Source organism: Camarhynchus parvulus, chromosome 9 (genome assembly GCF_901933205.1).
Source record: "Camarhynchus parvulus chromosome 9, STF_HiC, whole genome shotgun sequence".
Lineage (NCBI taxonomy): Eukaryota > Metazoa > Chordata > Aves > Passeriformes > Thraupidae > Camarhynchus > Camarhynchus parvulus.
The window spans coordinates 802,249-856,992 of record NC_044579.1 but is presented as its reverse complement, the minus strand read 5'-3'; the positions used below and the strand labels follow the sequence as shown (position 1 = coordinate 856,992).

At 48.8% G+C, this 54,744-nt stretch overlaps 2 protein-coding genes across 3 annotated transcripts; one reads left to right on the top strand and one right to left on the bottom strand.

Annotated features, from left to right (window-relative positions):
- Positions 1-12,867: 12,867 nt before the first annotated feature.
- Positions 12,868-14,559, top strand: STRIT1 (small transmembrane regulator of ion transport 1). The gene is made up of 2 exons (XM_030954395.1): positions 12,868-12,880; positions 14,465-14,559. Exons 1-2 carry the CDS (start codon positions 12,868-12,870, stop codon positions 14,557-14,559), a joined length of 108 nt encoding a protein of 35 aa, XP_030810255.1.
- Positions 14,560-19,335: 4,776 nt separating this feature from the next.
- Positions 19,336-52,453, bottom strand: MME (membrane metalloendopeptidase). 2 transcript variants are annotated; one of them, XM_030954392.1, is made up of 23 exons: positions 52,354-52,453; positions 48,783-48,952; positions 47,563-47,598; positions 43,742-43,903; positions 41,474-41,554; positions 40,686-40,781; positions 40,467-40,585; positions 39,700-39,765; positions 36,986-37,120; positions 35,563-35,664; positions 33,885-34,021; positions 33,705-33,798; positions 32,918-33,046; positions 31,410-31,508; positions 30,818-30,898; positions 29,496-29,599; positions 29,264-29,322; positions 27,162-27,281; positions 26,812-26,945; positions 25,830-25,895; positions 23,658-23,753; positions 23,179-23,255; positions 19,336-20,691 (listed from the first exon to the last, which is right to left on the bottom strand). In XM_030954392.1, exons 2-23 carry the CDS (start codon positions 48,940-48,942, stop codon positions 20,592-20,594), a joined length of 2,253 nt encoding a protein of 750 aa, XP_030810252.1. In that variant the 5' UTR covers positions 48,943-48,952; positions 52,354-52,453; the 3' UTR covers positions 19,336-20,591. The 2 variants fall into 2 exon arrangements, with proteins under 2 accessions (XP_030810252.1, XP_030810253.1); XM_030954393.1 differs by lacking the exon at positions 52,354-52,453 and adding an exon at positions 49,181-49,243.
- Positions 52,454-54,744: the final 2,291 nt, after the last annotated feature.

Below are 54,744 nucleotides of genomic sequence, written 5' to 3'. Positions count from 1 at the left end.
TAAGTTAATAAATGACAACTGTTTAGACAGGCTTGAGCCACCCTTACTCTTCCAGGCAGTTTAATGGCAGAGGGGGCTGTGAATGCTTTTCTCTGAAGCCAAGGAGCCGTGGCAGAACCTGGAATTCCCTTGGGATGCTGCCCAGGCTGTCGCTGGGTGGGCAGCCTCAGGTGTGGGTTGTGCAATCAGACAGAGGTGCTGCACCTTCCTCTTCTCCCTGGGGAGCTCTGCCTCACTTCAGGCTAAAAACCCCTCCCTGGCCCTAAAGCCAGCAGTGAGTGGTGGGTGTATTGTCCTTGGAGCAAAGCATCCCTCTGCTAGCCCCAGCAGAGCCAGTGAGTGGCACAGTTGGTGCTCACCTCCATCCTGCCCTCCTCCTGCAGACTCTGCTCCGTGTCCCTGCCTCTGTCCCCTCCCAGCCCTGCCCAACCGCCCTGTGCCCACCCTGGGCTGCCATCCATCACACACGGCACTGCCCCTGAGCTGGCTGACAGCCTTCCAGCCTTTGCATGCTTTCATTTAGCTTTAGGATTAGATTATCAGCTTTGCAATGTATTGAGGAAAAATAAAAAAAAAGTCCTGTTTTTCTCCTTAAAAAAATCAATGTGTAGGTGTGGCAGGGAAGCAGTCTGAGGCCCAGGGTATCAACATGTGTAGAGGGATCATTCAGCAGCAGGCTGTTTAAAAGCCAGAAGACAAGTTGGGAAGGAGATTTAATAAGGAAGGAAATGATGTGTGTTTTGTTTTCCTGGAGCAGCTGCTGTTTATGAAATTGAGGCACACAGTGTGACATCACCGAGGTAAAAGGGTGGAGTAAGCAGAGTTCAGAGGCAGTAGGAACTTGTATTGAGATGTGCTTGGATTGGGATGTCATGTTTGGTGGAAGACAGTCCCATAATTGAAGATCTGTAATTATATTGTTAGGAAGATATTTTTCCCAAAAGAGCCAATATGCAGCTTAATTTCAGTATTTACATGACTTACTAGAGACTCCTTAATATTTGTTAAAATTGGCAGTGGAGCGTAAAGAGGCTGTTTGTAGTTCTGGTATCTCCTTCAGTGAACTTGGAATCATCTGTTAGCAGCAAATTAGTGAACAGCTGTAATTATGCTCAAAATATAATGCTGAGAGGATTAAGGCAGGCCAGGACGAGGCTGGGCAGTGGGGTGGCGCAAGGCAAAGTGAATGTGCCCAAAGCAGCACCCCAGCTCTCAGGCAGCATTGACCCCGTGTGCCAGGCAAGGACAGGGCTGCAGCTCCTTGGATTTCCTGGGTATCTGATGAGGGCTGCCCTGGGGCTGCAGGGCAGTGAGCAGTCTGGCATTGCACATGCTCGGGCTCACAGGCCATGGCACTGGGCAGTGATGTCCCTCGGGCAGGGAGAGCTCTGCTCCAGAGATGAGCTTGTTGTTAATGAGCCTGGGGAGGCACACGTGCCTGGGTCACAGCCCAGTGTCCCTGCCATGGCCTGGGTCACAGCCCAGTGCTCATGGCTGGGTACAGCCCTCACTGCCTGTCACAGGCCCAGTGCCCTGTCCATGGCCTGGGTCACAGCCCAGGGTCCCTGCCATGGCTGGGTCACAGCCCAGGGTCCCTGCATGGCCTGGGTCACAGCCCAGGGTCCCTGCCATGGCTGGGTCACAGCCCAGTGTCCCTCATGGCCTGGGTCACAGCCCAGTGTCCCTGCCATGGCCTGGGTCACAGCCCAGTGTCCCTCATGGCTGGGTCACAGCCCAGGGGGTGGCTCACGCCAGTGTCTGCCATGGCCTGGGTCACAGCCCAGGGTCCCTGCCATGGCCTGGGTCACACAGGGCCTCAGTGGGTCCCCAGTGCCTACTGGCTGGGTCACAGCCCAGTGTCCCTGCCATGGCCGGGTCACAGCCCAGTGTCCCTCATGGCTGGGTCACAGCCCAGGGTCCCTGCCATGCCTGGGTCACAGCCCAGGGTCCCTGCCATGGCCTGGGTCACAGCCCAGGGTCCCTGCCATGGCCTGGGTCACAGCCCAGTGCCCCTCACTGCCTGGGTCACAGCCCAGTGTCCTCTGGGACAGCCCAGTGTCCCCATGGCCGGGTCACAGCTTGCCCAGTGTCCAGCCCAGTGTCCCTGCTATGGCTGGGTCACAGCCCAGTGTCCCTCATGGCTGGGTCACAGCCCAGTGTCCCTGCCATGGCCTGGGTCACAGCCCAGTGCCCCTCATGGCCTGGGTCACAGCCCAGTGTCCCTGCATGGCCTGGGTCACAGCCCAGTGTCCCTGCCATGGCCTGGGTCACAGCCCAGTGTCCCCCTCATGGCCGGGTCACAGCCCAGTGCCCCTCATGGCCTGGGTCACAGCCCAGTGTCCCTCATGGCCGGGTCACAGCCCAGTGTCCCTGCCATGGCTGGGTCACAGCCCAGTGTCCCTCATGGCCTGGGTCACAGCCCAGTGTCCCTCATGGCCGGGTCACAGCCCAGGGTCCCTGCTATGGCCTGGGTCACAGCCCAGTGTCCCTGCCATGGCTGGGTCACAGCCCAGTGTCCCTGCCTCATGGCTGGGTCACAGCCCAGTGTCCCTCATGGCCTGGGTCACAGCCCAGTGTCCCTGCCATGGCCTGGGTCACAGCCCAGTGTCCCTGCTATGGCTGGGTCACAGCCCTGCGAGCCTGGGTCACAGCCCAGTGTCCCTCATGGCTGGGTCACAGCCCAGTGTCCCTCATGGCCTGGGTCACAGCCCAGTGTCCCTCATGGCTGGGTCACAGCCCAGTGTCCCCCCCCCCCAGTGTCCTTGCCATGGCTGGGTCACAGCCCAGTGTCCCTCATGGCTGGGTCACAGCCCAGTGCCCCTCATGGCTGGGTCACAGCCCAGTGTCCCTCATGGCCAGGTGCAGGTGTCCCCCATCCTGCATCCCTGCACTCCCAGCCTCCCTTTGTCCCAGGATCTGTCCCAGCAAACTGCACCTACAGGTGTGGAAAAGCAGCAAAGAACCAATAGAAAGTGTCCCCAGTATAGATTTATGAGCAAGGTAATGGAACAGGATCATTGTGACACAAGGGTTGTTTATATTTGCCTTTTTAATTTGAAGCATTCAGAACAGTTTGAGAGTTTTGATGTGTAATATAACCCTGACCTGTTTTCTGCCAAATTGCAATTGTACAGCCTTGGCTTAGCAATATATTGCCAGCTGGAACTGGGGCAAAGTAAATCCACATACATTATATAACTTGAATTGGTTTATACAAGGAGAAAGGGATATATCTTAAGCCTTTTAAATAAGGGATAAATGCAATACTGGGAATTTGTTAATATTATCTCATGCTAAATTTTAAAATGCATTTCCAGGTGGAGCATTTAAAGATGAGCATGTTTAAGTGGTGGGATCATTGCCTTCCCTGTGTCTGGGAGCTGTCAGTGCAGGGATGGGATTGAGTGCTGTGCTGTGGGTGGATATTGCTGTGTGAGACAAGGTGGGGAGGAGCTTGGTGGATATACCTGTATGGGCAGGGAGAGCTTTCCTCGCAGCCAGAAAAGCGAGGAAATCAGTAATTTGTCAGAGGGAATAGAAATAGTTGTGGTTTAAGGCCCAGGCTCTCCTGTAATGTTTGTCAAAGTCAGTGAAGAGCTCCAAAAGCAGCTCCTTCTGTCAGTATTATTGACCAACCTGGAGACAACTGTCCAAAACTTTTAATTTTAGTAGGAGAAAATAATTTATTGGCATTTTAAAACATATTGACTACTTTGGGGAGGCTAGAGGATAATACTTTAAATATCTCCATTCTGTATGTTTTTTTATGTCATCATTCCAATGTCAGAGCTTAGGGCAGAGCACAAAGAGGCCAAAGCTGTGATCTTAGTGACTCCTATGCACACCAATATATAACATATAATATATATGCCTAAGTTCAGGCTTCTGGAGTGGCTGGGGGGCAAGGTGCAGTGGGACAGGGGTGAGCACTGTAGCAGCAGTAAGTGTAGTGCAGACAGCAAATTAAAAATAAATCAACTAAAAATAGCCTGTCCATCAACAAAGCTGGAACTCGACACACTGTCAGTCAGCTGTCCCAGAGGAGCCCCAGGTGCCCTGACAGGGAGGGAGGGAGCAGCAGTGCTCGGCTCTGCTGCCCGAAATGCCAGTCTGGAATTGTTTCCACGTGAGGGCACGGGCTGCTTTGGGAGAAGCTGGTGTCACCAAGCCCCTCTCTCTCTAGCTGGCAGGGGACACTTGTCAGGCACGGGACAAAGGCCAAAGAATGGCCTTTTAAGTCTGTTTTCCTCTACTTTCAGTGGGTTTTTTAATGCTGTCATTGCTGTGAGGGTTAGCATGCTGGAGGTTGTGACAGGATTTGAGTAAATCTGGATGTTGAGGTTTGTGCTGCCCTGGTTCTTTCCCACAGAGAGAAGGGATCAATTCCTTCCCAATATCCCATCCAGCCCTGCCCCTGGCAGTGGGAAGCCCTTCCCCTTGTCCTGTCCCTCCAGCTCCTTTGGTGTTTCCAGGTTCCTGTGCCCTTTCCCAGGTCCTGCTGCTGTGCAGCTGTTGGAAGGACAAGGGTGGCATCCTGTGACAGCTCCAAACTCCCGAAGGAGTCACTGAGGGATGGCCTAAAGGCTCCTTTAAGCTGTGTGAAGGACACTGTTTGGAATGAAGTTCTCTGGGATCAGTTTTAACTCACCTGAGCTTCTTTTAGCAGTTCAGAGCCCTGGCACCAAGTCCTGCACTGACCTGCAAAGCTGTCCCAGGTCACCCGTGGGGTGAGGGCACCTGGCGCTGGCAGTGCCACAGTCAGTGCCTCAAGGAGCTGCACAGACAGAGCTCAAGGACGTGGTCAGTGCATCGCAGATCCTTCACTTCATAACTGTGCACCATAAACCATTGTATGCTAATGTGTCGGCACAGAAAGACATGACACTGAATATTAACTGCCTCCATTTGAATGTCGCTCAATGCATCCAGGATTTAAGGTCAATGTAGTTACCTTTGCTACTAATTTAATTAGCATTCATTTAGAAGAAAACATCCTTTGGCATTTGACAGCATTTAAACTTTATGTTGCTTGTTCAGAAGTAACTCCCCAGGGAAAAAAGTCACTTAGGGAATGTCTGAAAAATCCCAAACTATTTGGAAACTAAACTGTTGCTTTACTTTCCTTCCCATGTGTCTGCTCATGTAAAAATAAGCCTTGGGGTTTTGGAATCCTCAATTTGCATGAGGAAATGTATATAATAATAACAACAATAACAACAATCATAACAATAATAACAACAATAACAACAACAACAACAGCAATAATAATAATCACTGAATATATTTGTATCAGTTACCAGCAGCATTAGTTTCTCTCGAGGGGGAAGTAAGTGATTTTTGTGCTTCTTTTGGTATTTTTGTATATTCAAAGTATTGCTGCTGGTTGATGATGATGGTAACTGCTCATGTAACACATGGAATATTTTGACTTCAGTATTTTGGGGATTTTTGTAGCCTAGAAAACTCGATGGCAGTTCACAGCACCTGCTGAAGTGGCAAAGGCTGGTGCTCAGGTACAAATCCATGAAAAGCTCTGACACTCATTTAGAAAACAAGATCTTGCTATCTGCTGATAAGATGATCCAGCAGAGATTATCACACCCCCAGGAGGGTGATTTGCCTCCGTTTTTGCTTTAAATCCAAACTGCAAGATAACTTATCAAAAGACAACTTTTAGAGATGATATGCCTATAAAAATCTTCAAAGCTATCTTTGTCCCCCCAGCCTTCAGGCTTTTCTGCCTGTGCTTTTACTGGCAGCATGATCGTAAAGCTCTTAAGCCCTTACAAAAGATAACATGCTCTTGATGAGGTTTAAAGATAGCTTATTTCAGATTAATTTAAATGAACCCAGAATAAACTGACTCTGAGGAAAGCCTTTTACTCAAATAAGAGTTTCAGTATTTTTGCAGCAATTAACTTAAAAGTGGAGTAATTAAAGTGGTAAATTTCTGTGTGCAGGGAAGGGCCTGGAAAAGGGATCATTGGCCTTTTATCTTTTGAAGGAGGATTTTATAAACCCATTATTCTTCAAAATATAGCACCAGTTTGGGGAAATGTCACTTGTGGCCTCTTTTGTCATTTGAGGAGCATTGCAGAACACGCCGATTTTTGAGGAGACACAGGTGAGTTCAGGCATTGTTCTTTGCTGCCTAAAAACAAGGGAAGGGGTGGAGAGATGGGGTAACAGAAATGTGGGCCATGGAAACGTTTTCCAGGGCAAGGCTGTTGCAGGAGGAGCTCCCTTCCTTTCCCAGTGCTGATCCTCTCTCCGTGGTGCTTATTTTAAATAATTTCCTGACGTGGTTGAGGGAAGGGGAGAGCCGCCTCGCTGTTTGCTATCTGCAGGTTCTGTATCCCAGGAGGAGGGGTTTGCATCCAGAAATCAAAGCCAATACAATATTTATCCTGTACTGTAATTAATTCTAGAAACGCTTCATTATTTTTCATTTTTTAACCGTTCAGGAGATTTTCCCCAGGCTGGCAGCGCGGCTCCGCGGGCAGGGATTGCCCTCTGCTGGCGGCCGGGCCTGCCTGGGGCCGCGGAGCTGCCGGGGCCATTCCCGGCGCTCAGCTCCCGTGGGAGCCGCAGGGCCCTCCGAGCCGGGCACTGCCGGGGCCCGGAGGGCTCAGCCCCGGCCCTTCTGCGAGCTTCCTTCGGCGTGAAACACCGCCGAGGACCGGGAGGCACGAGAAGGGCAGGGAGAACTCGTGCCGGGCAAGCAGCCAGGCTCTGTTTCTGCCTGTAAATACTGCTGCTGCTTACTCGGGGGTCTGAACAGCAGGCAGAGTGCCCTTGCTGTCGCCTTGGAGCATCCTGGCCAGCGCCAGAGGGACCTCGGGCTGAGCAGGGGCTTCAGGTGCTTCATTTCCTCCAGCCGTTGTGGGATTCGCGTGAACAGGGGCAAAGGCGCCCCAGGGTGGGGAATCTCCTTTTCCAAAGCCCCAGAAGAGTGAGTGCATCTTCCCCGAGGGATGTTTCAAAACCAGCAGGTTTAGTTGGTTTGGAATCCCCAGCCCACACCTCTGTGTGTGGCTCTGCTGACTGAGCCTCCTGCTTCCCTGCAAATAGGAATTCGCTCTGGCTGTCACAAGAGGGAACTGCAGCACCAGCCTGGAGCTGCTGCTCTTCACACACCTTTTCTCCAAGGGCTCGGTGCTTGCAGTCATCTTCCTCCTAAAACTGCTCCCTTTTTACAAATAAGATTGTCTTTTAATTTGTGCATGACATTGCCCATTTTTATTGCTTTTGAGAACTTTATTTCTGGTCAGGTAAAACTTGGTAATATCTTCACAGCTTTTCAAGGCTTGCAAAGCTTTTTTGAATTAACTGATTTGCCATGGTAAATTTAAAAGTACGTTTTTCCCAGCACAGAGGGCTCATTTTAAAAGGAATATATAAGCTATAGGAAAAGCAAGGACAAGGATCCCTCTCATGTTCTCCTTCAGGTAGATGGACTGCTAAAGGAAGGAACATCTACAATGCCTGGACTTGGTGATTTTAAAAGTCTTTTCCAACATTAACCATTCCCTGATTCTATGAAAATGTAGAATAAAAGATTCTGAAGAAATTCTTCACTTTACTCTAAAGAGGACATTGAAATTAGCTTGCTCCATTTTATCCAGCGTTTATGGTCAACTGGAATGGTCAAATCAAGAAATAAATCTTAGAAAAACATGACATTTTAGAAAGTCTTTCATAATAATGAACACACCCTTTTTTCTTCAGCCAGTTTGTGTTTTGCCATTGTGTTCCTTGCTGGCACAAGCCAGTGTTCTTGCGGAGGACACAGTAAGACCAAGTCAAGATGTTTTCAGCCCGTGGCTGACTTTGCCCAGCACATGAGCTGAGTTACACAGGTCAGTGGTTGTTTGTGAGTGCAGCATCTTCACTCTGGTCAGCTGTTTCCACCAGGAAGTGTGGGGCTGAACCAAGAGCTGGGACACACATCCCAGCTGAGCGCATCCCTTGTTTTCCAGGAGTTAGAGCAAAGCAGCAGCCAGAGCTGTGCCCCGGGCTCTGGCTGTTCCCAGCCCTGCCTTTGGGATCAGGCAGAGCGCCCTGGTCAAACCCTGTTGCAGTGTCCCAGGGGGCTCCTGCCTGCTGCTCCCTGCCTCCCCTCCTCAGCCGCCTCTGGGGGAGCTTTCCTGCCCCCCGAGCCTGCCCTGGCAGCTGAGGGGTGCTGCTCAGTTGGCTGCAGCTGCTGCTGGGCACTTTGGGGGCTGGGGGTGTCCTGGGGGTGCCAAACCCACCTCCTGTGCCTGCACCAGGGAGCCTTCCTCAAGCTCCTTGCTGCACATAGAGTGCACTGCGGGTCATTTCTTCTCATCCAAAGAAACAGAACGGAGTAGTTATCTTCATTGTTCTGTCACAGCAGAAAAATCAGATGGAAAATGCAGCATGGTAAGCCTGGAGGTCTGACTTGGCCCAGGGGTTAGGACTCGGTGCAAATCCAAGTGACACATTAAATGCCTTTCAGCTCTGAAGAAAATGCCAAGTCAACAGTAACAACCACAGCAACAGGTTGCAGTAAAGTATAAACCATAACTCACATCCTGCAGAAAGCTGCTATTTCTCAAATGATAAACCCTGGGTATTTACAGCGTGTGATGGGCTGGGTTCCCTTCCAGAAAAATCATCACAGGACAGGGAGCAATGGCTGGAGTCTTTCCATGAAGAGCCTGAAACCTGGCCTGTGGCTGTCCCTGGGGGCTCAGCTTTGGTGGCTGGGCTGTCCCTGAGGACTCAGTGCCTGTTCAGCTCAGGGGAAGGACGTGGCTGCAGAGCTGCTCAGGTCTCCTGATCCTGTGGGACACTGGGCTCTGTGTTCAGCTGCTGCCATCCCTGGGCTCTGCCCTGGCTCTGCCCTGGCTCTGCCCTGGGCTGTGCTCTGGGCTGTTCCCTGGGCTCTGCCCTGGCTCTGCCCTGGCTCTGCCCTGGCTCTGCCCTGGGCTGTGCTCTGGGCTGTTCCTGGGCTCTGCCCTGGCTCTGCCCTGGGCTGTGCTCTGGGCTGTTCCCTGGGCTGTGCTCTGGGCTGTGCTCTGGGCTGTTCCCTGGGCTGTGCTCTGGGCTGTGCTCTGGGCTGTTCCCTGGGCTCTGCCCTGGCTCTGCCCTGGCTCTGCCCTGGCTCTGCCCTGGGCTGTGCTCTGGGCTGTTCCCTGGGCTCTGCCCTGGCTCTGCCCTGGGCTGTGCTCTGGGCTGTTCCCTGAGCTGTGCTCTGGGCTGTTCCCTGGGCTGTGCTCTGGGCTGTTCCCTGAGCTGTGCTCTGGGCTGTTCCCTGGGCTGTGCTCTGGGCTGTGCTCTGGGCTGTTCCCTGGGCTCTGCCCTGGCTCTGCCCTGGGCTGTGCTCTGGGCTGTTCCCTGGGCTCTGCCCTGGCTCTGCCCTGGGCTGTGCTCTGGGCTGTTCCCTGAGCTGTGCTCTGGGCTGTTCCCTGGGCTGTGCTCTGGGCTGTGCTCTGGGCTCCTGCTGCTGCTCCTCACCTGCAGCTCTGCAGGGCTCCCAGGAGCTGCCCTGGTGAGTGGGGTCCCAGGGAGATGGGGCCATGCCTGTGGCAGCTCTGCAGGAATTGCCATCCCTCAGCTGCCAGGCCCTGGAGCTGCACAGAGGCAAACCCCAGCTCGTTATCAGTGCTATTCTGGGACCCCAGAGGGGACAGGCCCAGCAGTGGAGATCTCCACACTGCTCTTTCCCATCATATCTGCTGCTGGGTTTTGCGGGTATCTCAGCACTCAGCTGGGTGATGCTGCTCTCTGCCAGCAGAAATGATGTGTAGACCCAGAGCCTTAGGAAGCAGCATGTGGAATTAATTATTTAGTAGCTTAATACATGGATTTTTTCAGGTCTTTGGCTGCATAGTTATCAAATAAATCAGCCTTTATTTTCATGATGTGAATGTGAGTAGAAGTAATGTCTAGCAATTTTTAAGGGAGCTTTCAAATGCTAAGATTGGTGTGACTAATAAAATGCATTTCATTAGACAGATTTTCCACACATAAACCTATTTTGTGAATGCAATAATCTGATATTCTCATATGTTAGTCTGCAGGTCACAAGAGAGTATGGGAAAGTCATAAAATAATTCAAGGCATATAAACTTGGCTTTTGATTCGCTAATAAATCAGGGTTTTCTCTTAAAGGAAAAAAAGATCAATTAAAAGAAATATGATTTAAAAATTAATACCAGTATTACAAAGCTATAAAGATTTTATTACTTGGAGCATTCCCTTTGTGAAGATGAGTTGGTCTGTCCTTATAATCTCCTCTAAAGCTGTGTAGGCTGCAGTTATTTATAGGGATCATATAGAATTTATAGAATTTGTAAAACAAAACATTTCTTTGCCAGCCTCCTGCATGTGGGTTCAGATTCCCAGAGCTTACAAGTTCAGCAACAAAGACAGAAATGTGACATTCCAGTATTTGATCTCTGGCTACTGATGCAGTGGTGAAGATCGGGATGTGCTCTGAACATATTGGGTATTTTAACACTAAAATGGCCAATTTGCTTTGCAAAGTGGGGAGAGGTCAGTGAGGTTCTGACAGTTCCTGCCCAAACACCAGGCACTAAAAGGATTTTTCCCCTTAAAATTGCTTCTCTCACAGAAAGCCTTGCAGCCCTGCTGCCTTACCCTGTTCCTCCTCCTGATTTTGGCCCTAACTGCCTTGAAGCACTGCAGACATTTAAAGCATTTGAAGCGATTCCCAGCTCTGAGCAGTTAGTGGCAGTGAGGTCCTGGAGGCTGCCCCAAAGGTTGCCCTGAGGCCAATCTGTGTGAGCACCTCAGTGAGCTGGAGGCTGAAAAGGAATCTCATTTCTGAGCCCAGCTGCCCATCCACGTGTGACTCTGGAGACTGAGTATCTCAGTGTCCCAGCACAGAGGGGGGAAAGCATAAACCAAGTGATTGAGCACACAGATAGAAATGAGGGAATTGTTGTTCCTGTGGATTGTTCTTCAGCAGCAAAGCAGTAGCTGTGCTTTGCCACAGATCATTCTGAGTGTTTTCTTAAGCCTTGTGTCCTCTCCTTGTTCTTGTCTTTTGAAACTCTCCCTCTGCTTTTTTGAGGGGGCTGTTGGACTGAGGTCTATTGTGGAATTGATGTCAGCAGTTCATTCCTCAGTTCCCAACAGAAGATGTGTTGTTTAAATAATGTCATATTGTTACTCTCTTCTTTGCTGCAGTTACAACTTTGATCTCCTTTGAGTCCAGCTGTGGACGTGCAGGGCAGCACTCACTGGGGAGAGCACCCAAACTGGTGTGAGCAGCGCCCAAACTGGTGTGGGCAGCGCCCAAACTGGTGTCAGCAGCACCCAAACTGGTGTGGGCAGCACCCAAACTGGTGTGGGCAGCACCCAAACTGGTGTCAGCAGTGCCCAAACTGGTGTGGGCAGTGCCCAAACTGGTGTGAGCAGCACCCAAACTGGTGTGAGCAGCGCCCAAACTGGTGTGGGCAGCACCCAAACTGGTGTGGGCAGCACCCAAACTGGTGTGAGCAGCGCCCAAACTGGTGTGGGCAGCACCCAAACTGGTGTCAGCAGCACCCAAACTGGTGTCAGCAGTGCCCAAACCGGTGTGAGCAGCACCCAAACTGGTGTGGGCAGCACCCAAACTGGTGTGAGCAGCGCCCAAACTGGTGTGAGCAGCGCCCAAACTGGTGTGGGCAGTGCCCAAACTGGTGTGGGCAGTGCCCAAACTGGTGTGAGCAGCACCCAAACTGGTGTGGGCAGCGCCCAAACTGGTGTGAGCAGCAATGACTCCCTGCCCTTGCTTGTGGCAAGTGGCTCTGGAAGGATCCCAACCCCTGAAGGTCAGATGGTCTCGTCAGGAATACATGATTCCTGCTGGAAATTATTTCCATGAGATCAGATGGATAGATATAATTAGCAGAACCAAGCCAGATAGGATTCTTACAGGAACAGCTGTGCAGCCAACAAAGTTATTGTATCAGAGATTTTTTTTTCCAATAAATATTTTACACAGAGTCATATTTCTTTTCACAGCAAATTGGATCTCATCCCAAAAGGATTTGCTTTATGGTAAAGCCAGACAAAGAAAGTTAAGTGCATGGTTTATTCTCGTGTCTCAAAATGTTGTGATAGGCTGAACAGGGCATGGCAGAGAGCTGGTAACCACAGGGATTCCTGCACAGGAACCCTGAACAGAGAGCTGGTAACCACAGGGATCCCTGCACAGGAACCCTGAGCAGAGAGCTGGTAACCACAGGGATTCCTGCACAGGAACCCTGAGCAGGTAACCACAGGGATTCATGCACAGGAACCCTGAGCAGAGAGCTGGTAACCACAGGGATTCCTGCACAGGAACCCTGAGCAGGTAACCACAGGGATTCATGCACAGGAACCCTGAGCAGGTAACCACAGGGATCCCTGCACAGGAACCCTGAACAGGTAACCACAGGGATCCCTGCACAGGAACCCTGAGCAGGGCTTGGCTGGGTTTTCCATAGGAGAAGGGTGGGAGAAGTGTGGGACACTCAGAACACAGCAGGTCCCTGTCATGCTGGAGGCACAGGGTGCTCCTGAGTGTTAGCTGCATTTACCATGGGGGCTTCATGCCTATAAAGAGACCATAAAGCAGTTTTCAGCCTTGTTTCCCTCCCTCTGCCAGAAACAGACCCCTCTGTAGTCAGACTGCTCTGAAACAGAGGTGCAGTTGCAGGAACAGGCAGAGGTAACCTTGAAGCCCTGAGTTCCTGCCTTTTTAGACAATTGAATGCTTATAGCCAACCCCTGGCACCAGTGGGCCAGGCAGCTGCAGCACATTCCAAATATTGCTCTATTTAAAGCATCCCAGGGCTCTCAGAGCAACTGCAGAGGCAAACCTTAACCTGCCATTAAACTAGCAGAGGGGGAATGGCAGAACCAGGTAAGAGGCACAGTTACATGTGGATGTAATAATATTCTGAAATTAACAGATCTGAGCAATGCAGTGTGAATACACTCAGCTACTTGTATTCTTGTCTGATACACAATATTTATTTTACTTTTCAGTTAGAAAGCGTGATCTCTTTAAAGGCTAATTCTATTAACAGCTTGGGTTCCTCTTGTATTTTTGAATCCTACCAGTTTTGTTTTCTTTATGTTTTGTAGTTGTCATTCCAGGTTAGCTGACACAGTAGGACAGTGTGTAGAATGAGTTGTTTGACAGGATTTTTGTTATACTGTGTGGAGCTGAGCTCCAAGCGTAGTGCCAAGTGAACACAGAATAATTTAGATTTTAACCCCACAAAGCTCAAGTGGCGGAGCAAAATGAAATTTCAATAATGACCTTTCCATTGTAAGCACACTTCACTCTCTCCAAGGAGAAAAGGCAGTTTATCAAAATGCATTTTATAACTATTGTAAATTTTTATTTATTTCACTTAAATTTACAACTGTAGCTGTGCTGTGTGCTGTGTGCACAGCTACTCAGGTAACACTTGTGAAGGGAACTTCTTAATCCATCTTCATAGCTATGTTCAAAGTTTTTAAAGACTTTTCTCCTGGTTTTTTTTTGCACCGCTGACTCTGGCGTCTAGGGAGATAGTTTGGTAGATATCTGAGTTTCTGCTAAGGTACAAAAGGACACTGCACACGATTCATTGAGTTTTCATTGATAGCCCCAGAGGTTACCGTGATACTGGTTTGAACTGGAGCTCCCCTAGCAAAGCCCCCCAGTCAGCAGAGCTCTGACAAGCCCTCTGTGCAGGATCCAGCCCTGCCTTTGTGATGAGACCTTCAGAGAAAGGGCAGGGGAACCACCCCAGCAGCTTCAGCTGGTGCCACAGCAGGAAAGGTCTCTGAATGAAACAGCGAGGGGCTCCCCTGGGGCAAAAGCACACCCGGTTTGGGGGCAGGACTTTTTAATGTGTTTATGTGTTTAATATTTTCATGGCAGCACATGCAGATCTGTCCCTCTGGCAGACACACTGTGCAGTGTCATGGTGAGACAGGTGTGCTGTGCAGAGCTTCAGAAGAACAATGGGTCAGTCCTTACATCCCTCTGAGTCTGCCTGCTTGATCTGAACGGTGCCAGATGTTGTGCATAGTTTTACATAATTTATTAATCCCTTCAGAAACCCGTAACTCCATTAACTGTGTAAGAGGTGTAACGTACTGGTAAGTAACAGGATCTCAAAGGTTGTTATTCTGCTTTCTGGGAAGGGTGTGCTGCTTGCAGGAAACAGATAGAAGGGTCCATAAAGTTCTGCTGCTGCATGGAGATGTGAAGCCAGAGCAGTGATGGCAGTGTCACACAGCCCTGCTTCCCGTGTGCTCCACAGAGGGCCTGGGCCTGTCCCGGGCCCCTCTGAGCCTGGCCTAGGCCTGCTGAGCAGCTGAGCCATGGCTCAGCACCCTGGGCGTGCCCACCTCCTGTCCTGGCATTGGTGGGATCTGCTCAGCGAGTCCCTGCCGGTGTCACTGACCCTGTGCCCTGTGTTTTGTATTCTGTGTCCTGTGCCCTGTCCAGCCCAGGCCCCGCTGTCCCGCCTGCTTGTCCCCGTGCTGCTGGCGCTGGGCTGGATCCTGGGCTGTGCCCTCATGGTGTACATCGTCTTCTCCTGACCTCGGAGGGATGGCAGTGCCACACAGAGCCCTGCGGTAAGTGATGGTGCCACACAGAGCCCTGCAGTGAGGGCAGTGTGCCCTGCAGTGACAGCAGTGTCACACACAGAGCCCTGCAGTGACAGCAGTGTCACACACAGAGCCCTGCAGTGAGGGCAGTGTGCCCTGCAGTGACAGCAGTGTCACACACAGAGCCCTGCAGTGACAGCAGTGTCACACACAGAGCCCTGCAGTGAGGGCAGTGTGCCCTGCAGTGACAGCAGTGTCACACACACCCTGCAGTGACGGCAGTGTCACACACACAGCCCTGCAGTGAGAGCAGTGTCACACACAGAGCCCTGCAGTGAGAGCAGTGTCACAAAGAGCACTGCAGTGACAGCAGTGCCACACAGAGCCCTGCAGTGAGAGCAGTGTCACACGGCAGCCTCCCCTGCCCTACGTGGCACTGCCACCCTTTAAAATGCTATTTTCTGTGTCTTACAGGTGAGAAGAACCTACAGATGTTGATGAGAAGAAGACAGAAGTTCAGTTTAGATTTCTAATGACTAAAATACGTATAAAATGAGTTATTTTTAATATCAGCCATGTAAGTGTTGTGCACACTTCTTATCCATTAGGAAGAATCACCAAACCAATTTCCCTGTTCTCAGATTATCTGCAATTTAGGGAGTGGTTTTTGGAGTCTCATGGTAGGTCAGATCCCACCTACTTGCTGAACAGCAAACAGCTACCAGCTAAGGAACTTCAGGCTTGGTAGAAACAGGCAAGGGTTAATTTCTCATGGGGCCTGGGCAAGTATTTTTAGCCTTATTATGGGGAAAATCTCTTGGACTCCATTGTTATGAAACAGGAACATTGCATGTCCTTGGAAAAGAAAACCCCAGGCTCACCCAGGGCTGGGAGGGTTGTGCAGCTGAGTGTGTCTGAACCTCGGGCTCACCAGGGGCCCTCAGTGCCTTCTGCTGGGGTTTGCCTTTTTAATTAGAATTGGAGACAATTATATTCCCCCAGTCAATAATAAGCCATGTGAACTTCCAGTGGCTGTGCCATTTAAATCACAACTGAGCATCAGATCACTGCATTGTCACTGACAGCTCTGGGCTTTTGAGCATGAAGATTTTCCTACTGAAGAACTGCAGTTCTGAGAAGATGAAATCATTAATAATTCAATCCTCAGTTAAAGCAGAGAATTGATTGTGAGAGGCATGTCTGGAAGATCCCAGCAAGATGTATATTTAAGGGAATGTGAAAAAACTCCTCACAAACTCTGATGGGGTTAAATAGAGAAAGAAACTAATTTTTTCACTCCTGCTTACATAATTTGTATAATTTTGAGAATGTGAGGAAAGCACATCAGTCAGACATCATGTCTCCATCTGTGGGCACTGTCTGCTGAGCTTTAGGAATGGAAACACAAATAGATCTGGCTGTGGTGCAGCCGTGAACATTCCTGGGCCACTCCAGCAGTCAGCAGCAGCACTGAAGTGTGACATTCCTTTGGGAATTGTCTTAGCACCGGGTTTCTGCACCTGGGAACGAGCTGAGGGTGGAGGGGGGTCCAGTCTCATCAGATGTCCTGAGAGAGAGGGGATAAACCCGGGAGATTGCTGGTGCCTGCATGGCTGCTGTGTCCTGTGACACCTGAGCAGCACCTCAGGGGTCCTTGCAGGTGGGAGCATCCCCTCCTCCCTCTAGGGGCTGGCTGAGCCCAGAGCCCACCTGGGCACACACCTCAGGGTCTCACCTTCCACTGCTCGGTGTCTGAGCCCACCTGGGCACACACCTCAGGGTCTCACCTTCCATTTATGGGTGTCTGAGCCCACCTGAGCACACACCTCAGGGTCTCACCTTCCATTTATGGGTGTCTGAGCCCACCTGGGCACACACCTCAGGGTCTCACCTTCCATTTAGGGCTCGGGTGCCCTCTGAGCCCACCTGGGCACACACCTCAGGGTCTCACCTTCCATTTATGGGTGTCTGAGTCCACCTGGGCACACACCTCAGGGTCTCACCTTCCATTTATGGGTGTCTGAGTCCACCTGAGCACACACCTCAGGGTCTCACCTTCCATTTATGGGTGTCTGAGTCCACCTGAGCACACACCTCAGGGTCTCACCTTCCATTCCTCAGTGTCTGAGCCCACCTGAGCACACACCTCAGGGTCTCACCTTCCATTTATGGGTGTCTGAGCCCACCTGAGCACACACCTCAGGGTCTCACCTTCCATTTATGGGTGTCTGAGCCCACCTGAGCACACACCTCAGGGTCTCACCTTCCATTTATGGGTGTCTGAGCCCACCTGAGCACACACCTCAGGGTCTCACCTTCCATTTATGGGTGTCTGAGCCCACCTGAGCACACACCTCAGGGTCTCACCTTCCATTTATGGGTGTCTGAGCCCACCTGAGCACACACCTCAGGGTCTCACCTTCCACTCCTCAGTGTCTGAGCCCACCTGAGCACACACCTCAGGGTCTCACCTTCCACTCCTCAGTGTCTGAGCCCACCTGGGCACACACCTCAGGGTCTTACCTTCCATTGCTCAGTGTCTGAGCCCACCTGAGCACACACCTCAGGGTCTCACCTTCCACTCCTCAGTGTCTGAGCCCACCCAGACTGATCCAGCTGTGACTCCACAGTGACCACGTCTGTGTTTTCACAACTCACTTCATTTACCAGGCATGGAGGGAAACAGTTCTGAAAGGGCCCGCTGGCCCAAACAGCTCTTTGGGTGTCTCACAACGCTGGAAATCGAATGTTTCCAATTAAAATGTTACAGAGATAAAATGTAAACACTGCAATCTGGTTTAGCTTTACCTGATTTTTGAGATCTGATTTGGCAGTGCAAACCAAAATAACTTTCTAGGCTGGCATCAATATCATCGAGCTGACTTTGCTGTATACAAAGCAGGAGTTCCTGCCAGTTTTATGGGGTAATAAAGAGAGGATTATTCCAAGAAAATATGCATCCCCCACGCTGTTGGAAGATCACTGAGCACTCTGCAGTGACCTTTTGTAACCACCTTCAGACAGCCCACTCGGGTGTCTGCTCGTGGTGCAGCTGTACAGCGTGAAGCTCTCCTCACAAGTGGGGGTAAAAGGGGTAGCAAAAGACCTGGGGTTTTTAGTTCCTGAAAAATAAAATGAGTGTTTGAGAGCCAGGTTCTTTTCTCTCAGAGACGTGCTGGTGATTGAGGGGAAAGGACCATGCACATTCAGATTTCTTGGAAAATGCTGGTGCTACACTATTAAACTGAGGTGATAACTCAGTGTCAGGCCACCACAGTTTTGTTACAGTAGGATGCCAGGCTTGCCTCTGCCTGGCTTTCCCTGTGTCCCCTGAACAGCTCCTGGAGTAAATCAGGTAGAGAGGAATGTCTGTCCCCCTGTCCTGGGATGCTGCATGCAGCATCCTGGAAACCTCCAGGCCCATGTTTATATTCTTCAGTGCTCGTAATGCCATTTAAGGTGTTGGTGTACACAGAGCATGACTGGTGCAGAACAGAGCCCTGGGGATAACACCTGCCTGTGAACAGAGTTTGGGTGGGACAGGGACAGGGATAACACCTGCCTGTGAACAGAGTTTGGGTGGGACAGGGTCAGGGATAACACCTGCCTGTGAACAGAGTTTGGGTGGGATGTTCCCAGTCCCACAGCAAGGACAGTGGCTCCAGGGAGCTTTCCCCACCTGCTGTGTCTCTCCTGCCCCTGAGGCTGACCCTGCCCAGGGAAGAGGTTCACCTGCTCCTGGCTGTTCCCGCAGCGCCTCACACACCTGGGCTTACCCGTGCCCATGACCCCGTTATGCCCCCAAACCTCCCGGCGGGGCTGAGGGCCCTGCCTTGCTCTGGGTAGAAGCGCAAAGGGAGCAACGCGCGGCGGGTCCCGGTCCGGTCCCGGTCCGGTGCGGCGGGGGCGCCAGGTGCGCTCCACAGGGGGGCGCTGCCTCACCTGCCCCCGCCCTCAGGAGCGCCGCGGCCGCTGCGCTGCGAGCCCCGGGACCCTCGGAGCCCCCCGGAGCCCCCCGGCCCCGCTCCGCTGTGAGCCCCGAGCCCTCGGAGCCGCTCTGCTGTGAGCCCCGAGCCCCGGGACCCTCGGAGCCCCCCGGCCCCGCTCCGCTGTGAGCCCCGAGCCCTCGGAGCCGCTCTGCTGTGAGCCCCGAGCCCCGGGACCCTCGGAGCCCCCCGGAGCCCCCCGGCCCCGCTCCGCTGTGAGCCCCGAGCCCCGCACCTGCGGGCACCTGGAGCCCCGCACGGCCCCGGCGGGCACGGCTCAGGCAGGAACCCCGGCTCAGGAAAGAACCCCGGCTCAGGAAAGAACCCCGGCTCAGGCAGGAACCCCGGCTCAGGTAAGAGCCCCGGGCGGGGTCAGTGGCGGGTGGGGCCGTCAGAGCCGCCCGGGCCCGCGGGCACAGCGCAGGTGAGGCCGCTCCCTCACCTGTGCAGGGCCCGCCGGGCTCCGCTCTCCATCTCCAGCCCCGTTCGGCTCCCTCCGAGCGCCGGAGGCTTTTAATGGTCCTTGTTCTGTGCAGAGCGGTGCGAAGCGCTGGTTCCTGTACGAAATGTTGGTTTCTGTGTGAAAACAGAGGCGCTTTGGTCTCCCCTCTCTGTGAGAGGCTCGCTCCTGGGCAAAGCCGGGCCTGGGAGCTGTGAGAAGGATTTGTTGTCGTGGTCTGTGTTTTCTGACTGTGAGGCTCGGGGGCAAGCACAGACATGTATTTGGAGAGAATTTGTATTTTCATAATTCCTATGAAGAACACGCACTGCATTTGGCTCATAATTTCAGTTTATTATCAAAATGTTTTGATCAGATGACAAACTCGGCTAAAAGGACATAGGTTTTTAAATAGACCTATTGTAGCAGTCATCTGAGGTATCTGGTACTTGGTTTGCAAATGTCTTTGCTTTGATAAACAAAGCAGTAAGTTCCTTTGCAATCTGCATGAGGATGTTTAATACATATCATTGCAGATTTAAAGCCTTTTACCCTCTTACTTAAAGCTCCTTCAGACTCTTGCAATCAGCTGTGCAGCTTTGCTGATGTGAGGACTGACACTGATCAGAACACGTACAAGTGATGTGCAGGATCAGAGCCCAAGCACTGACAGTCAGCCTGGGAACTCCCATGTTTGTGCCCTCCATTGGAGAACTCAGTTTTGTAGGCTTTACCTCATTGCCCGATACCATGCTTTAGTCCAATTTCCCAGGTCTATGCAACCACTGATAAAATATGTTACAATACTTCAAGTCAAAAGTGTAGCTCAAGATTTAAATATAAAAACTATGATTTATACATTACTAGAAACTTTAAAAAAGAGCGACTTCAGAGAAAGCAAGATAAAGCTTAGAAAATGGTGAAAGGGTCTTTGATCACAATCTTACAGATTATAGGTACAGAAATTAATAAATTACCTACTATTTCATTTGGGCTGGAAAGCTGTAAATTAACTGTTGTAAATACAGACTTCAGGTAATACACGCTGGAGTAATTACTGAGAAGTTACTTAAGTACAGCAGGTCTTTGGACTCCTCTTGTATAAATGGTTTCAAGTAAAAACGAAAACATTTGGTAGAACAGATTTCCTGCAACAGCAGAGGGTACAGAGTCTGACACTGGGATATAAACTGCTGTCTCTCTGTTGTGTTATGATGGCTAAAATGTGTGTTACTGAGTGTTTCCATCCTGCCCTGATCAGAAACCTGCACTCAGCGGCCCAGGGGAGATCATGGGCTATACTTTGCCATTTCAAATGGCTCCCGCAGGCTGTGGGCAGGGTGACAGCTGCAGGTGAGGCGTGGCTGTGCACTGCCAGGTGAGTTGGGTCCTGTGGGCTCTGGGGGAGAAGCAGCCAGGCCGCCAGCGCTGCCTTCCCTGCTGCCACGGCGATGATTTGGGGTTTGCATGTTTACCAAGGATTACAGCCATGTCTCCAGCACATTCCACTCAGCTCTCTTCCCTCCTCCCCTTCTCAAAATCAGCGGGAAAGGTCTCTTTTCCTGGAAAGCTCCTTGAGATGTGAGGTTTGCAGTCCGTCACCAGACGCGGCACTTCTTGGCAGGGTCCATGTTGTCTCTCGTGGTGCATGAGAAGGCTTCTGAAAACTCTGGGGAGTTCTGCAGTGACCCCAGGACCCTTTAAAACAAAGCAACACGCTGTCATTGCTGCTGGCCCGGGTTTGAAACAAACAACATGACCCATATTTTGTAACTTGTTTTTGTTGTGTCACCTCAGCGTAGTGTGGGGAACGCCCTGCTGCTGAGCTCTGACTTGCTTCATCTCACCTCAAGGGCTGGCTGTGTTTTCTCCTTCAGCTTGTCTTGCCCCTGTTGCAACCCCAGAAATACAGGACCTGTCCCCTCCCCATGGCTGGCTCTCACAAGCCGGTTCTTTCCCCCAAACAGATTTCTCACTCGTCAGGAGTTTTCACTGAGGGCTTTTGCAGCTCCGTTTTGCTGACAAGTGTCTTGTGAAGGGAAAACAAGACCCTGAGGTCAAGGGCTGTGGTGGTAACTCCTCACTGAATGTTCATTTACATTTTTACACCAACCAGGTTTCAACTGAGATCATGCTGCTCCTCTGGGCGTTCTGCACAGATTTTCCAGTGAATGAGTTTTCTGGCAGAAAGTCTCATACAAACAATGGCTTTCAACTCAACATGGGGAGTGAGTACGAGGCCATTCCAGCTAAGGCTGATTTTACATGGGTAATTGTGAACACGTGTGAATAGATCTGCTAAGAGTCACTTGTTCCTTCAGAATTGGGAATACAGCAGCACACACCTACGCAGGGAAACAGGTCAAACACAGATACTGATGGACGTTGATTGTGGCCCAGAAGTTCTTTAAAGAACTGCTTCTTTGAGTAATTAATGATTATTCTGAGAACGATGTTCAACATTAGAACCAGGCTGTGCCCACAGAAGCTGAGGAGAAGTTCAGCAGTGACACCTGCAATACTTCAGTTGTTCTAGAAGGCCAAAAGTGACTCCCTGCTCTTGGGAGCCGGCAGTGGAACAGGAGATGGCACAGAAAAAGGGTTATCAGAAGCCTCATGCATTTTGGTGATCTAGCTGTGCTTCACTGCTCCAATGAACAAGCACTGCTAAAATGGGATGCACTGCAATTAACAATTTCTATGAGGAGCTGCCTGTTCTACTTGCAAGGAGAAGCAGCCCCCAGCCAGTGTAGCAGGTATTGAAAAGGCTCATTGCACTCCCCAGATAATAATCAAAAGAGGCACCTTGGGAGCCTTCGTGACACTTGTGTAGTATCTCATTAGGTGTTAATTTTGTGGGTATGTGTCATGAAATGTTTTCTATTTTAGAGCTCTTAGGGGGCCTCATCCTGTAAGTGACTGCCCACTCTGAGGACGTTGTCAGGTTTCTCATGAACACTTGTATCACTGCATGCACAGTTTATGGCCTGTCCTACCGAGGCACAGACAGCACAGCACGATGTAACGTGCCCAGGGTACACACAAACACAGCTTGTTGCACTGCGATGCTGAACCAGCCAGCTTCAAAGGCCTTGTACCTCGTCCAAATCAGATGTGCGGAGGTTCTGAGGGGCCCCTGGAGCCTCATTAGCACTGAGAGCAGACAGGAATGGCTGCAGGAGCCGGTGCACAAAGTGCCTCTGGGACAGATCCCAGATAGCACAACCCACACGCCGTGAAACAGGCGAGGACAGCGAGGAACAGTCGCTGCTTTCACTGAATATCCCGGCGTGGGGTAAACAAGGTTTGCTGAAAGCCGTTGAAAGAAAGATCCTGGAATTAATGTAGTGGATTGTATCAGCACAGAGCTTGGCTGTTGTGGACGTGGAGCCTGGAGATGACTCAGCCTCCCAGCAGATGCTGTGATGGCTGCACTGCCACTGATGCCGTGGCACGGGACCAAACAGGTTCATTAGAGCACATTGTTGCACTGCTGGTGAATAGGCTGCTCTGACTTCAGAGGAAAAGAGAAGATCCTAGTCTGGCCTGAGCAGCCACATTTCCTGCATGGCTCCACTGAACTGAGCCCAGCTGATCTTGGGAAGGCTGGCTGAGCTCACCAGACACAGAATGCACATCTGTGTTGTGCCACAGCGCATGGGGTTGTTAGGAGGGAGGGCAGTGATCTCCCACTGATTCTACCCGTGACTCCAGGGGAGGATGAAAGTTCATCAGTGCTGTTGGTGTACAAGAGCCCTACCAGGAGCTATTGCAGGAGCTGGGATTTGTGGATGAGCCCTGGGTCCCAGGCACAGTGCCTGGGACTCTGCAGTAACAGTCACACAGCGACAGCCAGGTGATGGCTGTGTGTGGAGGCTGTTCAAAGCTGCTCCATGGTGTGGACACAATTAAGCTGGATCTTCTCATGGATGAGACAATGATCCCACACCCTTCCTTTGCCTGTGAAGCTGCTTGGGAAGGGCTTTGCCCTGTTTTGGGCAGTGCTGGAAGGGACAGGGAGAGCCCAGCCCTTCTCCAGTGTGCTCTGCCTGTGGTGTGTGCATGTTAAAGCTCCCTGGGAAGGGCAGCGCAGCCCTGGGCAGGGTCTCTTCAGTTCCCCACAAGATCCCGTGCTGCAGAGGTGTTACACCTCAGGGCTGCCCTGGGGGCGCTGGCTCTGCTGACCTGAATCTGCCTGGGCTGTGCACGTCTGTCTTGATGGAGTTCACTGCATATTCTGGTCTGTACGTGCCACACCACACCTGCACAGGTAACAGAGAAAAGCATCATTAGCCTAAGATTTTACAGGAGGAGACCTGCTGTTATTTAACTGTGAAATACGTAATGTTCATGAGAATAAATTCCACATTAGAACATAGAGAAAAAAGGGTGTATTTTGTTAAAAAAATATATCACTGTCCTCAGACAAAGGCACTTGGGCACAAGGCACTTCCTACCAGGCTTGTAAGTGGCAGAATTAATTTCTTTGGGGAAGATAAAAATTACCTAACAAGATTATTTTCACTGCTGTGCAGTGAACACTGCTCAGCTTTGCAGCTCTGCCAGCTCTTAGCTAGCCCACGGGAGTCAGCCTGTTCTGACTTGCTGTTAAACTGTAATGCCAAGTGGTTTTCAAAGCCCTTAAGGCAAGAAGTAAAGGATACCTGTGCAAAGTTCAGAAAAAACAGCTGTTTGTGGTTCATGTCGAGACCAGGAAGGAGTTTTTCTTTTCCGTGTTTTCTCTCAAAGTTTTCATAAGCCTGTAGAATGAAGTGAGCACAAATGTAACCACTTCCAGCATTTTTCAGTCAAAAAGAAATTATGACAAGGAGGAACATGGATTCTTTGACATAATTAATCATTGCCTCCCTTGGCCATCCATCCCACATGTGCCACCTTGAAGCAGAAGACAACAGGGCCATTTCTTAGTACAGTTATCTAATGCTGCACTATGGAAAAGAGATTTTTCCCACTGTGCGTTTTTTGGGGTTTGGTTTTTTTACAGTGAGTTGCAGAAGGGTTTAAAACCTTGCCATAGTAAGGGCAGCTGCTTTCATGTTTCTTATGGAGACGTGTCAAATGTGGATGTGTTGTTAGTGTCTCATCCCTGATGAAAGATGCTGCAGAAATGTTCTGCCTGAAGTCAGCGCCACAGCAACGCACGAGCAAAGCCAATCAACTGCCCAAGCACAGCTGAGGGATGAGCAGATAGCAGGTCCATGGAAAACTTCTGGAAGTTTCCATGGATAACAGCTGAACGAGAGCCAACAGTGCCACAGCACTGCGAAAGAGGCCAGTGTTGTACTGGGATGTGTAAACAGGAGTGGCTTATATGAAATACATGAAGTAATCCTTCTAGTCCACTCGGCGCTGGCCAGGGCTCAGCTGGAGTGCTCTGTCCACTTTTGGGCACTGCCCTTCAGCAAAGATGTGGACCAACTGGAAAGAGTCCAGAAGAAAGCAGCAAGAATGAGCAGAGGTCCAGCAAACATGACCTATGAGGAAAGATTGAAAGAATTGGGTTTGTTTAGTCTAAAGGAGAGAAGTCTGGGCCTTGAAGCATGTAAGTCTTCAAATATGTGAAAGGTCACAGGAGAGAAAGGAGCAGATTGTTGTGTGTGTTGGAGGCAGAGCCGTGGTGGCACTGGGAGTGCCATGAGCAGGCAGTGGCAACGCTCCTCTGGGAGGCTGGAAGGATGCACAAGGGGTTGGTTCTACCTGCGTGGAGAGGGGGGTGGGATGCTGACCTCTCAAGATTCCTTCTGGACCTTTTTTTACTGTTTATATGATGTCATAATAATTTTTAATACTTCTGACCTAATTTTTCTGGCTACTCCCATTCCTTTCAGAAAGCGTATCCCCTTTCATGGCTTTGTACTTTGCACAAATATTCTACTAACCGAAGATCAGACTAATCTAATAAGCCTGATGCCTCTTTTAGGCTTCCAAACTGTTCCTTGAGCTCTCATTAATAATTGTGTTTGCCCTCAAACATGTCCATTTCCAGTGAGAGCTGGAGAAGCGTGCGCTGGCCCGTGCATCCAGAGGCTCTCTGTTGGGCAGGGACAGCACTCAGCTGCCAAGGGTTGAGTGTTTTGCCACAGAAGGTGTTCAGGGGAGGAGAAGGAGGATCACGTTGCTGAGGCTTGCAGCCATCAGATTGGTGAGTAACAAGGAAAGCTGACAGAGAAGCTGACTGGCTACTCTCTTCCAGACCATGCTCACTAAAAGAACCCGTGTCTCTCTGACTGCCAGTCTCAACAGTGGCCAACCGAGGGAGTCCGGCAGCTGCTTGGGGAAGAGAAGGAAAGCAAAGCCAGAAAGCATCCAGCTCCCCTGGAAGGCTCAGTGCAGGGAGTCCAGTGTCTCTGGCATCTCTGGATACCAGGACAGAGGGCCCAAGTCACCTGAGCAAGATGAAAAGCAAAGTGTTTATGGCTATGGGTCAGAAGAAAGTCATCCTGCCCCTCCTTCCTGGCGTGAAAAACCTGGTGGAAAAGAGAGCCAGAGGCAGACAGCTGCTGGTATCAGCACTTTCTTTAGGTCATGGTCCAAGTGTCAGCCAGTGAATGTTTCCATTTCTCACATTCCTTATTCACAAAGGGGAAAAATATTGAAAAAGAGTTCCCTAGGAACAGGTAATCTGTAGCCTGACATGATAAACAGGGTGAGAGAAATACCACAGCTGGACAGTAGCTTTAATCCAGGCCTTGATGGCACAGTAGGTCTGGTCCTGTCCCTAACACAGAAATTGTGTTTCTTCTTCCAAGGCTCTGAAACTGATTTTCTTCATCTCTGACAGTTTCAGCTAAAATAGAGAAATGGATATTTCTTACCTTGTATGCTTGTCTCACACCCCCATTATCAGCAATGTTTTCTCCTAGTGTGTTGATTCCACTCAGCTGTAAAATAGAAAGGAAAGGTATTGGTTTCCGACAAAAAAGCTCATTCAGGTCCTGTAACACCAAACTTTGTGCATTTTCCAGTTTCTAAAGGCAAGAATGACCTTAAAATCTGAAGGTTTAGCAGAAGATTATGTTAAAATCTCCAAAAAGTCTTTATGTCCCTTGTCTCTAAATCCATGTTTTGAGATAGTATTGTTTTTCTAATCCTCCAGTCAACTTTCTCAGCTCTGTATCTCTTACCCAGATTTTCTGCTACTTAGTCATTGCTCATTTATTCTTCCTCTTTTCTCCTTGTCTTTAATCCTCCGTTTCTTACCACAGTTCCAGTTTGAGGAAGTGGACAGAATCTGTAGTCTGTAGAACAAGTTAAAATTCAAACTCCAAACTGCTGAAATTGTTAACAGACATCAGCAAATCTGCTAGAAGGTATTTTTCTGTATAGTAGGCAAGTTCAGGAGCTTCTTGGTAGCCAGATACGTAGAAGATCTCTATTTAGCAGGTATTCCTAAGTCAGTCAAATAGCATCAAATATGATGAAGCTTTGATATTGGGAAATCTCTAATTCCGTTTTTAAAACATCCTTATTTTAACCTTTAGTCCATCATATTGATTGATGATAGTCAAAGCTGCAAAATCTAGAATCATCCTTTGACTGAGTTTAATGTGTGAATAAAAGGGCAGCAAAATATGCTGAAATTTTCGTCTCTATTTTTACTGGCCTCTCTCTGAATTCCCACACTTCAGCACATGTTTTGGGACAACCTCAGGGCTGGGAGTTTTATCTGTTCCCTGTCCTGTGTGATGGAATATCCTGTCAGGCTGTAAAAAGGCAGCCAGTGGGACTGAGAGGAACAACCTCTTGTGCCTTCCATGCAGCGCTGTGAGCAGTGCTGCCTCCCCAGGCAGGACCTACGTTCTGTCCACCTGCCAGGTCCCACGAGAAGTTCCCATACTGGTACACCATGCACTGCGACAGCTCCTTGAAATTCCGTGCTGATTCTTCACTCCACCAGTCCACGAGGTCTCCGTCCTCATTAAAATTCCTGCCTGTAACAGTGAGTTAAACAGAATTATTTACACAAGAAGAGAGGGTTTGGAGCGAGCAAGACTTTGGACTGCGCCCTTGGGAGAGCAGTACTGTAACGCCTCTGAAATCCAGAGTCCACGTTACACATGGAGATTCAGCTCCCCGTTAGGACTGAGCCCTGAAGCATGTCAGACACCCCGAGCTCTGGGTGCTCTGCAGGGCAGCCCGGGCCTCACCGTTGTCGTCGAAGCCGTGCGTGATCTCGTGCCCGATGACCATCCCGATGCCGCCGTAGTTCAGGGATCTGGGCTGGGAGGCACTGAAGAAAGGGGGCTGCAGAATGCCCGCAGGGAACACTGAAAAGGAAGCACAGTTAACGCTGAAAAGGAAGCCACGGCACATCAAGGCCCTGTCTCGTCACCCTGCAGGTGCAGTGGGGCCAGACCACTGTTCTGGGCTTCAACCCAAACCACCCTGTTCCCTGGGATCTCCCAGCCAGTGACTGGCACATGGGAGTGCTGCAGGACAGGAGCAACAGAGCAGCAGGACCACCCCCCTCTTCAGACACTTCCAAAACCACGACCAGCTTTTGCTTTGTGACGCTTTTGCTCTGCAGGAAAAAGCAGTTTGTTCCAATTTCCATCACTTAGCATTCACAGACTTCAGTCTCATCATTAAACAAACCTCACAACATTGTGAGAAGTGGGAGGGTGTCCCCCAAGAAGAATAGATTATTTGATCATTCCATCACAAATCAATCTCAGAGACAGGAATTTATTCTTCCCTTGAAAATACAAGTAACTCCCACTGGAATCAATAAATATAGGCCAAGCTGTCAATAAAAGAACTGGAACAAAGCAGTTCCATTTACCCACTTCTCTGCTCATTTTTCTAGGCTTCTTCTACAAAACAATTCATTTAGAAAGAAACCATGTTGCAATCCTGATCTTTTTATAAGTTAAGAGTAAGAAATTACTATAAAATATTCAGTTCCACTTAGTATCTTGAAGGCCTTTTCCTGTCTCCCTGCTGCCTCTGCAATATGAAGTTTTAATTCTCCCTGGGAAGGAGGTAGATGTAGCTCTACACAACTTAAACAGGCAGAAGGAATTGGGTGACAGTCCTCACACAGCAAGGGAAAGAAGATTGAGACTTCTTGTATTTCAGTATAAATCCAGTTCAGTTCTAGGGCTTTCTTTCAGGACGAGAAAGAACCATGGGAAAACCAGAAAATAACAAAGAGGTTAGAACAGCCAGTTGTGCTGTGTGTGCAAGCTGCTCTCACAGCAATCCCAGTGCTAGTTTGCTGTGGAATGGATGTCCCACTGTTCTATCTGTTATCGGGGAGCACGGATGGTGTCAGCAGTGAGAGGAGCCACCTCTGGAGCTGCTGCCTGTGGAACCCTGCTCAGGGATGGGGACAGGGCTGTGCAGCCTCAGCCAGGTGCTCCTGCAGGACACACCAGGGCTGCCTGGTGCAGCTCAGCCAGGTGCTCTTTGGGAGCTCAGTGGGTTCCTCGTGGTCTGAACTGCTGATGGAGCACAGCAGGTCACACCACACCCAGATGGAGCCACAGAGCTCCAGGTTCCCTACACACCATGCACAGAGCTGATATTTAGAGGTTTTTTTAAAGTCTAGTTCTAAGCTAATTCAGACATCACTCTAAAGATCAGACTGCTTTAATTATCCTGTGCATGCCATAGTTGAAGGATGAGGTAAGAATATATGACTCACATTAACTGCCAGTCACCAGTTTCAGTCTTCCACATCATGATTCCTTTCCTACAAATTACTGAACAAAGCTATTTTAAACAAAGCCTTCTGGAAGTTTTTGTGTTAACTGTTCAGTCAAGAGCTAAATGCTCACATCAAGAAATAATCTTGTTTCATTTCTGTGCAGAGCCTTGCAGGACAACGTTTTTCCATTTTCTTAGACTTGTCAGGAGTTATGGGTGGATCACAGTACCTCACCAATGGCCTAGAAAGGACACTGCAGTCTGTGACATTTGGATGACTAAAATTTGAACACTATTTGCAGAATGGACGTGACAGAAATATTGAGATGCATAATTAATGTTGTGAAATGTTTCGTGACTCTTGGGAGCCTTGCAGCACTGTGGAGGGGGCTGGGATGGTTCACAAGATGAGAAACCTTGGGGCCTCCATGTGGTTCTAATCCTTAGCCAGAACGGACAGGGCTTTTTATTCCCATGGATGGTTTTGGGTAGGCTGACATGAGGAATCTTTATACTCAAATTTGTTACATCAAGATTGTTTCGCTTCCTGATATTAAAAGTACATACATACATATATAAAAAATAAATAGGTAAACCTTACCTATCTGATTCCTACTTGCTGAGTAAAAAGCATTGACAACAGCAGCTCCACTTATCCACCTGGTAACACCAATAGAATAAATGTTAGTATTTCAATTGTTAATGGCAATGTTATGATTGCTAGAATAAGCCTAGAAACCATGTAAGAGAATCACAGAATATTTGAAGTTGGAAGGTAACTTCTCCTGTGAAAATGGGATAAAAGACTAGACAGAGTATTATTAAATACTTACTCTTCTTTGTCCACCTTTTCTCTCAGCTTTTTCAACCTTTTCTTCTGGGTAAATACTAAATTTTGAATAATGTTTTCAAAGTATTCTTCTTCTTTGTAGTTCAACTAAAAAGAAAGGGGGAAGAGGAGTCAGTGGTGGTGTTACTGATTTGGGATAAAAGACACATGGATCAGGAAAATCTAGTCTTAAGCATGATGAGCTAAGCAACACATTTCTAAGAATATTTTTTGATCTACAATTAGACCTTAGTTTGCAGAGCTCTGCTACGTCACAGAGTTGATATTGTAGCTGGATCTGTGTTAGCAGCTGGGTACTCTTTCCAGAGCTCTTCATTCTCTCTTTCTAGACATATTTTGAGAGGAGTTCAGCAGTTGTTGGTGTTGCCCTTAACCCCTGGAGCTGCCTGCTGCAAACCAGCAGCTGCCAGTTTGGTGAGGAGCAGTTCCACCTCAGACAAAGCTCAGAGTCAGCTCCGTGCCTGGGCAGGCGCTGCCCCAGTGCTGGGCCAGTCTGTGCCAGTGGAATGCTGCCCTGAACACCACTGGCTCCATGCTTGGCCTCACACAGCCCAACAGAATGTGGCTGTGTCCTTGGAATGCCACCAGAGCCAGGCACATCTGTGTGTCACATCTGCGTGTCACATCTGCGTGTCACATCTGCGTGTCACATCTCATGTCACATCTCATGTCACACATCTGTGTGTCACATCTGCGTGTCACATCTCATGTCACATCTCATGTCACATCTGTGTGTCACATCTGCGTGTCACATCTGCGTGTCACATCTCATGTCACATCTCATGTCACATCTGCGTGTCACATCTGCGTGTCACATCTCGTGTCACATCTGCGTGTCACATCTGCATGTCACATCTCGTGTCACATCTGTGTGTCACATCTGCGTGTCACATCTGCGTGTCACATCTCGTGTCACATCTGCGTGTCACATCTGCATGTCACATCGTGTACATCTGTGTGTCACATCTGTGTGTCACATCTGTGTGTCACATCTGCGTGTCACATCTGCGTGTCACATCTTGTGTCACATCTTCGTGTCACATCTCGTGTCACATCTCGCGTCACATCTGCATGTCACATCTGCATGTCACATCTGCATGTCACATCTCGTGTCACATCTGTGTGTCACATCTGTGTGTCACATCTGCGTGTCACATCTCGTGTCACATCCGTACCAGGCTGGTCACACCTCCTCCCTTCCCCCTGCAGCTGGGCACACATGGGTCAGTGGGGCAAGGAGAGCAAATGACCCTCTTCTTCTCTGAAAACCCTTTTCTAATTCCCCTGCCTGTTGTGCAAACTTACCTCCTGGTACTCACTGTTGAGCTTGTCATCGTCTGTCACGATCTCATCGGGATAACCAATCCTCTCTTTAATTGCTATTGCCTAGGGACAAGGGAATTTGATATCCATAGCAAGTCCAGCCATGTTTTTAAATAATAGATTCTATAAGAAAGGCAATATGGAAGCCACTGCAGAAACCGCAGGATGTTAATTATATATAGATTTTGTTTAAATTTTTTATTCACTGAAAGCACAAGTTTATGGCTTTTATCCTGTTCCTCCTAATAGCTGGTCAAATCACCAGAAATCATTCCTTCTCATTTTCAGTATTGTTTTCCTGTAGATATTAATTATCTAGCTCTTTAATCACTGATTTGCCTGAAAGGTCTTAATCTTGTATACAGATTCTTCCCATTTTGTATGCCTATCTCCAGAGGCCCCTTCCCTTGGAATCCTAAGCTGCTGTGCCTATATAAGCATAACCATAAATGTGTTTGTATTATAATATAGAAGTTATAATATAGAAGTTACTGCTTATTTTTGGTCAGGACAAGCAATTGAAATACTGATTTTTATAGAACTACACATTACCAATATTTCAGACAGAACTTACTTTTTGTTCTGCTCTCTTTTTGGTCTCTGCATCCATCCAGGGAAGTTCATCTAAAGTTTTTATAAAAACATCACGTATATCCGCAATCATTTCTTCAACCTGAGAAAAACATCAGAATGTTACAAACCCACAGAGTAAGAGGGTTGGCAATGCAGTTCAGTCATGCAGGTTACTAAAACCTGATAGACATTGCCCCTCTGGATGTTGTGCATCTGAGGGAATTGCTGTGTTTGTGCCAAGCCCAAAAATGGGTGGTTTCACACCAGGATTCCAGTGGTGATCGCAGTCAGCTAAGGCTTCACTTCTGGAACTTTCTGTGTGGCTGGAGGAGAACAGAAATAACCAATTGTGCCCAGTGTGGCCGGATGTGAACGGTGTGACTCTCCAAGGGCAGCAGTGGCTGCTGGTGCCAGCGAGGGCAGCTCGTGGGATGTGAGGATGGGCTGTGCACAGCTGCCCACGCACCTGGCTCAGAGAGCAGGCAGGGCTTCCTCCCTCCAGCTGTGCACCTGCACACCTCACATTTCACACCGTACTCTGGGAAAAACTTGCATTTTCAAACCTTTGTAATAACTGTTATTAACACTCCAACAAAAACTTGAAAATCAAGCCCACTTTGATTAGGCTGTAATAGAAAGTGCAACCAAAGCTGTGTCAGGAAGAGCGTGGCTACAGAAATGTGCTTTTTGTTGACAGAGTGACAAAACTGTCCTTCGTCTTTTTAAAAAGGAAAGAAGCTTAGAAGTTTCTTTCCTCGATTAGGTGGAAAAGCTACTTTATAGGCTTAAGGGACTTCAAACTTAAGGATAGCTAATTGGACAGAAGCTAAAAAGTCTTGCTTAGGCAATTTACTAGAAAAAGAAGAGAACAAGGAAACTAATCACTTGTGTGAGGTGTTTTACTAGGAGCAAAACCTTCTTGCACTTGGCTTGGGGTTTTTTTTGCTTGTTATCTTGTCTTTTATTAAACCTTTTTGTTTCTAACACTGCTATCCTGCTATTTTTATGCCTCCAAAAATAGCTGAGCTATCTTAGGTGAGTAACAGACCTCCAAGAGCTTATGAGACCTGGCTTGAGGAGGCTGCTACTACTCATGGTGGTGATGAAGGTACCTTCACCTGTGAAAACTGGATAAAAGCCTAGACAGAGGATGATTAAATACTTAGTGCCCCTGATGAAGTGCACTCGTGTCACTATAGGACACAAAACACCATGAGCACACACACTGCTGTTCTCAAGGTGAAGAAAGGGAAGTTTATTTTCTGACTCTAACAGTCATAGATTTCCAAAAGTGACAGTGGATTGGAGGGTGACAGTGCCACCTCTCCAGTGACACTGTACAAACCAACAGTCCATCAAATTCCTTTCTTCCATAAAAGAACACGACACAGTAAGTCATTTACAGGAAGTGTGTGAGAGAGATCATTACAAGAATGTAAACATCAGAAGGCTTGGAAAACCTTAAAGAATCAGGGCGACACACTCGGGCTGAGGGGCTGAGGGCTTTACCACGTGCTTGCTGTCCCCAGCAAAGGCCTCCTCCACGTAGAGCCGGCCCACGGCGCTCTCCATGTTCCCGTTGACGTAGTTGGCGCAGCGGCGCCACACGGCGCTCTCGGACGTGGTGCCATAGAGGGCCTGTGGGACACACAGCAGGCACACAGGGCTAAACAGGGCTAGACAGGGGACACACAGCAGGCACACAGGGCTAAAGAGGAGCTCCTCCACCTCCGTGCACACACCCAATCCATACCCACCCGGGGCACTCGGCTGGACTCACTCTCTAACTAGGATCATTAGGAAAACTCTTACAAAGGAAGAATTTCTGCTATGGGAATACAAAGAACTTCCATGTCCAGTTGCTGAAATTGCTCAGCGTTTCCTGAAAAGCACTAAGCTATCAGCAGGACTGAATGACTGGAAACCAAGATTGGGGCCATAATGTTTGCCTTGAATATATTCCTTTGGATGATGAGGAGTTTCTAACAAGTCAGGCAGAACTGTAATCCCTTGCAAATAAATGTGACTGTTCTGGTACCAAAATGGTGATTAATATAGATTCAGAAAAACAAGAGACCAGGTACCAGAGCAGTGCTTTCAAATCCACTCAGCTATCAGGCATAAATCCCATAAATTATAGATACACTCCAGCAGAGGCTCAGCAAACACATCTGGCTTTTGTGTGCAAAATCCAAAATACATTAAATATTTATATACTACACCCACATAAAAAAACCCCATCTTTTGTGGCTACAAAAGCCATCATTGAAACTTAGGGAGAGGTGAATTTCTGCACCTTACGGAAAGCGTTCCTCGTGTCCTTGTAGTCTCGGCTGAGGCTGTTGACAAGATCCATGACAAACCGCCAGGCCATGTAATTCTGAAGGTCTCTGTTCAACAAAACAACCATAATAAGGTGGTGATGTTTTGAGGCTTTTTAAGTGTCCTGGAAAGAAAATGCAAATACCACACCTACCTGGAAGAGTATTTTTCAAGAATAGACCTGAGGTTGAGCAGGTAGTCAGGGTCATAAACAATGACGTGTTCCGTGTTGTCAACGTTGATTTGCACAGTTGACATGATGGCATTTATGAATTCTGACCAGTTGAACTCCTGGAAAATCAATATGCATTAGGATATGGTTCAATCATAAACTGTTTAAATATGTTTGCATGACACAGCTGGTCTGCCTTTAGTTTCCCCAATAATTGCACTACTTATAAATGGGGTCATTGTAATAATAGCTGGCCTGAGATCATTTTCTAGCCCTAAAAGTGTTGTTAACATAGGGGGGTATTTGGCAGAAAGGGTAGAGAAATTGCTTTGATTTCAAACTAGCACAATTTTTTAAAAAATCTTTAAAGTTTCTGTTCTGCCTATTACTTTAAAAAGTGTTGGTGATTTTTCCCTGCCTGTGTCTTTGGAAAGGTTTACTGGAAGAGGTAATGTCTTCCATCAGACAAGTGGAAGTAGCCGAGGAGAGCAGATGAGCTTTCAGGAACAGTCACTGCAGGTCTGGGAGAGAAGCAGCAAACTCCAGGCTAATCTTGGGAATAATTGCTGTTCTATCCTTAGACATTACAACACTACCAAGTCCCATCAAGTGTCTTTTGAGCATTTTGGAATAAATTTAAATTAGCGCTGATCTGGAGCACCCCCCAGGCACTAATAATAACCAGGGCAATGCCATTCTATGACAGGAGTTGTTGTTTTCTGACACGATGACTGTGATGGTAACCAACTACACCTGTGGGAGACGGTGAATTATGAAACCAATTAAACCAGGCAGGAGGGAACTGTCAGAGAATTAAAGTCAATAAAACTGCAGTGAATATGAAAAAGTGCCAGGAATAACAGTGTTTCATTGCACTTTACTGGCCTCAGAAACCTCAATAAAAGTCAGGAGGAAAACTGCCCACGTTCAGTACGACATTTTGTTCCTGGGGAGACAGAGCTGTGTTAGCAGAGCTTGGGCTGGTTCTCAGCTGCTCTCTGGTGCCATGAGTTAGAGGCTGCCCTCACAAACAGCACATGGCTCAGGGTGAGAGCAGAGCTGACACGTCCCGGGGGAGCTGCAGGGGGAGGGATGTGGAGAGCTGTCCTATTTCACGGGCCTGACAGCCTGGGCTCCTTGCTGCTTGCCCTGGCAGCAATAATTACAGAGGCAGTGCTGGACAAACTGGATTTTTGTTCTGAATATGCAGCTCTGGATAAACAGAGTGGGGCTGAGTATTCACTAAACATCCCTGGAGCAGCTGGTGGCTGCAGGCCGGACTCCAGCCCTGGGCCATAAACCCATGAGGAACAGGATCAGAGAACCACAGAATGGTTTGGGCTGGAAGGAATCTTAAAGATCATCTATTTCCAGCCCCCTGCCATGGGCAGAGACACCTCCCACTGGAAGTGGCTTTTTCCTTTGTACTTTTCCATCTTTTTATGTTGAGGCCAATGGGGAGATGTGCCTTCAGGAGAAGCAGTGGGTACAGAATGTGCATACAGTTCAGTGCAACCAGAACAGCAAGAAAGACTGTGCACATCAGGGATCCTGTTCAATTGCAAATATGTCTTTAACAGAAAAAAAAAATCCAGGCTTCATTGTTTAATCCCATCAGTGATAAATTAGAGGTTAAAATACCAGGTTATCGATCACTTACCTTATGATTGATTACCAGTGAGAAGTTCTTTTGGAGTTGTGCCAGGGTCATTTTATTGTACAGCAGAAGTGGATCATTTCTGTCTTCAGATTTTGTTGTTGCCTGTCAGAGTTAATCAGGAGAAGATTACTGAGTGTATCGAGTGAGTTCCCAGGAGTTTTGGTTCTGCCCAGGGTGCACTGCTGCCCTGTGTGTTCTTTGGACCCATGGCATGGCACAGCCCCAGCTCACACAGCTCTGTGCTGCTCTGGGCACTGCTGAGTTCAACATCTGCATCCACAGCAGCACATTTTACCCTTTTAAAGTGCTTTGAAAAATCAGTTATGCCAGGCCTCCTTTTATCCTTCTCTTCCGCTTCCTCTTCCCTATTCTATTGTGCATTCAGTGGGGTTTTTCTGTGTTTTTTAAACAAACTCCCAAGAGCACAATGCCAGCTCTCTTCAGTCACACTGAGGCTGATGCTGAGTTTGGATGAAAGGTTAAGATCCCAGGCAGTGGCAGCTTCCCCAGCACCAGCTGGAGCCCACCAGCAGCAACTGCTGCAGGGACATTGCAGGCTCGAGTTCCTCTCATACTGCCCTTTAAAGCCTTTCTTCAATGAATTCCCTTTCTGATAATAATTGCCCATCTCTGATCCAAGCTCAGAGGTGTGCTTCTCACGAAAATGAAGGAAATCCAAGTCAGATGGGTTTAGTTTATATAAATGGTTTTCCCAAGTATGTGACCTTACACTTTGATCAGTGTAACTTCAAAAATAGCTGAAGCTATAAAATATGTATTCAGCCTGTTTCATGGTCATCCTCAGCTTCAGGTCCTGCTGCAATGGTTCATAAGCCATGGTTTGCTCATGAATGCCTTTGGTTTCCTCCATGCACATTCAAACCCTCGCTATTCCTCCAAAGTCAAATTCATGATATTATTTTTCCTTTGTCCCTTTCTTTTAAGGGAGAACAGTGTTTGGTAAAAAACAGCCTTGGAACAATCAGCATTGTGGAGGAGCTTGTGCAGCACAAACATGACTTTGTGCTCACAGCAGGCCAAGGGCTGGGAATCTGCTGCTCTGGGATCCAAACAGCCCACAGGGAAACAGGACAAAGGGAGGAGAGGCCCCAAAGCATCTCCCAAAACTCACGCTCTAGACCACATTAACCAAATCCCAAGTCTGTGTCCCTCTGCTCTCGCAGGGCTTCTGTGAGCAGATCAGGATAAAACATTTTGTTGTTTGGAAAACAGCTGCCTCAAATACTTTCCCTTGCTCCTCCCAGGACACAGCTGTTCCTTCAGGTGTGACAGGCTCTGTGCATTTCTACTCCCACAAAACAGCAGCAGCAAGGAGGTTAACCACTCACTGTACAGTCAGCTCTCTTAGGTATTATGAAAAAGGTCAATTATTTAAAGGATAGTTTGAAGAAGTTTTTCTTACATTGGCAATCTCTTTCTCCAGGTCCATAACTCTTCTCATTTGTGCAGAAATGTCACTCTCATTGACAGAAATATTTCTTTCTTGCCGGATTAGTTTAGCTACAGAAGTCATGAAATCAACATAGGCAGAACATGCCTGCAGGAAAAAACAGGAACAGTTTAAAGAAAAAACTCTTCCAAGGAGAGCATACCTTGATTATCTCCAAGATTTTACCTTCATTTTTATGAACCACAGTTCTTCATTCCTTATTTAAACAGGTCAGTTTTATCAGAAATAGTTAGGTCACAACTAGAAATTAACTGTGAGCATTCCCTGATGGAGCACTGCTGGGTAACTGCAGCACTGTTCAAAGCTGAACACTCCCAGTGACTGCACTGTTTTCATTATTTAGAATGAGACATTTGTATGTCCATATTTAAACCATCACCCATGTTTTTTCTAGCTCACTTTAATTACAAGTTCCAAAAATACCATTTCCAAAGAGCTGTGTTCCCAGGAACATAAACCAAGGGAATTGGCTTTGTGGGAAAAGCATTCCCAGAAGCTGTGAACCTCCCCCAGTGCTTCTTGGAACAGTTAGAACTTATGTTGCTGTATGTAAAGTTAGGTCTACTATAGACAATTTATATGAAATCTAACATTAAAGAGTTCAGTAATGATAAGAATGTAAATACAGCAGCAAATTCTCTGAAGTGTCACACAGCCAAATATCTTAAGGTGTCATTATATTTTATGGAACCTCTGTTTTATTGTAATTCTATTATTATTTGTAATTCTAGTTCCTCCTTGGTAAGTCACACTCATTTTTCTATCAATGGAAATGCTGTTTTCAATATTCCTTTTCAATGCAAATAAAAGAAACCCATACATAGTGCTGGATCAGCTATCAAATAATAAATCTGTTTTGTGCAATGTAACCTACCAAAGCAGTGATTAAAGCTAGGATTAATAAGGTGTGCATGTCATCAGCTTTACTGATAGGAGTATTTTGGTACGTCCAGCTCCTAAGGCAGGGGACACGCCTCTTTAATGAGTGCTGCATGTGAGCAATCATTCCCTGTCCCCCGGGCACCCTCCCTGCCGGGCTGTGCCCACCTGGGGCTGTGCCCACCTGGGGCTGTGCCCACCTGGGGCTGCCAGCAGGGACAGGGACAGGGCTCAGCTGCCCAAAGGGCTCAACTCCCAGCGCCAGTTACAAGCAGGAGAGATCATTTCAGAAAGGGAAAAGCCCATGAAACCACTGACAGCTACAGCAAGTCACAAAAGACAGTGCATCCCAGCCATCATGAAATTCAATATAGCTATTACCTCACACCACTAAGTTAACAGAGATTTTTAGGTACCAATCAGTGACTTTATTTTTCTGCTAAGTGCAGCTCTGAAGCCAGCTAGCAAAGAACTAAGTCAGCTAAATTTCATCTGGACTGTATAAATAGTGTCAGTAATTTCAGTGGAAACTTAAGCCATCAGAATCACTCCTGTGTGAGCAGGGTCATCCTGTATCTTACAAGAGAAAAAGATTTTAAAATTATCTTTTTGGCAGGTTCCAGCTGTGGCTCTGGGCTGGGCAGTGCTGCTGGGGGCAGAGCCCTGCAAGGGGCAGGAGGCAGAGATGGATTTGCTGCGTGCAGCTCCTGGAGTGGAATAAGAGCAGGAAATAGAGCCAGGAGCAGGAGAGAGGGGCTGGGAGGGAACAGCTCTGGCGTGCAGCAGGGACACTGGGGCACTGGGAACGTGCCTGCCAGTGATAAAGCTCTTTTCCAACAGTATTTTGTTTTCCAACAGTATTTCCTCCTCTCCTTTCCAGCAGTGCAGAGCTGATACTCAGGTAGGTCAGAGGACAGAAATTGCCTCTCAGTGCTGCAGTTAGCACATGGAAGGCACAGACTGTGCAATGTGAGTCAGCTCCTAAAGGCCATCTCACATGGACCTGGGCAGTTCGGATGGCAATGATTGTCCTAATGAGCATGTGATCTGTAATTAAATGTAATCACTATGAACTGTTGGCACATCAGCAAAATACCTACAAAGCCCAAATGGTCTGCACACTTTCTCATGGCTTCTGCATTTAATTACACAGAAGGAATGTGGTTAATTAAAGGTCACTGTGGTAGCAGTTTCAGCTCCATGACTTCAGCACAGACACCCATCAGCTCTCAAGGGCTTACAGCACATCCAAGATTAGCAACAGGGATACAGTGTCAGTGCTAACAGGTTAATGAGACCTGCAGAAGTAATGAGCAAACAAGAATTAAAGGAGACCATACGAGGTTTCAGGTATCTGAGCCATTTCTGTGGTATCACATCCTTTTGCTGCTGTGTTTGTGCTCAGCAGTTGGTGCAGGAGACTGTGATCTTTTCAGATCTTTCATGCAGCAAAGTGTTGTCTCTTTGGTTCTGAACGTCCTGTTTTTCTTCCCAAGCCTGTTCTTGGTAGAAGTTCACCTGCAGCAGCTGCTGCCAGTCGGTCACAGCTCAGAAGTGACCTCCTTTCTGCAGTGACACACAGGGCTGACCATGGCCACTTCTATTCTGCCTAAATACAACTCTGACAGGCAGGGGATAGCTCTTGATCCAGCTGTGAAGCTGAGAGGCTCTGCAACAAAGCTAAATTGTTTCATGTTCATCTCCTTCTTAAAAAGTCAAGGAGCTGCCTTGAAAATACAGGCTAAACCAGGAGAACTGTCCCCAGGGGTGTGCCAGCCGGCCCTCACCTCTTGGTATGCCCCAGTGCACTCGTAGTAGTCCCGGGAAGGCAGCCCCAGGCCAGGCTGGTCGATCTGTAAATGCAAAGAAAAACCGAGACGTGCTTAAGGGGAGATGGCAGGGCACTGCACTGTTCTTTGGGAACTACAGGTGCTGATGCTTCACTGGACAAGTCATATTCTGGCCACAGGGCCGTTCCTCTCTCACCCTGTTGCCCACCTTTCACTATTTTCATTCTCATTAAAATTTTTGTTTTTATTTCCAATCTTTTTCCTCTCCTGTTGCTGAACACTGCAAGGCACTGGCAGCCAGTGAGAAAACAGGTGAACCACAGGTGACAGGACAGCCCAGAGACAAGCTAGGCAGCTCCTGCATCTCTGAAATCCCTGACGTGAGCTGCCCACGGCTCCCTCCACCCCTGAAAGGAGAGATTGGCCCTTGCTCCTCTCACTGTTCCGTCCCAGCCGTCAGCAGTTCCTGCCCTGTCTGGATGTTCAGGTTTCAGAGGTGACCTTTCTGTCTCTGTCATTCCCATCTCACTGGCAGTAACGGTGTCTGAGCACACAGAACAAAGCTGTCAGCTTGGAGAGCGGGCAGGGAACTGGGAAACCCAGAGTCTCAGCTGAAAACGACATAAACTCACAGATTCATCTGCAAAGCACTCAGGTCAAATCCAGATCCCTGATGTTTCTCCTTGCTGACTTTTATGTCTGTGCTTCCAGTTATTTGCTGCACTTTTGTGATCAGCAAGGCCATGGCACCCAGGCAGACTTACGTGAATGATATGTGCTGTGGAATTTTTGTCGTCTGTGCCAACAAAAAAATTAATAAGGACTTTTTTTCCATATCTGGAGTTGAGCTGTGCAATAGCTGTCTCAGCTGTCCAAGCAGTACCTGAGCAAATGGAAGGTATAGTCAGTCTCTATTTTTAGTAAGCAATAAATTAAATAATTAGATATTTTAACTTAAAGGAAATAAGCACAGGTTATCTTACCATAGGAATCATCCCAGTTAGTTGTTGCTACAGGCCACTCAGACACATTTGGCAATAAACTAATTAGAGGACTTCCACCTCGAAGATCAATGGCAGCTTTTGGAAAAAATAAAATGAGTTACCACGACATTTTAAGCCCCACAAAAGTTATATATTATAACATATATTATAGTGAGTTCAGAAAAGTGAAGCTGAGAACAGTTTCCCCCATCGCCACAGCAGCAGTTTGCTCTGATGTATGACTGTGCTTTAACATTTAATGTAAAAATGTTCCAGTCACAAACAGCATATGCAGATCCTTGAGACCATGACATTGAAGTATTGTCTTTTTTCTTCTCTCTCTGCAGATAGCTTGAAATAATAGTTTTGAAAAGTATTCATACTATTACAGAAACTATAAAAATATTATTTAGGAAGCCCTGCAAACTTTTACTGCTCTTTGTTCTAGTGGCAGAGCCTGGTGTGCCAGGTAGCTTTCACCTCATCCCTGCTAGTTTCTACAAAAGAAGTTAACTCCCATTTAACTGAAAGGATTTGAGTTTATACATCTGCAGCAAATTAGTAACTGAAGAGTTACCTAAAATACCTAAGGGAGTAAAGCAGGAGGTACAATACCAGTGTTACTGCTGACATTCTGACTGGGCTCTACAGAATAGACACACTTCAGTTTTCACACAGGATATTATCTGAGAAATGATGCACGGAATGGGACACAGGTGCAGCTGCCTGGGGCACCCTTTGGGTGATGCTGGGGTATCCTGTAGGCCATGGCCTCAGGGAACACTTACTTTCATTTATGCAGGACCTGTAGAGGGTTTTTGCCTTCTGCACTGCTGGGATATCGTTGGTGCTGGGGGTGTCGAGGACATCTGAAACACACACAGTGAGTCATGGTCACTCCTGCTCTGTGCTGGTCACTCCTGCTCTATCATGGTATTCTCTGCATGGTCATTGGATGCCTTGCGTCTGCTCTGCCATGGTCACCTGCTCTGTCATGGTCACTCTGCTCTGCCATGGTCACTCTGCTCTGCTATGGTCACTCTGCTCTGTGCTGGTCACTCTGCTCTGTGCTGGTCACTCCTGCTCTATCATGGTCACTCCTCTGCCATGGTCACTCTGCTCTGTGCTGGTCACTCCTGCTCTATCATGGTCACTCCTGCTCTGCCATGGTCACTCCTGCTCTGCCATGGTCACTCCTCTATGGTACTCCTGCTATCATGGTCGCTCCTGCTCTGCCATGGTCACTCCTGCTCTATCATGGTCACTCTGCTCTACGTTTCTATCATGGTCACTCTGCTCTATCATGGTCACTCTGCTCTGCCATGGTCACTCTGCTCTGTGCTGGTCACTCTGCTCTGTGCTGGTCTCTCCTGCTCTGTCATGGTCACTCTGCTCTGCCATGGTCACTCCTGCTCTATCATGGTCACTCCTGCTCTGTCATGGTCACTCTGCTCTGCCATGGTCACTCCTCTATCATGGTCACTCCTGCTCTGCCATGGTCACTCTGCTCTGCCATGGTCACTCCTGCTCTGTGCTGGTCACTCTGCTCTGCCATGGTCACTCTGCTCTGTGCTGGTCACTCCTGCTCTGTCATGGTCACTCCTGCTCTATCATGGTCACTCCTGCTCTGCCATGGTCACTCCTCTATCATGGTCACTCCTGCTCTATCATGGTCACTCCTGCTCTGCCATGGTCACTCCTCTATCATGGTTACTCTGCTCTGTCATGGTCACTCTGCTCTGCCATGGTCACTCCTGCTCTATCATGGTCACTCTGCTCTGCCATGGTCTATCATGGTCACTCTGCTCTGCCATGGTCACTCTGCTCTATCATGGTCACTCTGCTCTGCTGCCATGGTCACTCCTGCTCTATCATGGTCACTCCTGCTCTGTGCTGGTCACTCTGCTCTGCCATGGTCACTCTGCTCTGCCATGGTCACTCTGCTCTGTGCTGGTCACTCCTGCTCTATCATGGTCACTCCTGCTCTGTCATGGTCACTCTGCTCTGTGCTGGTCACTCCTGCTCTGCCATGGTCACTCCTCTATCATGGTCACTCTGCTCTGCCATGGTCACTCCTGCTCTGTCATGGTCACTCTGCTCTGTGCTGGTCACTCCTGCTCTATCATGGTCACTCCTCTATCATGGTCACTCTGCTCTGCCATGGTCACTCTGCTCTGCCATGGTCACTCCTGCTCTATCATGGTCACTCTGCTCTGCCATGGTCACTCTGCTCTGCCATGGTCACTCTGCTCTGCCATGGTCGTTCCTGCTCCATGCTGGCAGGCTCTGGGGAGCAGGGCTGGGCCAGGAGAGCTCCGTGCCCAGCCCCAGGGAGGCTCTGCCCTTCAGCAGCTGAGGGGGAAGCTCTGCAGGTGAAGGGCCCTGCAGTGGCTGCAGCCTGTGCTGGGATGTGGAACAGGGGCAGTAGATAACTCTGTAGGATCCCTGGGTGAAATACAAACACTCTGACTCCTCAGGGACAGGTTTTAAGCAACCAGGCTATTGTGTGAAGACACAGCTGGCAAAACCAAGAGATAGGCAAAGAAAAAAAAAAAGAATATTTAGCCTGGCGAGAATGGGCTGGAGAGTGTTACATGAGAACAGACTGCCTTCTTGGACTCTGTTATTTTCACCTGAGAAAAAGGGATGGTGAAGAATTTGATACTGTTGATATGGCAGGTAGGGAAATAGCTTGGCTGCTCTTTGGGCTGTCTGATGGAACACAGATAGGCAGGGCATGTGCTGCCAGAGAGCAGGACACAGACCGACCTCTCCCTCCTCCTCCTCCTCCTTCACCTGCCAGGTGCTGTGGCTGGGCAGGCTCAGGGTGGGGACTGCAGATTGCAGCAAGGGCAGGTCTGCCCCGCTCTGCTCCAGTGCCAGCACACTCCCAGAGCCTTCTCTGAGCAAACACTTTGGGGCAGGTTTGTCCTGAACCAAACACAAAACCCCTGAAATATCTGGCAGTGTTTTAAGCTTTGCTAGAAAACCACAACTTCTCGGGATAACACGTAAGGCAAAGCAGAAACTTTATTTAGTCCCCAAACTGCACTGACCTTTCAGAACAACTTCTAGTTCGTCTCTCAAAATGTCAAAGTTGCTATAACGGGAGCTGGTCTCGGGGATGACGTTCCTCTTGAGCCACCCTCCGCAGGCGTACTGGTAGAAGTCCTGGCAGGGCCTGGCGCTGGGGTCCATGTTCTCCAGGATCCTGGCAGCTGCAGCACACAGACACACTTCGCACACACGCTGCACCACGCTCCTCGTCTCTCAGGAGCGAGGGCATAAGTGTATTTGGTTTAGAATAGGCTCAAGAGTACTTGGATGTTCTGGACCAAACAAAGTTCTCACCGGTGAGCAAGGAATTGCTATTCCTGTGCTGACCACAACTTCCAGACTTTCCAGTTGGCTGTGTTTACTGGTGGTGAACTGACAGATGTTCCTGCTCCCTGTGAGTGGTCACTCAGCTCTAAATAAAATGTAGGTTGTTTCATTTACCCGTCATTTACCCTTCACTTAGCCTTCTTTGTACTGAAACGTGGTGAAAAGGGACATTAAAAGCACAAGGCATAGCAGAGGTTAAGTATCCACTGTAATGTAATTTTGGTTATTAAATATGATTTAGACTCAACTGAATCTTGCCTATTTCAATCAAATACTGACTTTGTTGGACTATCTCAGTTCTTGTCAGGAAAGGTTTTTCTGTTAATGCCTTCTGGAAGCTCCACTCATTATTAGACCTGCTCCCCATTTTTCTCTAGAGCTGATACTGCCTCTTGCATCCCTCTGACTCCCTGCAGTGGCTTGTCCAAGACTGGCCAGTCACTGACCAGTCGTGACAGGGATTCTCGGTGAAATCCAGTTCCTTGGTGACAGCCTCCCAGCTGCTGCCCATAGACCCTCTGGGCTTCTCCCTGTGCCTATTCCTATTCCACCCAGACTGCTCCTACCACCAGTGTGCCAGAACAGAGTCTCTCACAGAAAAGAGAGATCTTGGGAGTCAGGCAGCAGCTAGGGATACCTCTGAATTTCCCAGGATACTGAATATTCTTCCGATTTTTCTGACATTATTTTTAGTAAATTATGAGTCTTGTGATTTCAAGTGTTCATTCCTCCACATGGGCAAGTCAAATATTTATAGTTATTTTTCCAGTACTTTCAATATTTTCCATGTCTCTTGTGCTGGTGGAAATGGAGAGACAGTCTGTGGTGTTTGTGTTGGTTTGCCTGCCCCCATTTTTCTGCTGGCTCAGGAGTGTTACATTCTAGGCCAACACCTGATGGTTTTACAATGTTCCAGCACCTGCAAGATGGGAATAGCCATGGACAGGTGCATTCTCAACCTCAGGCTGCTTCTGTAGCATAAAACCCACTGTGGAGATAGATGCAAAGCCTCCTAGTGATGGCTTCCCTGCTGAAGTCGATGGCTTCAGGGTGACTTCAATTGGAAGGGACACAGGATCATGCCAACAGCCAACTGGGAAATTCAGTCATGTTCTTACAAACTGTGACACTTGCTGCAGCTCCAAGTGGAAGCCCTGGTGCTGGTTTCTGTCCTTTTGCCCTGTTTCAGTCAGGGGAAGGGGAATGTTTTGAATGCTGCAGTTTATTCCGGTCCTAACTCCACCTGTTTGCTGTGAAAGAGGAAGGGTGTAACTATTCCTGCCATCTCCTGTTTTAAGTGTATCCCTCGGAATCTCTCTGCCAGACGGGGCAGCACCTGAAGGGCATCCCTGTCCTTTGGGTGACCTTGGCATGGGCCAGTCCAGCAGCACAGACCTTCCTGGCCAGGAGTGGACACCCAGCCCTGACAAACACCAACAGCAGGACAGAAACATCCTCTGACACCAAGAGAAGATGGCCCTTATCCACTGACTCGTCCCTTTGGGAAAAACCTCACAACTAAAGCCAGGAGAAAGCCATGTCTTGCTTAAATCTGAGAAATCATTAACAGTGTGATATCAGACCTGGCGTGAACTGTGCAGTGGGGTTGCTCTGCTTGGAGTCAGCACCTGGGTAATCCAATGTGCCACACAGAAATAATAATCTCCCATAGCTCTCCTGCTCCAAGGTCCAGCCCAGCCAATACCAGCTATCCAGTTTTATCATAACCTAAAGCCTAAATACTGCAAAAGTACCAGGAAGAGCTCAGCTGTGGGCACTGTGGTCTGTCATTTAGGGCTGCATGTGAAGTACATACAGTGAGTATGACCATGCAGAATACTCTCCTCAAGAGCGCTACTTGCACACCTGAGCCCCAAGATAACCATTCATCATTTGGCTGATACCACAGATATATCTTAATCAATTATGTTTAATTATTAATTAGTTACATATTATAATTGATTATGTTATGAATATTTTAGTATTTTATCTCTGATCCAGGTGAATTTATACCTATACAAATACAGGTAATACACAGTGTACTCTTCATCAGTGCTCAGTGTTGCTGTGACAAACCAGCTGGGCTTTGTTCCTACTGTCACTTGTTTACTCTGGCACCAAGAATGTAGAGCTTCATATCAATTACTAGTAATGATTAATCTTACTGTAGTACTCCTGATTGCCAGTTGTTGCTTTAATAGCTTACAAATAAAGAAATACGAGCTGTCTAAGCAACCAGTGACCTGGGGAGGATTCAGGAGCAAAACAATATGCTTACCTAGGTAAGAAACAGGGACCAAAAAAAAACAGAGACCAAAATCCCAGCCTGTTCCATCAGGCTGTGCTGCCTGAGCTCAGAGAAGTCATCAGAGTGTGTCAGCTTATCCAAAAAATGCTCAATTACACAAACTGCATTGTATCTTCCTGTGCCACACTGCAGTGGCCTCACAAATCCATGGATGACAGTGCCATGCAGTTACTGGCATTTACCCTGGATATAACCCATGAATTCTCATTACATTTTTTCTTCGTTATTTGTTAATTATTTATTTTACTACTTTTTTTTTTTCTTCTGGTCATTTATTTGCAGCTCTTCTCTCAAAATGAGCAATCAATTCTGTCAGTATCTTCACTTTATCCCTTTCCAGTGGTTAAATGCTGTTAAAGCATTTAACAGAAGCATAAAAGAGCAAAATTGTTCTGATTAATTACTTTAGGCACTTGTTGCTACATTAAGCCTCATTTCTCCAAACTTTTCCTGCTTTTCCTTTTGGAGTGCATTCACCATCCCACAGTCTGTCTGAACTCCCCTGCAGCAATGTGTATTCAGCTGAAAATGAGCAGCGTTGGAGATTAAAAACAATCTGCTAGAGAGCTAATTGGATCATTTTCCCAACCACAGCATGAGCTTTCCTGCTGGGAGAAGAACACCTTGGAAGTGGAGTGAGCAGGCAGTGATGGAAATAATAAACCTTATATAACCTGAAACGAACCTTGTGTCTGAGCCCTGCTGATGGCAATCTCAGCTCCTGGGATGAGGGGCTGCCCTGGGGCTTTCCCTGCAGGGCTGAGCTGCTGAAACGAGACCTGAAGCCAGCAGTGCCATGGAAGTCAGGACACCAATACACCAACTTTCCTGGGCTGTTTCTGCAAGTCTAAAAGGTGTCTGTGAGTCAGCCCCTTTGGGAGCCTCCATGGGTGCTCTGTTCCTGGGATTCCTTAACGGCTGCACTGGTTACTGAGGGATGAAGCAGCTTGTCAGACCATAACATGCAGAATCTTTTGGACATGGAGGATGACTCTGTAAGACTGACAATATCACAGCACGAGAGTTTACTTTTGCAGAAGAACTATGCTAAGAAAATCATGTGGGGTAACAGATCCACGCTTCCATGTGCCACACTTGTCTGCAGTTAGATGGGAGAATTCCGTGGTAGCAATTTTGTTTAAAACCACATAAATTAATTTAAAACATATGTATTTTCATTCTTACCTGATTTGATACAGTCTGGTGTCTTGCAAATGCCATCTAAAAGAGAATACAGTCATATTCTTAATTATTTACTCAATGTCAATATAATAAAATCTACTGTAGATATTTCCATTGACAGTCAATTTCATTGCACTGTACAGTAAGATAATATGAATGGACACCTTACAGTCAGTAAGGGAATATTTATAGGATCAGGTTCTAAAAATACCATCATCTTCAACCCTTTAGGGTCATTCAGTGCTAGTCACTCATCATGTGGAATTTTTGTAGTCATCAGAGGAAAATGTCCCATCAATTGGAGGTGGGCAAAATACTATTTTTATAACAGAGAGGCAATTTAGAGAAAAATAGCTCAAGGACTGGAGAGAATGACAAAGCCAGTTTGAATTTAGCAATACTTTACAATGACAAAAGGATTTTCAAGGAATTATATGAAAGTCCTGAGACATTCACTCTGAAGTCTTCTGAACAAAATACAGGATTCAGGAATATGAAAATATTTCCTTTTGAGACTTTGAAAATAAAACTTTCTTTATTCCTCCATAATGGTATTTTTTCCAGCCCATAATTGAACTATACTTCAATAAAAAGCTTAAGCACAACTATTGAGTACTTCAAAATTTAAAAAAACCCACTTAATTCCAATATAAGGAAAAATTCTAGTTTGACCCTAGATGGAAATTTTAGCTTCTCTGTATTACCTTTTCCAAAATTTACCAATGTATTTCCCCCTGAATGAAATTATTTTGCTCTGGCTACTGAAGCACAAAACCTCTCAGGATGACTACACTCACTGACAGTCCTTGCTGCAACAGCCTGAAAAAGGAAAAAATGGGAACACAAAGGGAGCCCTGGAGTTTGGTTTTCTTCAGCAGTGTTGTTCTTTGTTGGGATCGTTGCTTACTGAAGCATTAATTACAAACAGAAGTATTCCTAAGTCAGAACAAGCAGATGGTTTGTGTTTACCACAACTTTCCATGAACAAATGAATCTACTGAGTCCCAGTTGGAAAGACGCAGTTTCTGAGTTTTTCCAGCAACAAGCCATGTGGATGCAGCTTTACATTTCAGCCAGCATCCTAAACCTTCTCCCTGCCTGTACCTCCAGCATCCCAGCCCTTTCCCCTGGCTGTACCTGTGCTCCCAGCAGCTTTACCTTTCAGCCATCCCAGCCCTTTCCCCTGGCTGTACCTGTGCTCCCAGGCAGCCCCGTGCACTCACCGTCGTACGTGGCGTACAGGACGATCATGGTGATGGCCACGATGGCCAGCAGCAGCACCACCACAGCCAGCCCTATTTCCAGGCCACTCCATCCCAGCTTCTTCTTTGGTTTTGGGGCATTCATTTCAGTTATATCCATCTGGCTTTCTGACTTGCCCATAACCCAGTGTCTGGAATGGAAAAGGGAATATTCACTGAGCGCTTACCCTGAGTCACAGGCTCGAAGCAGGCTCCTCAACTGCACACAACAAAGGTGTTTTCTAGGTGAGTTTTCCAATTGTTTGTAATACTACCGGGCTGTCAGTCAGGAAATGAATCCTGCCCTCTGCCAGGCCTGTGCACACTCACACACACACACACACACACACACACTCACTCACACACTCACGCTCACGTACCACGCACTTTGTGTCATGGATAGAGCGCAGAAGAGTGGAGTTCCTTCACGTGGAGGAGCTTCCTTCACACCACACAGAAAAGGAAGGCCAGCAAACCAAAACCTATTTTTAAAATGTACCCGTGGGGTTTAATCTTGTGTGAAGGTACAGGAGTTCACAAGCAGTAAAAAGCAAGTCTCTTTGCTTGAATAAAAATTAACTTAACCTGCCAATTACTTATCTAATGCCAAAGGTCAAAATATGCCATTGTGCTTCGCTGTCACTTCTAAAATATTATGTAAGCAGTTCTTGACTACAGCTTTACAGCTGGCTCTAAAAATAGAAAAAAAATCAGGCTCTGCTGGGAGCCTGTCAGACTCACACTGAAGACAGTGAGTGTTCACAGCAATTTTTAAAGAGCTGTGAGCAGTTCTGTCTTTGGAGGTTAGAGCACTGCACTCAGGAGTCACGCAACGCCGCTGGCAGCAGCTCACGCTCCCTCGTGCAGCCCCTGCAGCAGCTTTGGAGATCCTCTTGCTCTTCAGAGGGACCTGGGCCACCTTTGCAGTGCTGTGGTGGCAGCTCTGTGCCCTCCCTCCACCTGCTCCCACTTATCCAGGGCCAGACTTTCCTCCACCAACTGGGATTCCAATCCCTACACACACAGCAATGGATTTCTCAGTATTTCACAATGAAAGTCCCTGCCAGCATTTCCTGGGGCTCTCTACATCCACAGGCAGTGCACACCCTTTCCATTCAATGGCAAAGAATATGAGAATTTCACTGGGATAAATAATGGGAACACTACATTCACCAGACCCCTCACACAAAGGTCAGCCTTCCTTACACCATCTCCCTCTCCCCATAAGTCAGTGAGGGACCATTCTCAGGCTCTGCATCCAGTGAAGTCTAAGACTCAGAACTTCATTGTTTCAAACTGGCTTAGCTGTATTGCTGCCTTGTGTTCATCCCAACTCAAACTCTCCTCAAACCGCTGCAGTCTCTCAGATCTCCAGTCTTTGCTTTTCTCCTGGACTCCTGCCTGATTATTTTCCTTAGTTTTCTGCCTGATTCACATTCCTTAGTTTCCAATAATCTCTTCCTTCCTCTGATGTCCACGTCCCCTAGAATGAGGCTCCTCTGCTGCAGAAACAGGTCCCCAAAGCGTATGTTTATTAATAACTAAAGATGTCCAATAACCCACAGGTGCAAGTAAGAGAAGTTTCTACAGATGTGAGATTTCATGTTCCATGGGTTTACCAACACCTTTCTTGGTGGCTCACTGGACACCCTCGCACTGTTCCTCTACACAAACGAGAGGACATTTTATTTCTGCATGTCTCATCTGCCCTTCTGTCACTACTCCTGGGACATCAAGCTGCAGGAGGTGACTGGCAGTGCCAGAACTGCAGCTCTTCCATGGCTCAGGAGGCTGGAATCCTGAGGTCTGCCCAGCCTCTGTCTTTCTGCACCTACAGGGACCAGCACAACTACTTTCACATGCCTCATCAGCTGCTGTTTTTCTCTGAAGAACAGGATTTTTGGTCAAATGAGCCAGTAGTCTCTGAGAAATCCCACTGAAACGTGCAAAGGAGTCAGAAATCTGCCCTGCATTAACTATGAGCTAGAAGTTTGTAGCTAATAAAAAAGCAAATTAACCATTATTACTGTCTCACTTCCAGTCATATTAAGCAGCAAAAAAAAAGTTATTTATATGGACTAAATACTGCCGAGTCTCCGGAATCCTCTGAGTACTTGGAGCCTCACTGAAGCAATGGTGCTTATCTCCTGACTCTGGTGGTGACTGAGCGCTGAAAATACAGTTCCGTAGAGCAGCAGGAAACACTGCACCTTTCATGTGTAAATATGTTCTTTGCAGTCATCTACGTTTTTCCAAGTGAGCTAATCTTTCTCTTCCTGCAGGAGAGCTCCTCTGTCTAAAGACATCTGACTAATTTTTACTTCTAGTTATTTGGAGAGTTGAATCCATCTGCACGAACAACCACCAGGTAGAAGCTGCTTTATGTGCTACTGCAAGCACAGCAAAACTGTAGGAATAATTTAAGCAGATACAAGCCTCGGTATTCTGGTTTTCTTACACTTCTCCTGGTGCTTATGTGATCCCCTCTGCTCTGCCTGCTAAAGCTTAGACACCACAGAGAGCTGAGGATGTTTCGACTGACCCTGATCTAGATGGTAGAAGGAGTTAATGAATGCATTAGCTTTTGGTTTTGGGACGGGTTAGTTAAAATCGGTTTGTGGCTTACTTGGTTCCCAGCGTGGCCTCCACAGAAGATGTAGCACATCACAGGAATACTTTACTGTGTTTTCATTAACTTGTGCAGCCTGTCCCGTGCCAGCCGGGCAGCGCCACGGGGCATCGCCGGGCAGCCTGCGGGGGCTGCTGCTCTTACCCCGCACGGAGCCGGGCAGAGCCCCGGAGCCGGGCACAGCCCCGGAGCTCTGTACATCCCCAGAGCCGGGCACATCTCCAGAGCCGGGCACATCCCGCAGCCGGGCACAGCCCCGGAGCAGGGAACATTCCCGGAGCTCTGCACATCCCGCAGCCGGGCACATCCCGCAGCCGGGCACAGCCCCGGAGCAGAGCACGTCCCCGGAGCCCAGCACATCCCGGGAGCACGGCACAGCCCCGGAACCCTACCCAGCCCCGGAGCTCTGCACATCCCCGGAGCCGGGCACAGCCCCGGAGCCCGGTACATCCCGGGACCACGGCACAGCCCCGGAACCCAGCAGAGCCCCAGAGCCGGGCACATCCCGGGAGCCGGGCACAGTCCCGGAACCCTACACAGCCCCGGAGCTCATCACATCCCGGGATCCGGGCACAGCCCCGGAACCCTGCACAGCCCCGGAGCTCTGCACATCTCCGGAGCCCTCGGAGCGCGGCTCCGGCCCCCGGGGAGGCGCCTAAGGCCGGGCCGGGCCGCCCTGGGCGGGGAGGGCGCTCGGCTGTGCCGCAGCCGCTGCCCGGCGAGGGTGGCTCGGGGCGCTGCTCCTGGGTGCGACCCCCGGCCGAGCCCGGCCCCGCGAGGGCGAGCTGGCCCCAGACCCAGCGTCCCGGCTCCGGGAGCACCGCTGCCGGCTGCCGGCTCCCGGCTTGCGGAGCCGCGCGGAGCCGCGTCCGTCCGTCCGTCCGTCCGTGCCGCCCCGCTCCCGCAGCCCCGTCCCGCACTCACCCGCTGGTGCTCGCAGGGCTCCGGCCGCGGGGCCGCCTCGCACATCCCCGGGCGGCGCCGGTCGGAGGCGGCGGGGACGCCCCGAGCCGGCGGGTCCGCGCCCGCGGGGCCCGCGGGGAGGCGGCGCGGCTGGGGCTGGGGCTGGGGCTGGGGCTGGGGCTGGGGCTGGGGCTGGGGCTGGGGCTGGGGCTGGGGCTCAGGCTCGGGCTCGGGCTCGGGCTCGGGCTCGGGCTCGGGCTCGGGCTCGGCTCAGGCTGGCGGGGCTGTGCCGGGCAGGGGGCCGGCGGCGCTCAGCGCCCGCGGGCAGCGGCGGCGCCGCGGGGCTCCCGCACGGCCGGGACATCCGAGCCCGGGCGCTGCCCGCTGCCCGCCCGCCGCCGATCAAAGGAGCCCTTGTCCGCCGGCCGCCGGGCCAGCAGTTCTCCGGCTGACCTGAAGGCTTCTTCCTCTTGGCGATCATAAAAACGCGATGGGGCAGGAAACAAACAAACAGCCCCCCCGCCCCCAGGCACGCCGTGCTCCTCGCCGAGGCTCCGCCGGGCAGTGCGAGGGAGCGGCCCCTGCACCTGCCCGCGCCTCGTTTCCCCCGGGCCGTTCAGGAGAAGGAGGGAGGGGATGCGCGGGGAAGGTTAGCGGCTGCATGTCTGCGGCTCCGTGCCTGCTTCCATGCACACTCATCGCCTTTGTCAAATTAATGCAGTCGCATACGCTCTGCAAGATCTTGCATCCTCATTCACCGAGTGATTTCTCCTTGGGAGGGAGATAGCTCTTGCACGGACAGGCAGCTCTGAGCTCTGTAAAAAGATTTCTCAGCCACCTGAGTATCAAAAGATATTTGTTTCATTCTTACAAAGTTTCATCTCACATTAAGTTTCATTTTTACTGAGAGACTGACAAACATCAACGGCAGCAATATGAATTGCAGTCATTCCTCTCATTCAAACCAGACACCACACTGCTTTCTGCTGCGTTCCTTTAGAGGTTTATTACCTCTGAGGCAGACATGGCAGGAATTTCTGAAATCTTTTATTACCAGCTACACACACTAAAATGTCTGCGGCTTGAGAGGGGTAACTTCTGCCAAGAAAGGTGGAAACTGAATCCCTACTTCTTTGTGGGGCTGCCCAGTGAGTGATCTGCAGGGCAGATGCAATGAAGAGGGGAAGATGAGCATTAGCTGTACGAATGAAGCACTTTTGCAAAATGACCTTCTGAAGAAGGAGGTTTTACTCACCACCAAAGCAATAGAAGTGTCAAAAATGGGCAAGAAAAAAATTTCAAAAGGTCTAGAGAACAAAAATACTTCATTTTCTTACAGAGAGGAGTGGGGGCAATACTGATTATATCCTTTCCAGGATCAGTGTTCAAATTATTATAAATATCTCACGTTCACCCTTTCCTGCAGTACTTCTTACAGAGTTCCAGTCCTTTTCCTGGGACAAGCCATGTGCTCCTGCAGGTCACTCCTGTCATTACCTAATGCCTTAAACAATAGCAAATTTCACCGAGCAGTGTAAGGCTGGAGGAGGAATTAAAAATACATGTGATTTTGTAACCAGGTGCCCATTGCAGAGCCTCCACTGCAACAAAGCTTGGGAGGTGCAGGGTGATGTGCAAACAGGCTGAACTAAAATGGCAAAAAAAAGGACTTGTTTCAAAAATCTTAGGTGAACAAAAAAAAAAAGTAGAACTGCCTCATTAACCACAAAGAGAGAGAAAAGGAAGAAACTCGTCTGGCAATCTGTAAACGGCCCAAAGAGGAGTGACATACCTGACAGGCAGGGAGAGAGTTTCCACTGTTGTAGAGCCCCGTGCTTGGGAGAGAGAGCAGCCGTGGGTGACACGGGCTGTGAGAGGTGTGATCTGTGAGTCAAGCGCTGAGATTCCTGCTTGGGCCTTTCCTAGGGAAAGCTCCCCACAAGTCAACAGTGAGATCTGCTTCCTAAGGACAATGTTATCTCTGCTGCTGCGGGCAGTCAGGGAAGGGAGGTTTGCAGGGCAACGCAACAGTGAGCTGGGGTCTCTTCTTCTCCCAGATAACAATGATAGGACAAAAGGAAAGGGCCTCAAGTTCTGCCAGAGAGGTTTTGTTTGCATATTAGAGAGAATTTCTTCCCAGAAATGGTTGCTCAGCCCTGGCACAGCCGCCCAGGGCAGGGGAGGAGTCCCCACCCCAGGAGGGATTTAAAGGTTGTGTGGATGTGGCACTTGGGGACATGGTCAGTGGTGGCTTTGGAGTGCTGGGGGAATGGAGAGTCTTAGAGGGCTTTTCCAACCCTGTCATTCTAGGGATGACAGACCTGTAATCTTCATTCTGCTAATGGACATGGCCTGCAGATTCCTGAGGGCAAGCCCCCACTGCCAGCATGACCCAAGGAGCAGCTGACCCTT

Excerpts from the sequence above, each read along its gene's own strand:
- MME (XM_030954392.1), bottom strand. The coding sequence starts at position 48,942 with ATGGGCAAGTCAGAAAGCCAGATGGATATAACTGAAATGAATGCCCCA. Across the intron at positions 39,766-40,466 it reads CCACAGCACATATCATTCAC|ATCGACCAGCCTGGCCTGGG; the intron begins GTAAGTCTGCCT and ends TTGCATTTACAG. Across the intron at positions 33,799-33,884 it reads CTTGAAAAATACTCTTCCAG|AGACCTTCAGAATTACATGG; the intron begins GTAGGTGTGGTA and ends TTTGTTGAACAG.